This window comes from Apium graveolens, chromosome 7, assembly GCF_009905375.1.
Source record: "Apium graveolens cultivar Ventura chromosome 7, ASM990537v1, whole genome shotgun sequence".
Classification (NCBI taxonomy): Eukaryota; Viridiplantae; Streptophyta; class Magnoliopsida; order Apiales; family Apiaceae; genus Apium; species Apium graveolens.
In genome coordinates this window covers 33663675-33735763 of record NC_133653.1, presented here as the reverse complement: position 1 = coordinate 33735763, position 72089 = coordinate 33663675, and the positions used below count along the sequence as shown (strand labels likewise).

At 33.7% G+C, this 72089-nt stretch overlaps 2 protein-coding genes across 2 annotated transcripts; both read right to left on the bottom strand.

Annotated features, from left to right (window-relative positions):
- Positions 1-26421: 26421 nt before the first annotated feature.
- LOC141673487 (uncharacterized) lies at positions 26422-26829 on the bottom strand. The gene has a single exon (XM_074480237.1). The coding sequence runs from the start codon at positions 26827-26829 to the stop codon at positions 26422-26424; it is 408 nt and encodes a 135-aa protein (XP_074336338.1).
- An 18384-nt stretch (positions 26830-45213) lies between these two features.
- LOC141671537 (putative WRKY transcription factor 31) lies at positions 45214-47810 on the bottom strand. The gene is made up of 4 exons (XM_074477809.1): positions 47287-47810; positions 47004-47102; positions 46266-46898; positions 45214-46089 (listed from the first exon to the last, which is right to left on the bottom strand). Exons 1-4 carry the CDS (start codon positions 47626-47628, stop codon positions 45466-45468), a joined length of 1698 nt encoding a protein of 565 aa, XP_074333910.1. The 5' UTR covers positions 47629-47810; the 3' UTR covers positions 45214-45465.
- Between the last annotated feature and the right edge of the window lie 24279 nt (positions 47811-72089).

The window sequence follows — 72089 nt, the reverse complement described above, 5'->3', positions numbered from 1 at the left end:
AGAAAATCTTTTCCGAAATCTCATTTTAAAGTTTTGAAAAAATCAAATATTTGGTTGTCATTACTATATAAGTTACTTGCTATTTTCCTGATTTACCAATGAAATGTCTAATTAAAAGAATATCCATATAAAGGTCCTTCTACTTCGGTACGCCTTTCATGCTTTTCCTTGGACTCTGTTTGCATTTTTTAGTCGATGAAACTTCATTTACCGTTGTATATAATTTTATTCCTAACTCAGACCCAACGCTGACATCTGCCATTATCTTTCATATTCTTGTCGTCGTCCTTGACGTTATGCTTACAACCACACATGAGATTCGATGTTCTGTGTGTAGATAGGGTTGTACCTTCTTGCTAGTCTTACCTATATCTAGGAAGGTAGATATCATTCCCTGCGCAGCTTCCAATAAGTGATAGGATGCTTCTCACCACGGCGGTGCCTTCGAAACGTGCAACATTGGTTCTTCATCTGCTTCCATCGACTGGTTGCCCTCGACGTGGAACTCATCCTAATACCTAATTCTAAGTTAAATCGTAGCTTCTCTTACAAAAATTCTCACAAGAATCGGTCACATAATCTTCAAAACCACATGAAAAGTAGGGTAACATACCCAGTCTCCGGCGATCTGTCGATTCCTCATTACTGTAAAATCTGAGAACTCAGTATACCTATAGCGTTGCGACATTCGCCTTACACTTTCTCAACGATCCTATCTTAGCAACTCCAGATCTGATCCGCTAATCCTAATTCGTACTCCACTCAACTTAACCTGAGTATGCCTAGGGTCTTTCCTATCCTGTACAACCTATCATTCCTATCTTGCTCTCACCTATTCTTATTTCAGTGACCAATAACCTGCAGCTCTGATACCAAACTGTAACCCCCCAAATCCGGGGTCAAGATTTGGTGTCACTAAACAATTATTACATAAAGTAAAGAAATAAATAAATAAGCCCTTGAATCCGGATCGTTTACAGGTTATGGTATGAAACAAGAATCTAACCTTCTACAACTCACTTTAACTATAATACAAGTGTAAATACCTTTGAACTAATGCTCTTGTCACATTCTTCTTACACCTTCAATCTCTCGCAACGGAAATTTCTCTAACTTCTGCTGTCTATCAAAGCTATTCACTTTAATCTTTATCTGTTTCTGGCAGAAATAAGAATTTACAAGGAAAGAGTGAGCCAAAAATGCCCAGCAAGTATATATTTTGAGTTTCAACATTAATATCAAAGAAAAACTTCCCGACAAAATTTCAAAACAATTTTAAACAATTCAATTTATTTTGAGTGAGTGAGCGAATAAACGTTGGTTGTCACTAGCCTTTAACTAAAATCCAAAAATGACAAGCGATTCCCCGATTCATCTCCTGAATCAGGGTTTTGTCCGGTTTTGGAATCATACAATCATTCGAGAGAGAATGCCGTTAATGGCGATCAACAACAAATTAGACTGGACACTAGTTCGCATCTATATTCTGCTGATCAGTCAGAATATAATGCAGATCTATATCTCAATATATAGATCCGCTCAGATATCTAGGCACTACGGCCCATCTCGAGGCACCAGTCATCCCGGTCCTCAGGATTAAGACACACTTAATCCCCAAAACATCATCATTATCCAGCCCATGGAGTATTTTGATGTCAAATCATTTTGAATTCAAAACATCCCAATTCAGGGTTCGCAAATAACCCGAAAGAATGGGTATCTGCTCAAGAGAGCAATCGAATTACAGGAACAAGAATAAACGAACATGCATAATCAGAATAATTGCAGCGAAATGTAAAACATTTAACTATTCTGAACTTAGAATAGGAGCGAATAAATATTTGCAGTAATTAAAAGAAAATTCAAGAATACTTGCAGTATTTAAAAGAAAATCTAGAATACTTGCAGTATATAAAAGAATGTTCTGGAATACTTGCCTCAATAAGCTTTAACCGCTATTGACTTTGGTTCGACTTTCATCGTTCGGCTTTATTGTCAAACTACTATTCTATTCTGGACACGATCCCGACACTCAGGTTCTTCGATTGGAACTTCATTGATCCCAACGTCTAATCACTAGATCATTCCTAGTCCAACATCACGTCTCGGGTCTTCCGACTAAGACCTACAGGGTTGAAATACCCTAATCCAGATAATCATCTCGCTTAACATAACACCACTATCCTATTCTACCCATACGATTTCATAATCGAATTCATATTTATATGTATTATCGAAATACACAGAGCAATTATTGTTCACATCTTCGAAAATCGGTTCGGTATTAAATTTCGAAAAATACGTATATTTGTCGTTTTGAAAAATAAGGTAATTGATTATTCACAAAATATTTTGTTACGTCACGCAAATCGGTTTCATAAAGTTCAATTATATCTTCGTTCAACGTTTCCGACAATTACAGGTTACGTTCCCGTATTTTCGGAATTAATTTTCTGAAAATCGGGCAGCGTTTCCTCTATTTATCGGCCTACCCGTCGAGTCATCTCGACGTCAATCACAACAACGACAACCAATCCAATCCATAATTCGATTATCAATCCCAATCACCGATATAAATTCAATTATTGTTATTCGTAGTTTATTTTTCTTTTCGTTTCAAAATTAACTTCTCAACTAATTTTATTTATTTATAATTTAGGACTCAGATAGAAATCATCATCGCCCACCGTCGGCTCGCCGAGGCTCATCGCCGACGGCGGTAAAATTTATTGGTGCCCGAAATTATTCGGGTGTCCAAATAAATTTCACCGATAATCAAATCAAATTCCCGCACGGTAAGTATGTTTAATCACGAATATTATTCATTTAATACCTGCATAAAACAGAATTAAAAATTAATAAAATATTAAGTTCCCTGCACACAAACTGCGCACAAACACACAGCCGCCGTGCAATTCACGCGCCACCAGAACCATCCCAAAACTGAAACAACCACAGACCAGAAAAATTACACAGACCATACACACGGAAATACAACGGCGGAACACCAAAATCGATCCACAGCCTCACCTTAACAGTTCAACAGCGGCAACACACACACGATGCATACATACACACGCGCGTGCATGTATAAATACCGCCACCAAAACTGAATCAAGGCGGCGATGTCACCGAGAGGAAGAAAACAACGACCAAGAAACCGGAAACAACAAGAATCTGGCGGCCGGAATCACCGAGAGGAAGAGGCAGAACACAAAGAGGCAAAAGGAGATAGAGAGATGTAGAGAATCGCAGGAGAAATCAGAGAGGAAGAGAGAAGAGATAAGAAGAGAGATGAGAGATTGATTAAGGAATTACCTGACCTGAAATGAACAAACGGGTTACCCGATTAAAAACCCTCCCCCTTCTGCTGCGTTTTTTTTCTTTATTTTATCTTAATCCCGTTATTATCCCATTTCGCACTGTAATTAACCATTTCTATAAATAATTTACGGGTAACAACGCCCAAAAATTTTATCAGAACAGATTTAAAATTCCCAAGATAATTAAAACTAATTATCATAAAAAAAATTATAATTTTAAAAATCATTTTTGAAATGCACATCCGACCCGTATTTTAGGATTTTAACGAATACACGTGCGGTTAAATGGAAGCCAGAAAATTTCCGAAATAATTTTAAAATTCTTCAAATATTCCAAACTTAATAAAATAAAATTTACATAATTTTTGAAGCATTCTGGAATTAAATATTGATTTTACCATTAAATGAAATCAGGAAATGATTTAATGATAAATAATTAATAAAATATTGATTCCTAAATTTTGTAAACTCCTAAAAATAATAAATAAAATTATAAAACAACAAAAATAATTTGAGGAGCATTTTTTAGCATTTATGAGCAGAAATAAATAAATATTTAATAAAAAATCATTTTGATACAAATTAAAGTCATACAGCTCAATAATTAATTATAAAATTAATCCTTGCTTTGAAAAAATTACACACAATTTATAATAAAGCAACACGCAGCTGACAGAACTATTCCTTATTTTATTTATTTAATAATTTAATGATTACATTTACATATCGGATCCGAAAATAGATTACTTAGCCGCTAAGTAACTGAAAAGACGATACGATTTTAATACCAAATTTGGATAATTATTAAAACAGAGCTTCCTATAAAATACTTTATACTAAATTAAGGTAGTAATGTCCCGCCTTTTGAGAATATGGGTTCTTATCGATATATAAAATGGTTTGCCTATCGAAAATTTCACACCGGGACTCGTACAGGTCAAACCGTACCCCGGATCGAAAAAGTCAAAACATGAAAAGTGTTCAGAATTATCAGATTAGGTGAGTTTTCGGAAGAGTTTCGGGTTGTAAAAACACAAAAACGATTGAAGTGGGACAATTTCTGATTCTAAAAAGTAATTTTATAATTATGTAAAAATAATCATTGTTAATTCTATAAATCCTTAAAAATCATATGATTATCCAAAAATTACCAGAAAAATACCAAAATTATCTAGATTTAATTCTGGGTAATTGGAAATTAAAATATCTCAATTTTATCAGAAATAAACATCCAAATATTATTATCCATCATCAAATAATTCACCAAAAATTCACCCAAAACTCACATAATAATTATTTATTGATAAAAATAATTACATAATATTTCCCAGGCGTTACATTCTTCCCCTCTTAAAAGGATTCTGACCTCAGAATCACGCTAAAGAACAGACACTAATACACTTCGAGTATCTACTTAAAATTTCTCAAGGACTCACTACTTTAATCACGTTTTAACGGTCTCCTGCCGTCATCAAATTTATCAGTTGCTCATGCAACCCCTAATTCAATCTTTTACTTCTCACATTGAGAGCTAAATTACTCTTCATAGTCATACACACAGGACTGCCTTATGGACTCGGTACACCTGTGACAACAAGACCAACTCATTCACAATCGTTCTATCTATCTCACTATTTCAAAGGACTAACTTAATTTACACTAACCTTCTTTTCTTTCCAATTTTGATAGTTCGTGTTCATGAACTTTCTATTTTTACTAGCTATTCTATTCTACTTTTCATGTCTCCTTCTATTCGATTAGCCTGGCCTATGATCGTTTCTAATCGTATTCGAGAATCTTTAATCGGTCTCTTGCATTTTCTATTCGTCTGCGCCCGATATCCTGAGCTCATGACGCCTGATAATTCGGAATGTTCTATATTTATTCAAAAACTAAAAGAAATCTCGGCAATTGCATTTAACTTACCATTTTGGGGTATACTTCAATTTTTTTTCAATCACCATCAAGTAGATTCATCAAACGAGAATCTGCTATTATCCGAAAGGAAATATTAATTTGGAATGGAATGAATCATAACTTTATTCAAAACCCAGTCTCTTGGTACCAATACTCATTTTGTTGCCCTATCAAATTAGATATCAATACGAACTTTGATGCTCACAACATTTCATACTGAAGTCAACATCAATCATCTGCATTAATACCACCTTTGATATTCAACAACAAAGTAAGTATCAGCATAACCCAGAAGACGGATCAAAACCTATTCTTCAATTTCTAACTTTTCCAATTCTTTTAACCATCTCTCAACAATCTTAATGGTATTCACTCTTTTATTTCTACTTGAAACATCTATTCCTAAATGGACCTTTCCTATTTGGTAGTTAACCACACACTGGAGCTCATAATCAATTATACCCAGCATTGATAACTTTGAGGCTAAGAAAGCAGCTGCTATTTTTCAACTCTTCGCAAGCATATCCTCAGGCGTTCACCTTGGTCTTTCTTAGTCCCTGAATTAGCGAGGATGTTATCAATAAATACAATCATACTATCCCAATACTCCTGGTACATTGTGTCCACTTAATCTTCAAATTTAAGATTTCTGATAATCGACGCGTAACTTCATACCTTCATCTTCTTTTCTATGACCGTTTTTATGCATAGTGCACGGTACCCTTTATTTCATTATTCTTTCATTCCACATTTCTGAAGTTTTCCTTTACTTATTATTTTATCCCTATTGAGTTAGACGATACAGGGCTTTTGATACCAATTTGACTCTATGCAGTAACCGACGAGAAATTCTTACCTCATTCCCCGAGGTAACCTTAGCAAATCATTTGCTCGAATCTCCGGGACTTTACTTTAATGTTAAAGAATTCTGACATGAGATTCATTGTAACATTCTTCTCTAGCAGTTTGCCACCAATGCCATTGCGTCACTTTCCCTGTTTACACGCATTCTTGAAAAAAAATTCCTATCTCCAATGATCGGCGTTTCGCCTCATTTTCCAATAGTGCTGGCACAATCGACGTTCCAAACTTGCATATTTTCTGGATTATTCTATAAAAATTCTTTATCATCCTTTTGATTCCACTTCTTGTCTTGATTAGTTCTTCGTTCTCATTATTCATTATCTTTTTCATACATAACAAATTTCTTTTTCTTAGTAATATTACTCTGTTTATTATTGGTTAGGTCATTTCTGAAGTTCACACTGAAATGAAGGCTTTTATTTGTACTGTTTAAATTCTTACTAATAGAATTATCGAATTTCCTCGGTAGCTAGTTTCTTAGCCTTGCTTGGCGTATCACAAATCGCGTGTTTGACTTCTCTTCATTGACTATCATCTCTTTTCCTGAGTTCACATGCGGACTTCATCAATCTCCGTTTTTCATTGGATGCTTGAATTTGCGAGCTTTCCATTATTCTACAACAACTTATATTCAACCGCCGTTCAAAAGAAGTGTACATTCAAATATTTATTAATTCGTCATTTGATATGGGTACACACCCCAGTTTTTCCTGGAACGCTATTGCAGATGATATAATCTCTTGGTTTTATCTCATACCTTCAGGTCTTGAAATATTCTTCTTACTAGCATGAACCAATAACTTCATATTCCTTTTTATTCATTGAAAAGAGCATATTCTTCTGGATCACACCTTGCACCTGATTACAATAACATCACGCTAATTGAACTAGGCCTTTTAATTTACGTTAACGCCATTACTTTCTCCAAATTTCTTATCACTCTAATTTCGGATCTGGAAATCATGTTAGAGTTTGACTCAATCTAATTGGAATCGATTTCCATTTAACTAACCATTAGTTGGAAAAGTGGATCAATCAACTCCTTTAAATGATCACTTAAACCAAGTGCTGACTAGCTAACTGGAATCAAAGACCAATTACATAAAGTCGGTTTGGTCATAACAACTTTCTCTAGAACCGAAATTGCAATTATTTGGATTACTGATGAGAACGACAATATATTTCTTTGTTCTTAACTATAGGGTAATTTCTGAAAATTTGGGCAGTACTTCCCCCTACACCATTGACTACCAGTCGGACTCAAGCCGACACCATCAATCAACCAAATCATCAATTCCCACAATTCACCTTTGATCAGCATCTGACTTGCATAGCATATCTCTTTTTAATTGGGATTGGGTATGAAACCCACAATGATTAATATAACCATACATTTCTCAATTCATTTTAGAATATTACGAATTGTCCCTAATGAATTTAAGGTTTGATTTCATGATTCTGTTAATTTATTTCTGACCATTATTAATCGGTTTATCTTTTAATAACTGCGCATGGTCTTCATTATTACCGTCACAATATGATTGAAACTCAATCGTTAGATCATTATTTCTTGAAAAGTTTCACAATCGAGTCACCATTGCTTCATCTCCACTTATGGCTTCGTATCGAAATTTCGTCACTGACTCGGGTATGAGCATTGAATTCAAAATCACTTATCTACGCAAGTTAGAGAACTTCATAATTTCTTGAAGAACACGCTCGAAGTTTGATTACATTTAAGATTTCTTCCATCTTGAATCTTCACGACCAGTATCTTCCAGCGACGAAGTGATGTTTCACGTCGTAATTGCATGTCGGAGTCATTATTCAGAATTTTCTTGATCTTTGATCGTTGTCCCGCTACTCGTTTGCTCCGTTTGGGCACACAACATCAATTCCTTATTTCGTAATTAATGTACGATCCGCTAACCATTTGTTTCGCGTCGAAATCCTCTGGTATCGCAGAACACCGAGACTCTGGCAGCCGGAATCACCGAGAGGAAGAGGCAGAACACAAAGAGGCAAAAGGAGATAGAGAGATGTAGAGAATCGCAGGAGAAATCAGAGAGGAGGAGAGAAGAGATAAGAAGAGAGATGAGAGATTTATTAAGGAATTACCTGACCTGAAATGAACAAACGGGTTACCCGATTAAAAACCCTCCCCCTTCTGCTGCGCTTTTTTTTCTTTATTTTATCTTAATCCCGTTATTATCCCGTTTCGCACTGTAATTAACCATTTCTATAAATAATTTACGGGTAACGACCGCCCAAAAATTTAATCATAACAGATTTAAAATTCCAAAGATAATTATAACTAATTATCATAAAAAAAATTATAATTTTAAAAATCATTTTTGAAACGCACATCCGACCCGTATTTTACGATTTTAACGAATACACGTGCGGTTAAATGAAAGCCAGAAAATTTCCGAAATAATTTTAAAATTCTTGAAATATTCCAAACTTAGTAAAATAAAATTTACATAATTTTTGAAGCATTCTGGAATTAAATATTGATTTTACCATTAAATGAAATCAGAAAATGATTTAAAAATAAATAATCAATAAAATATTGATTCCTAAATTTTGTAAACTCCTAAAAATAATAAATAAAATTATAAAACAACAAAAATAATTTTAGGAGCAATTTTTAGCATTTATGAGCAGAAATAAATAAATATTTAATAAAAAATCATTTTGATACAAATTAAAGTCATACAGCTCAATAATTAATTATAAAATTAATCCTTGCTTTGAACAAATTACACACAATTTATAATAAAGCAACACACAGCTGACAGAACTATTCCCTATTTTATTTATTTAATAATTTAATGATTACATTTACATATCGGATCTGAAAATAGATTACTTAGCCGCTAAGTAACTGAAAAGATGATACGATTTTAATACCAAATTTGGATAATTATCAAAACAGAGCTTCCTATAAAATACTTTATACTAAATTAAGGTAATAATGTCTCGCCTTTTGAGAATATAGGTTCTTATCTACATATAAAATGGTTTGCGTATCGAAAATTTCACACCGGGACTCGTACAGATCAAACCGTACCCCGGATCGAAAAAGTCAAAATATGAAAAGTGTTCAGAATTATCAGATTAGGTTAGGAAGGAGTTTTCGAAAGAGTTTTGGGTTGTAAAAATGCAAAAACGATTGAAGTGGGACAATTTCTGATTCTAAAAAGTAATTTTATAATTATGTAAAAATAATCATTGTTAATTCTATAAATCCTTAAAAATCATATGATTATCCAAAAATTACCAGAAAAATACCAAAATTATCTAGATTTAATTCTGGGTAATTGGAAATTAAAATATCTCAATTTTATTAGAAATAAACATCCAAATATTATTATCCATCATCAAATAATTCACCAAAAATTCACCCAAAACTCACATAATAATTATTTATTGATAAAAATAATTACATAATATTTCCGAGGCGTTACACATTTTCTAAATGAAATGCTAATTTTACAACAACAGGCTTGTGGTAGTGAATTGAAAATTCAAAGATTCTCCAACATGCTTCTATAGAAGAAAGATAGCGGCATGCTACATAATCTTCAACTTCATTAATATTTTATATCTATTCTCATTAGCTATAGCATCATCAGCCCGCTCAACTGCTATGGTTGCTCTTTCTGGACCTTTATTTACATACTTGAACATATACTTAATCAAGCGACCCTGGTTACACCATTTTACGTTGATATGTCCCTGATATTTCACAAGCAGTCCTCTATTGTACGGAACTACAAACCTAAAAATATCAATAATACATTAAAAATCAGTTGATTAACAAAGGCAGTTAGTTGATTATAATAACAATAAGGAAGTACCTGTTGTCAACTTCAATGTCTTTTATCTGTATAGTATGCTTATCATCCCTCCGTCTATAAACTGGATAACCGTTGGAGTCTATAGTGGTTTCGGTCCTGAATTCTTTCGGATAAAAATATTTACATTTTCCATCCTTCATACATGGGCTATTCCCGTTACATGGTCCACATGGTCCATGGATCATGTACTTTGAAACAACATCATACCCAATCGGATCCTTATTCTTATCAGGAATTTCTGCGCATATTATTTGATCAATTTCATCGGTAGAGTGACACTTGTCAGATTCTTCCAGCCACACGATTATGTGCGCGTGAGGTAAGCCCCTTTTCTGGAATTCAATGGTATATGCAACTGCAAAAAGTAATAATAATAATCAAGATATGTAATAAATTAACTAATGTAACTAAACATTATCTGAGGGTGGGGGAATTGTATGGAAAGCAAACTTATAGTTGACGGTTAATGAACGAAACAAAAATGTGCATATCACTCTGTTCAGGCTCAAGCTAAAGGATGTTATTATTCCTTATTCCGCCTGATAAAAAAAAAAAGTTATTTTGATATAACGGTGCTAATCATTTAATTTGTGGTAATAGATCCTAAAAATAGATTGTAGATCTTTGCAGCAAGTAATAATAGATTATGGCAGTTGATTTTTATGAGATTAAGATACTTAAACTCAAACATGGGATGCTGAGATGTAGGTTATTTACGTACATAGTGGTGTTAACAGATTTGACTTTGATTGGACAGAAGCACTTAAAGAGATTGTAAAGGGTATTTTTAGTTTTATTTATCAAATGGATGTGTTCTGCTTCTTTTTAATACATATTACGGAAAGGGCCTTGCATAGCGTGAGGAAACTTACAAGAGGCTTACGCCTCACCTGTTGAGGAATAGACAATGTTTGATTATAGTGAAGATTATTATTGTGTTCTTTTTATTTTTTTCTTATAGTTTGGAGCCTTTTCAATTGTTAAAATCAAGTATCTGTAGTAATAATTCTTATCCTTCATCCTTTCTTCCTTAAATATGATAATTTCTTTTAAAACATGGTCTGTTGATGATGATTAATGCTTTAAAGTTTATTAATATGTACATATCAGGAGTTTTTCCTATAGAGATTTTTTGGTGTCTTTGGAGGTTTTGACCATACATTATCTTAGAGGTATTATTGTATTTAAATTCTTATTTTATTGTTGGCCTCTCAAAGTGAACTATAGACCATAGAATATTCATTATGAATTTGGCTAAATGATTATCTTGGGCCCAGTAAATTTATTTGTTATTTACTTAATCTTGTATTTCATAAATGTACAAATTATATCTTGTAACTGATTTATTCTTATCATACTATATAAATACTTTCCAAGAGTACTGTAAAACAGTTTTTACACCAACAAAAATAAGACTAAAGATCATAAAAAATTGAAGAAATAAACAAATAATAAGTAATCAAATGTTAATGTTCAAGCTAAAATTAAATTAGTCAAGACTTAGTCTTTTGTTTTGATTTATGTTTTTTTGCTTAATGTAAGATGTACTTAATGTGCTTAGTCTATTGCGTCAAAGAACCAAAAGTGCAGCTGTAGGATGCTAAAACAGCTCATAAAGTAAGACTATTTTATGAGCTCATATGTATCTAGATTTTTTAGTGCGTACCCAATACCACAAAATGATCTTGTATTATTAACTAATCAAATAAAGAACACATAAATTGACACTAAAACTATTCATGTATCTGGATTTTTTAGTTTGTACCCAATACCACAGAATGACCTCGTATTATTAACTCATAAAATAAAGAAAACAAAAATTGACACTTAAACTATTAAGAAGCCATCTATGGTTTAATCCTTAGTAGTTTTAATTCTTGGTATCTACTTATTTTTTTTTATAAGGGTTTCAAGTATTCCATTTTTTATATATTCTAATACATCATTAAACTTTTCTTTTTATAATTATTTATAAAAATGTAACTTTTTCAGTTTTATCATTATTGTAACACATAAAAAACTTTGCACCCCTAATAAACAAAGATAACCTAGGTATTGTCATAAATAAAATAATTTAGCATCTACCACTTCATCTATAAAAGTAGTTATTAAATTTAGCATGTATGCAAAGGGGCCAAAGGAATTATTTTGTAAAAACCCAATTTTTAAAACACATACATAGCTTAAAATATTTTTAAACATACGCATGATTATATTTAGAATTTTAATTAGCTAATTCTGTTAAATTTTATGATAAGACAGAATCAAAGTATGCGTGAAAAAAGGGATTACCTCCAATTACTTTTCCGAGAACATGGTTATCTGTCAAATCTTCTAAGAGCAAGTCTAGCTTTATCTTAAAAACTCTAGCCAATACATCAGGTCTGTTAGCCGGGATACTATTTGGTACTTTATCACAATAGTTCTTAATCTCAGGCCATTGTAGATTGCATGTAAATGTGATGAAGAAATCAGGGCTCCCATATCATCTACAAATAGCCATACAGTCTTGATAATTTTGTTGCATGTAACATGGGCTTCCTATAAATGAGGCAGGCAAAACAAATCGCTTTCCAACCGTGGAAGCATCAGTATCTCCTCTATTAACAGAATCAACAACATTATTATAAAGATCAGATCTCAAAATTGTCTGGTGTGTCACTACCCATGTAAGCCTAGCATGCTCAATATATGTCCATGCATCTACGAAAAATTACAAGAACAGACGCCCCCCGCCAATTAAAGTATGGCCTTCTTTGTCTCTATACTGGAGTCTGTAACAATAGTATTCTCAAATATTTACTACATCTCTTTTATTTTCTGATTTAGTACATACTCCCACATATAAGATACCAATTTTGTAACCATCTTCTCTGTATGGGAAAAGAAGCGGAACTGAAGTGACATATAACATGGATGAAGTACAGAGATCCTGTGCAAAGGGCCAATCTTAGGATCCACAACTATATCTTTCTCATCAAGTATATTATCGTTTGCAACCAAAGCTGCAAAATCATACACATTGGTTGGTACATTAGTTTCTCGACCATCAGTTTCTCTATTTACAATCAAACGTAACCTTCCTGGAATAATTTCAGACGCCCTAAACCTATCTTGAACCTGATGATAAATATCCACCAAAGCATTTTCTTGATGCAACATTGCAGATAAAGATTCAGTGATTTCATTATCAAGTGTATCCTCGGTATTTGGGAAATTCAAACGTGCCTGAAGTTGTTCTTGACTATCATACATATAAATCTGCGAAAAAACTGTCTTTTTAGATTCTTGAGGAAATAAAGTCCCCATTTGATGATAGACCACGCCGTGCATATGATATACAAAAGGTCCACTTCCATTATTGATGCTCTTATCCACGTGAGCTCATATCGAAGTAAATCCAAATGCACTGTTGTACAATCATTTTTTTTCTCAAAAATGGTCGCTTTTTCACTTGTTCCATCTAGCAATAATTTTAACTCAGGTGGAGTTTCCCTTAATAATGGCAAACGAACCTTTCCATTACTACAAGACAAAGAAAACTTCTTTGATCTTAACTGTTGTTGCCTTCCTGTCTGTTCAAACTTCCACATCAGAGCCCCATAATCGGAACAAATTTTATCAGCACAACCTATATCAAGTATTGTATCGCTCGACGCTGCCCTCACAAAAGCATAAAAACATAACAAACATTAGATGTTTTTAAAATTTTAGAGTAGTTTTATAAATATACAATAATATTACCGAACTTTTCCTTGTTTGACTTTATTTTATTCCTCATCCGTGTACTTAAAGATGGTAAAGCTGCAACAGAATAAATAATTTAATAATAATAGAGAAATAAATAAATCAAAACCCAAGATATAATTCATCTAACCTGCAAATTTTTGAGGAATTCTAACAATTAATTTTGATGAATCATAATCCAAATTTATTCCCTCATTTTCTGCATAAAAAGAATTTATGCATATATGAAAGGTCGGATTAAAAAAATCAAGTATGCTATAATGAAGGCTTTTGAATATATAATGAAGTATTTGTTCCTACTTTTATAACTAATGCATGAACTAAAAAAAAGAAAGAATAAAGATCAAATGAATAAAGGACAAAGCATATAAATTACATAATTAAAAGGTTATTCTTAAGAAAAGTGTTTCTATTAATTTTTGGAGCATGTTGTCATCTTCTTCTTTTTTAATTATTATTTGTTTAGTCTGTTTTAATCTCTCTTTTTTCTTATCAATTAAGTGGCATGCACCAGTTTTTATTATTTTTTTTAAAAATATTGTCTAAAAACCTAGATCACCACATTAGCTGATTTAAATATATTATTTAAACATGTTTTTTTATTAAATAATGAATAAAAGGGGAAATTTGACATCGTAACTAAATAATAAATAGGTAAAATTTGGCATTGCAAGCATTGTACCATTAGGTATATTGCAAGATATATTCATTATAAAAAAACTAACAATATGAACAGAATATAGTATGCATTAATAGTTAAAAGATTTTAAACAAAAATAAGTTTAATAGTAATATTTTCAGATAAACTTTAGTTTTAAAAAAACTTTAGTGTATTACACATTAATAGGTTAGCAACATTGTAATAAATACCTTTATTATTGTTTGAAAGCTTCTTTTCAGCATTGGGTTCTTTCTAAAAACGTAAACACAAAAATGTTAGAACCTAATTCAGATAAAATTGTAAAATAGTAAAGTAAATAAAGATGACCTACTTGTGCCATGTATCTTTCACGACGTTTCTTATTATATTGAGCTCGATATTCTTGATTCTCTGATTCCTTTTTTTTACGATAGTTAGTTCTCGCAGTTGCTCTATGCATTTTAGCTTCTAAATCGGTAACTATAAGTTGGATAATGTTAATTAAAAAAGGTAAACCGCATAAAATTTTATAAAAATTGTATCATAGATTCCAAATACGAATACTTAATAATAAAAAACACAAAAAAGCAAAGAAAAATGTGTCAAATATACTTATAGAAATGCTAATTCCAAACCTGTAGAATTAGTTAAAGGATTTTTTTCTGCATCCATTTTTTTATTTCAATGAAAAGTAAAAGGTTAGTAATACATAAATAAACATTGACCATATTTTAAAAAAAAATTGGCATGCGATACCCGTTCTTTGGTTTTTTCTCGACGTCTCTTGTTGCGTTGATCTCGTTCCTCTTTACTTTCCGACTCCTTTTCCCTGCAATATTTTTCTGGCGAACAGTTTTTTTGAGCGTTAGATCTTATAGTCGTAGGTAAATGATAAGAGTAAAATTTATTAAAACCATAACGCACATATAATTTTGCTAAACCATCACTATAATTCGTGTGGAGTAATTGTGCTAACATTTAAATTTTCAGGTAAAATAAAAAATAATTCTAAAAATTCTTTACAATTACCATATAACTTAAATATTTTTATATATTTATACTCAATTTCTCAGTTTGCTCTTTTTGTTAACAATTAACATAAAATATGAAAATTAAATGCTTTTGTAAATTTTAATAAATTCCATAAATAATAGAGTGCAGCCTAAGCAGGTCTGTTTTAGTTTTCCCTTTACTCTTGGAAAGTAATCTACTATTAAGTATAGTTAGCTAGCTCATTATTAAAATTAATCTGGAAATGTAAAAAGTATGTAAGCTATGTAAATTTATGAAGCAAAACATTGGATCTTGTGAGGTTGATCCAAGTATAAAAAAATTCAAAATCTGATCCATTACCGGATTTTTATTAAAGCCGTAACTTTTGGATCTAAAAATGGCAACACCTTTAAATGCAACATTGCAGAACTGTTCATAATGTATACTTGGGGCCTTTAAGCTTAGCCATCTTACGACATATATTTTGAATTCTTAAAAGTTTCTTAAACCTATGCTTCTAGTGAAGTGTTAACAGATTGAAGTTCGAATTTAGTGACTACGACCAATCTTTTGCAGGTTGCAAAAAAAAATAAAGCAAGCATATCAACTAATAAATAGAAGCATAATTGAGAACTCTAAAAGTGCATTTAAAGCATTGTACCATTAGGCATATTGCAAGGTAAATTCATTGTAAAAAACTAACAATATGAACAGAATATAGTACACATTAATAGTTAAAGATTTTGAAAAAAACTTTAGTTAGCAACATTTTAATAAATACCTTTATCACTGTTTGAAAGCTTCTTTTCAGCACGGGCTTTCTTCTAAAAACGCAACACAAAAAATTTTACAACCTAATACAGATAAAATTGTATAATAGTAAAGTAAATAAGGATGACCTACTTGTGACATGTATCTTTCCTGACGTTTCTTATTACATTGATCTCGATATTCTTGAGTCTCTAATTCCTTTTTTTACGATAGTTTGTTCTCGCAATTGCTCTATGCATTTCAGCTTCTAAATCGGTAACTATAAGTGGAATAATGTAAAAAAATAGAAGGTAAATCATGTAAAAAAAATTAAAAATTGTGTCATAAATTCCAAATACGAATATTTTATTAATAAAATACCCTAAAAAGGAAAGAAAATATGTCAAATAAACTTATGAAAATGCTAATTGTTATACATGTAGAATGAGTTAAACGATTTGTTTCTGCATTCAATTTTTATTTCAAAAAAAGAAAAAGATTAGTAGTACATAAATAAAATTGACAATATTTCAAAACAAAAACTTGGCATGTAATACTCGTTCTTTGGTTTTTTCTCGCTGTCTCTTGTTGCGTTGACCTCGTTCCTCTTTGCTTTCCGACTCCTCTTTCCTGCCATCTTTTTCTTGCGCTCAGTTTTTTGGACCGTCAGAGCTTATAGTCGTAGCTATATGATAAGAGCAAAATTCATTAAAACCATAATGTATATATAATTTTGCTAAACCATCACTATAATTTGTGTGTAGAAATTGTGTTAGCATTTAAATTTGAGGTGAAATAAACAATAATTCTAAGATTTCTTCAAAATTACCATATACCTTAAATACTTTTATATATTTACACTCTATTTGTCGGTTTGTTCTTTTTGTTTCAAGTGAACATTTAATATAAAATGTGAAAATTAAATGCTTTTGTGAATTTCAATAAATTCCATAAATAATAAAGTGCAGCCTAAGCAGGTCTGTTTTAATTTCCCTTCACTCTTGAAAAGTAATCCGAGTTATTGAACTTGATCTTTAAAAAGCCATCAACTGTAAACACAAGTCAACACTTACATAAACATAATGCATTTATAATGTTAGCCTCAATCTTTTTGGTATTCAAGATATCGTTAAAATTGCTTGTTTGAACTACCAATCCATGGGTCTGAGTCGAAGCCATGTCCTACGTACATAGCCCAACACTTTTAGAGATTTAATGATTAACATATTACAAAAGAGTAAAGATAAAACTACCAGTCCAGGCTCATTTAAAGGTGTTTTTGCAACTGGGTCTTCCTTGAAGCTATGTTCTGGAAATAAAGGTCAACAGTTTTACAAATATAATGCATTAATGTTTGCCTCTATTGAAGATCCTGAATTACCTGTTTCAGCAAATGGGTATCACTCTATGGCAGTTGGATCCGAATGGATTCATCCACATAAATTATTTCCAAAACCGTTGCCTGCAAGCGGGGATAAAGCCTCTCACGCGGCTCTTCTGGGCCCATTATGACTTTCGAAAAAACCCAAAGAGCCCGGAGTTTTATATTATCGCTTGAAGGGCTGGCCGAGACAACTGGACGACCACTAATTCGAGCAGCAAGAGCACTCACACACACTGGTGCTTCATCAGTGGCTCGAAGTTGGCCCAAGTTTTGGTGTGGAGAGAAGTTGACCCCTCAAAGTTACTTATGCCCAATCTGACCGAGAAGGAGACGGACCTCTTTACGGCCTTGGTGAACGTTGGGGTAGGCAAGTTCACCTCGGACAATTATCGGGATAATCTGACCGAGAAGGAGAGGAAAAAGATGAAGGCGGCGGCGAAGAAGGCTGCTGAGGAAGCTGCTAAGCAATAGAATGAGTATCCTTAGGGCGGGGGAGAGAGTGTGAAGAAGAAGATAGAAGTTGGCCGTCAAGGGCCTTCTGTCACGGTCGAAGCTGATGGAGAGGGACATGGCTGCCGGTTTGGAGCAAGGTAATAAGCAGTAGAGGGGCCAAGATGGGGTCATTCAGAAGTACATCCCTGGATTAGGAGTGTCGTCGAATGATCATACAGTATAGCTGGTGATGACAGCGACCATGGAGATTTCTCTGGACCTGACAAAGGAGATGGGGTCATTCAGAAGTACGTCCTTTGCTTACTCTATCTATAATTCCCTATCGTTCGGCCTGACTAAGTTTTCTTCCTTCTGGTTTTGTTTCAGGCTACCCTTTGGGCTGCTGTTGTCGAGGATAAGGTAGAGGATATGTAGAGCCAAATGGCCAAGGTCGTGGAGCTTGAGCGAAGGATTATGGCAGCCGAACAGGAGCTTCAAAGGGTTCAGTTGCAGAACGAGACCCTGGATGGGTAGGAGAAGGTGCTTATTAAAGACAAGCAGCGGATGGAGGGGGATTTGGCGAAGGCCAACAAGCGCATCGAATGAAGGAAATATGTTAGGAATATGTTGTAGTCTTGATGATAACTCACCAAAACACCTTAAGTAGAATTATTAAGTGGCATTTAATAGTTTTCAACGGATAACCACGGCATGTCTATCCTTTAAAGGAGTAGCTTATATTAATAAGCATGTAACATATTTTGTACATTATGATAGCTAAGGGATTTTGAAGTTTCAGTGATTTCTAAGTCATGTTGACTACTAGCAAGATATACAAAATAGGTGGGCTAAGTTTAGATATAAAATGCCTTGTAATTTTGTATAAGTGAAAGTGTATGAACTGCTAAGGAAACATATTCAACTGCTAAACTACAAGCTTCAATAAATGACTCCATATGCCTTCAATAGATAAGCTAGTGAAGAGGTCTTCAACTGATATCAGATAAAGCTTCAACGGATGTTAACAAGAGAGCTTTAACGGATGACACTAGTATAATGTCAACAGATGACAACGATAATGATTCAACAGATAACATCAATGAAGTTTTAACGAATGATCAACAAGATAGCAGTTGATAGTGACTTGACAGAGGCTGACAGAGTCACATGAGTTGATAGTGCATAAAAGGAATGTAACATCTAGAGTGCAAACAAGGCGAGCAACTCAAGATGAATGTCTGTATAGTAGCTTTCTTTCATAGGAAGAACCAAAAAGGGTAGAAGAGGCTCTAATAGATCCAGATTGGGTTTTAGTTATACAGGAAGAGCTAAACCAATTTGAAAGAAACAAAGTACGGAAGCTGGTACCCAAACCTAAAAACAAGAATTCTATTGATACTAGGTGGGTATTCAGAAAGAAGATGGATGAAAATGGCATAGTCATAAGGAATAAAGCTAGATTGGTTGTAAAAGGATACTCTCAGCAAGAGGGAATATATTTTGATGAGATATTTTCTCCAGTTGCAAGACTTGAATCTATCAGAATCTTTCTAGCCTAAGCAGCCCATGCCAATTTTAAAGTCTATCGAATGGAAGTGAAAAGTGCATTTTTGAATGGAGAATTAGAGAAGGAAGTCTATGTTAGTCAACTCCCAGGTTTTGACGACCCCAATTTTCCAAACTATGTATACTATGTTTTGAAAGTACTTTATGGTTTGAAGCAAGCACTTAGAGCCTTGTATGACACCTTACCAAAGTTTCTTTTAGAAAATCACTTCATTAGAGGTACTGTTGACAAAACTCTTTTCTTTAGAAATGTAAATGGCTCTAATATACTTGTTCGAATCCATGTGGATGATATAATATTTGGCTCTATAGATGATAAGCTTTACAAAAAGTTTTCCAAATTGATGCAAAGCAAATATGAAATAAGCATGATGGGAGAACTAAATTATTTTCCTGGTTTACAAGTAAATCAAATGAGTGATGAATATTCATTAGTCAAACTAAATATATTTATGATCTTTTAAAGAAGTTTGATTTAATGGATTGCACATCTGCAAAAACTCCCATGGCCACTGCCACTAAACTTGAATTGAACACAACTAAAAAGTTTGTGGACATTTCAAGTTATAGAGGTATGGTTTGCTCACTTTTATATTTGACATAGTAGGCTTGATATTATGTTTGCTACATGTCTTTGTGCTAGATTCCAAGCTGACCCTAGGGAATCTCACTTAGTAGCTATTAAGAGGATTTTCAGATATCTCAAAGGGACCCCAAAACTTGGCATTTGGTACCCTAGAGATTCTGGTTTTGATCTAATTAGATGCAGATTATGCAGGTTGCAAGATTGACAAAAAAGTACAACTGAGACATGTCAATTTCTAGGAAATAAGCTAGTGCTCTGGTTTAATAAGAAATAAAACTCAGTTTCTTCTTCTAAAGCTGAGGTTGAATACATTTGTGATGGTTGCTTTTGTACACAGATTTTATGGATGAGAAATCAATTGTTGGATTATGGTCTACATGTGGACAAAAGCACATTGACATGTTATGAATGGTACTGTGGAACTTCATTTTGTTCCAAGTGAGCAACAAATTGCAGACATATTTACCAAGACACTTGATGAATCGACATTTACTAGGTTGCTAAATGAGTTAGGTATGCTAAACTACTCTTAGTTTACTATTATTGACATCTATGTAATTTTCAATGCAGCCAGAAATAAATTTTATTTTCTTGATCATGTCTTGAAAAAGTGGAATTTTGGCTAAGTCAAAATTACTATTTTGACGGATATTCCTTATATGTTGAAAGTCAAATATATTTCTGGATACATCTGTTTATTTGTATCAATCATGACCGTTAATTCTAAAACATCATCCGTTGAAATATACTTACAGTCGTGTATGTATACGTTGATGGACAGTTTCAGAATATTTATAATTCATTTTTTTAAATGGTTAGTTTTGGCATAAATCAATGGATATTTTTTTTAATCATCTGTGTGCCTTAATTTGAGAAAGTATAAAAGTTAATTTATTTCAGATCTCACTTTTATCTCTCTTTAACTGTTCAAGGCAAATTTTATTCCCCTTCTTCTCAAAACCCTATTTCTCTCTATAACTGCAAATTCAGCAAAAATGGCACCAGTTGTAAAGATTATGTCTCAGACATGGTTCTTGTATGAGAAGAACAACTTTAAATTGTATCAACTGTGATGAGACTCAAGCATGCTTTAAATTTCCAGAAAATAACATAAACACTCCACACACTGATGTTGATGTAATTAACATGCTTAAGTCCATGGGTTATACTTTAGACACTGCTAGTCTAGGTAGCATTAAGAGAAAAGGACTTAGGAAAAAATGGAGCTATTTGTGTGATGCTTTTATCAAAGTGTTTTCTGGTAAAATAAGTAATTTTGATGTTGTAACTTCTACTTTAATCAACATGTTGTATATGCTCATATTTGATAGATATTATAAATTTAGCAATTGTGTCATGCTAGATAAAGAATATATGTTAGGAAATGTTCAAAAGAGGCCTAGGAATGTGTATTATGCTAGATTCTTTATGATGCTTGCTAACCATATTTCCAAGGATCTAAAAAAATTGAAAACCCATCCAATAAGCTGGATTATTGGGTTCGAGAGAAAAGGGTTCTTGCAGACCTCATAAGGAACAACCTCAATAGTGAGGTGCCTCTTAATTATCTTCCTATCTTTGAGGCACCTCACGTAAGTCAGGTTATCACCTCTATCTCTATCTCTTCCCAACCTTCAATTTCTTTGCCTTCAACAGTGGCATTGGAATCTGTGACAGTGACCAAACAGATTCCTACCCAAGCCATTAAGCCCACATTTATAAATCCAAATCAAAGCAAACCCCCTCTAGTGTCTCTCAAAAGACACTAGTTGTAAAAACCACTAAAGCACCTGAGGGGGGTGTTCAGGGTGGTAAGACAGGCGAGGGAAGGAGTGAACATCAAAGAAGCCCCAAGGATAAGAAGAGGGAGATTAGTATAACCCAAGCCAGCCACACTACAGTCTCTTAAAAGACTGTAGTGCTACAAAAGAATATAAGCACATCCCTAGTTACATCCTTTCAAAAGGGTGTAACTATTGATATAGGCTCCCAACCAAGAGCACATGCCAAAAGGGGTAGGGACACCAAAGACTTATCTCAAACTTATATCATAAAGAAAAGATCTAAAACCATGGAGGAATCACAAAGTGCACACACAGTGCAAACCAAAGTAACAGACTTGGTATCTGTACCTTTTCAAAGCCAGGTTGATGTGGCTCTAGTAAATGTGGGGTCACAGCCCCACTCTTTAACAATCGAAACACCTCAAACACACAACTCTCCAACTATCTCTCTAGATGTGGACATAATTTTTACATCAATTTCTGATTCTCCATCTCTCAAACTCATGGAGGAGCCCCACACTCAAATTGGTGATCATCATGTAATTGATGATTTGTTGGATCACCGACCAATTCTTTCCCAAACTATTGAGGGGTCTGTGCATCCAAATCCAAAATCAATCTACACAAACTCCACTATAGTTTCAACTTATATTCCTCTTATTTCTTCTTCATCAACCAATATCTATCTTCCGTTGATAAGCGATTGTCCTTCAATGGATATACCTCACTGCAGTTATCCATTGATAGTCACAACCACACCTTCAACTGCTATTTTACAGCAGTTAACAGTCACTGCACAAATACTTGATATCTCAAGATCCATCACAAGTGCATATGAGTTATTGGTTGTCCAATCACTTCTAGGACTGAGGGAAGGGAGTGATTTGAGTAAGAGGCTGGGTTGCTCCCATGCAAAAGGAGAGGATGAGAGCTTAATTATGCACACTATTTCTTCCAGTATGGCAAAAGAAAGTGAGAGGAGTTCCACCTTAGAAGGTGAAGGTGATAGTGTGAGGATAGTGAGCCAGGGGGAGCCCCTGATGCAAGAAAAGTGAGAAAATAAGAGAAAAGAAGGTACATAAGATATACGGGTGGAAGCCATTGCACATGAGTCAATGGATGTCAATGAAGCTGAAAAAGAAAGGCTATATCAGCAACATTATAAAACTGTTATAGACTCCATTTCCTTGGATACCGAGACATTTAATTATCCTGTCACAGCCTATCAAACCTTAGTTGTTCAGGGCAATGAGGAGGCAGAAAAAACATTGAATTTAGTACACACAGCTGAATCAATGCAAAGGGCTAAAGATGCAATCTCTAACATGCCTCCGACAACTGATGATGAATTTGAGATTGAAGATGATGTTGATGATTTTGGTGAAGAGTTTGATGAAGATACTGGTATGGACATAGGGGAGATATAGGCCCTAGTTCTATAACTAATATTCCTGATTGGATGCTCAGCAAGGACTGTAGTTCTCATCATTTCAACTCCACTCTTAGAAAGCTCATCAAATAGAATCAAACAGCTTTAGCAGCTACTTCAAATGCTAGTACAAGGTCTCTTTTGCAAGCACATCTAGAGTCTCTACAACTTCATAAAATTTAACAACTCAAATAGGCTTTAGATTTGGATGCTCTGAAATAATCTATCGATGAAGTCAAAAAGGATATGTACAACAAGCTGGATGAGAAGCTTCTTGAAACAACTATGAGAGAGCTACAACTGAAGCTAAGGAAGGAAGGAGACCTATCTAGGAAAGTTGAGGCCTTGGGTACAAGAATGACTAATGTTGAAGCTTCTTTGGACAAGATACTTCAAGGTCAAGACACACAAACTCAGTTACTCCAACAACTGGTGGCTGCACAATCTTCAATCTCTATATTTCTTCTTGATGATAACAAAAAGGGGGAGAAGAGCGTGCATGTACAAGTCACTAATGTAATAGTTCCCTCTATTATTTTGCCGAAGCCACCAGTAAGGGAAGAGTTGGATATCATAGACTTGATCAATCTAGATGCAATTGAGATGAAACTTAAAGAATAAAAAAAGAAGATAGATCAAATAATAGCTCAAGTATTTGGCTCAACTACAAAACCATCAAAATATGTGAAACACATCACACAATTGAAGTCTCTAACATTAAATGAATTGAAGTTGGGAAAAGGTAAAAAGGGAGAAACATCACTTGACAATGACCTAAAGCCTATTGTGGTATTCAAGCCTAAACCTTCAAATTTCATATTTACAAGAAAACACACAATGGAGCTAGATTACTCACCTCCCAGGCTTGATGAGCTGAAACTCATGGGCAACTCAATTGATAGCTACAAGACAACCAAGGATTCAACATTCAGAAAGAGGATAACAAGAATTTACAGACATGGAAAACGGATCTGTATAATGAGTGGGCATCCTGAGTTTGTAGAAGAAAAGAAAGAAGAATATTTGAAACTAAAGTCACAACCAAAGTCAAAGAAAAAGCAGGCTACTAAGGAAGCTCAAAAGAAGATTGAGAAGCCTGCTACTGAAAATGAAAAGAAATTGGCTGATGAAAAGGAAGGGAAATCTGAGTGGAAAATAGGAAAAAGAGTTAAGGTGAGGGCTAAGAGGATAAATAAAATTTTAGAAGAGAAGAGTGGGCCATCATAATCTGTTACTTTAACTCAATCAATTGTGTCCAAAGAAGTACCAGATGAAACCAAAGTATATCCTGAGGTAAACTATCATTGTGAGGAGGGTGAACCAATAGTGCCCAAAGATGAACCTATATATTGGGAGAGTTTACCGACCCCTGATTTGAACATCCCTTTACCAACCAAAAAAGGAACACAGAGAAAGAAGAAGCCTACCCTACCTCCAATAAAAGCCATCTCAAAACCACAGAAGCCTACTGTCAACAAAGATGATTAACTCTACATCAGTGACAACAAAGAATTCTCTGATATTCAACTCTATTTGGAAGAATTAGAAGAAGTGAGAGGAATTGATTCTACTACTAGACTTTCAGAGAGATTGGTTTTCAGATACATGGGTGGTAATAAGATAATATGGCCATTCTATAAGATTCTTGAGGAAAGCTACAGTGTCTTAACCAAGGTATTTACTTCAATGAAGAAAGACTTTGGATTCACAAAGTTTTCTAAATCAGAAATACTCAGAAAGAATAATCAACTCAGACAAAGCTGGAGAGATCCTAGTGCACTACCAAGGGTTCTAACCATTCCAAAAACGGGAGATAGTGCACATGAAACCTTACTGGATCATGGAGTTTAGAGATGAGAAGTATACTAGAAGATTTTTCAGAATTGAAGACTAACTCAAAATCTCAAGCAATGAAACTCTCAAAGAGATGCAGGAGATGCTGGATATAAATGAAAAAAAAATGAAGCTGAATTTTACAGACAACTTCAACTCTAGATTGAGGAAAACAATGAGAAGTTGGGAAGGAAAACAAGGGAATCAATGAGAAGTTGGATCTGACTGAGGAGAGATGCTTCCAGTTTAGTGTCGGCCATGTGTTGAAGAAGGCACATGAGTTTGGCTGGGACTACAAGAAACTCTTGGATGAGTCTTTTGAAGATCCCATCGGCCGAACCGATGATGCAGAGCCCCTAGTAGTCTCTTCTGGAAAAGATGAAGACATCTCGAACCCTGTACTTCAGTCCTAGATTTGGATTTGTAATTATTTTTTGAATTTTTAATGTCCCGATACTCTTGCCTTCAGGATTTCTTTACTTTGCTGCCTTCGAGCATACTTGCATATTTTTACTTTAACAATTTTTTTCTATTCATCGTATGTTACATCTTCGACCTTTTCAATTTTGCTTTAGCAATTTTATGTCTCTGCCCCAAGTCTGGAAGGGACAAGGGCTTTTCTTTCGGATAAACATGGGTTTGATTCATCTTATTCTGAAGGGTATGACTTGTGTCTTTAATATTTAAAAACCATCATAAACGGGCATTCCCTGATATAGGTTTAGGATGAGCGAAGGATCTTTCATTTTCAGGATAGTCCATGAAAAGGTATTCGCTTATCTCTTCATTTTGAGGGACGAAGGGCTTATCTTCTCCGAGATTTCCCCTAGATAAGTCCTCATTCATTCCTTCGGTTAAATGAATCACTTGTAAAATAGTAAATGTTAAATTGGAGAGCGAAAGATAATATCTTCTTCGGGATTGCTTCTAGATATTTTTCATTCACTCCTTTCTTTTATCAAAGATTTATGCTAAGTGAATTTTTACTAGGATGAAGGACAATAATATTACGGTGAAGGACATTATGTTTTATATAATTGCCTTTAGATAATGTTCGTTCACCTTTTAATGTAGACAATTAAACGTGGGTGGATGAAGGGTTTATCTTCTTCGGGATCGCCCCTAGATAATACTCGTTCATCTGCTCAACGTGTTCTGGTAATTCCTAAGTAAAAGAGTGCGAAGGGAGTGTATTTATATTGATCATTCTTCTTTTACACATCTCACAATTCTTAGGAATCAAATAAAAATATAATGAGAAAACGTAAGAAATTTTCTTACTGATAGAATTTACGAAGGCGGGTAGCATGCTAAGTGTTCTTGATCATTTCTCCGACTATTGTTTCCAACTTGTAATTCCCTGGGCGAAAGACCTCTATCACTTTGTAAGGTCCTTCCCAGTTTGGCTGCAGCTTTCCTTGCTTAATTGGCATAGACGCGGTTATTTCTCGTAAGACGAAGTCACCTATGCTGAAAGATCTCTTCTTGATGCCTGAATCATAATATTGTACGGCTTGCAGCAAATACTTTGCATTAATTTGGTGAGCTGCTTCTCTTTCTTCTTCTAGTAGGTCTATATTCGCCCTCAGACTAAAGTCATTTGCTTCCACGTTGTAAACCTTTGTTCGATAAGATTCCATCCCCACCTCAACTGGAACGATGACATTTATTCCATAAGCCAATCTAGAGGGAGTTTCTTTTGTAGAAGATCTAGGCATTGTTCAATAAGCCCATAAGACCCAAGGTAACTATTCCGCCTATTTTTCTTTGGCTTCACCTAATCTCTTCTTGGTACCTTGGAAAATTATCTTATAGGATGCTTCGACTGCCCCGCTGTCTTGAGAATGAGCGAACGAACTAGATTTCTATTAAACACCGAAGTGATGGGGGAATTTCCTGAACTTGTTGTCCACGAATTATGTGTCATTGTCAGAGACATATGCCTTCGGAATTCCGAACCTCAAAATAATTTTCTCGAGAAAGAACTTTTTTGTTGCTTCTTCGGTTATGGTAGATAGTGGCTTGGCTTCAACCTACTTTGTCATGTAGTCGATGAAGATGATGCGGTACTTTTCCTACTTTGTGCTGATAGGTAAAATTCCCACAATGTCAAAGACCAACATTAAAAAAGGTATGGAGCTAAGAACCGAGGCCATTTCTTCTGGAGGCTGCTTTGGGACTGTCACGAACAGTTGGCGTTGTTTGCATTTCTTAGCATATCCACTCGCATCTGCTCACAAAGTTGGCCAAAAGAATCCTTGTCGAAGGATCTTAAGGGCTAAAGACCGACCGACCAGATGTTCTCCGCAAATGCCCTCGTGCACTGCTTCTAAAGCCTGCAGTTGTTCTTCAGAATTCGAACACCTTAATAGAGGCTGAGTGGCGGATCAACAATATAGCTTTCCGTTGATAATGGTGTAGCTTGCTGCTCTATATTTATTTTTTAGAGCTTCCCTTCGGTCAGGGGGGATTCCTTTCTCCAAATAATTCTGAATGAGGGTCGTCCAATTTGCTCCTTGGTGTATTTCTAAGCAATCTTTTATTTTGATTGAAGGCGTCTTAGCTTCAGTTAGATAAATAGAGCCACTTAAGCTCCGTGTTTCAGGAGAAGTTATCCTTGAGAGGGCATCAGCGTGACTGTTGTTCTCTCTTCCTATTTTACTTAATTTAAAAGTTTCAAATGGTATGGAAGTTTCTCGTACCTTTGCAGTGTAGGCCTTCGTTCGGGGATCCATTTGCTCGTACTCCCCCAAAAAGTGTTTGACCACTAGCATGGAGTCACTGAACACCCTTAGGTTCTTCGCTTCGAGGCTTCTTTCCAGTTCCATCCCGGTTAAAAGTGCCTTAAATTCTGCCTCAATATTGGTAATGGAAAAGTTGAACTGGATCACTTGGCAGATCTCAAACCCATCAGGACCGAAGAGGATCAATCATGCTCCACATTTCTTCTCAGTGACTGAACCATCAATAAAAAAATTTCATTTCCCAAGAGTCCGAATAAGTTGTTCCTGAGGTGTGAGATCCTTCAGTCCTAAAAAGGTGCATTCATCATAAAGTCTATTATTGCTTGGGCCTTTATTGTCGTTCGAGGGACATACTCAAGGTTGTATTAACCAAGCTCGATAGACCAAGCTATGACCTTCCCCGAAGCCTCTGGCCTGTTAAAAAAAACTTCAATGGTTGATCGGTGAATATTTGCACAGTTTGGCCTTGGAAGTATCGCAATTTTTGGGAGGCCATGATCAGCCCATATGTGAACTTCTCGGCATGGGGGTATTGTGTTTCTGCATCTTTCAGCACATGAGAGACATAGAAGACATGATGTTGATTTCCTTCGTGATTCATAACCAAAACTGCTCCAAGATTCGATCGAACACGGCCAGATAGAGCTAAAGAGTTTTCTTAGGATCAGGTCTCATTAAGAGTGGGGCCTTGTTTAGATACTCTTTTACTTCTTTGATTGCCTTCTGGGATTCGGGCCCCCACTCAAAATCTTGGACCCCTAGAGCATGAAGAAAAAAGGTAGTGTTTTCTCGACCGACCTAAAGATGAAGCGCCGAAGGACTGCCAATTCCCTGTAAGCTTCTAGATATCTCGAATACATCTCGGGGCCTTAATATCGATGACAGCCTGAATTTTTTCGGGATTCACTTCGATTCCTCAGGCATTAATCATGTAACCCCAAAACTTCCCATTTTCCACTCTGAACGTAGATTTGTTCGAATTAATTCTCATATTATTCCTTTGGAGAGTTGAAAGAGATATGTCCTAAGTCCAATCATGTATGAAGATTTAGGAATAACTTTTATGTAATCTGTTTTGATTTCATTGATATTAATAAAAGACTTGTTTTGTTTTTATTGCGGACTCTATCTATTTAAATGTTTAAATAAGATATACCACAGTTTAGAGTAAAGCTTTTTATGGATTGTGATGAGATCATAATAATGAGACCTAAAAGATGATAACTCTAAACTTAAATAGTTCCTGGTCTTAGGATTACTAACTGGTAATTAATAATTCGCAAAGATCGGTACATACTATGCTTGCTTCATTATGAAGGATGTCTGTTCTCATAGACATTTGTGTGGTGACACTATAGCTAGTATGTAGGTGCTTATTATAGAATAAGTTCACTGAACATGACTCACACAGCTGAACAACTGATGGAGTTCACTCACGTGTCAGCAGTTGTTCACATAGTGATAATTGTACAAGTATCATTAGACTTGAGGTCATCATAGTCATCTTGTGTACACTGAACTATGCTTTGGTTTAGTTCTTAGTCTTAAGGGATAATTATAAGGGCTCTACTGGGTATAGGAATTTGTACACGAAGATAGTGTATGATCAATAAAGGATCTACCCCTTCCAGTGAAGGAAGAGAATGTTCAATGCTGATCCACTTATGCTAGTTTAGGAATCTCTGGCCAGAGTGAATGAAATTAGAAAGAAGTTTCTAATTTACATTAAATAGAACTAAGCATAGTGAATGGGAAAGCAAGTGATTAAATAAGATAGGGTTGACACAAGTTACATGCCTTGTATTTAATCGTGACATTGCAGGGTAGAAGGAATTGATTGGACGGTAACTACTCACTGAATAGGTTCTTGGTATTCTAAGCAGTGAATTCGTATTATCTGGATAGTCGCGATATGCTGAGAAGTATCCCTCACGATGTAGAATAAATATGATTAATTAATTAATCATATTTAATGAATTAGAGAATTTATATAAATAATGATAAAATAGTTTTATTATTATTTATTTCTACTACCGGCTTAATATTGAACCTACAGGGTCACACCATAAAAAGGAATGATTTAATGGTGGAGGAATTAATTAATAATGGCTGATAATTATTTATTTATGAAATAAATAATTAATTGGAAAATTTAATAATTGATTAAATGAGATTTAATTGATTATAAATTAATTAAGAAAAGGTTCTTAATATTATTAATTAAGAATTTAATTTTTGGAAATTAAATCAAGTGAGAGAATTATTTCTAAAGAGTTTAGAAAAAGGATTAATAATTAAAAGGTGTTTTAATTATTAGTGAAAATTTTGCCTATAAATATACTATTATACACCCTATTTGCCTCAACCCAAATAATTAACCATATTTCTAAAGTAGAACAAGAGGGAGGCAACTAATTCTCTCAACCTCTTCCTCCTTCATCATATTGTACTCTTGGTTGGTGGATACCGGTGGAGTGCTTCATACTTGAGGAGCAGCTGCGAAGGATCTCCGTTCATCGTTTTTGGATCGCCATTAAAGACCTCCATCTTTCCATTAACGTAAAGCTTCTTAAGGTAAACATACTGAACTACGAATTAAATATTATTTTTCGCATGGATCCTGCGGAGGGTTTCGGTTTTTTTAAGATTTAAATTTACGTTTTCGCTGCGTTTATGTGCTAAAAACCCTTCAATGGCATCAGAGCTACTTGCGAAAAGTTTTTAATTCGTTATGTGTTTAACTATTTTCGATATATGAGCATATACGTGATTCGTCATGATTTGATGTTGATATGATATTCTTATATATGTATGGTTTTGAATATATGATATTCATGTGAGTTGTATAATTATAAGATGATTATGTAACATGTATATATACTGATATATACATGATTTATGTTTGTTCTAATTATGAGAATCATATTAGATACGGATTCTAAATTGGCTGCTGCAGATTTGCTGAAATCTGGGTCTGGTGTCCGATTTACGCAAACGAATACCTTATTCCATAGGTAAACGAGCTTCTGAACAAAACTGATAGCAAAGCTATCAAAGACTCGTCTGTAAGGCGTTTGACATCGTTTACTTCCCGTAAACAGTGATTCTTGTTTTTCTGATTTCATTCTGATTTTTCTGATTTTTGTCATATTTTCTTTTTATGATTAGATCATGGATAATATGATATGTTAAGATCAGATTATGTGTTTTAACATGCTTTTATGTGTTGTATGACCATGGTGGATAGTTATGGCCTTTCGACCTTAGTGTAATGGTTTTGGTTTTGGTTTTGGTTTTAAATACGACTTGCATGTCATCAATCTTTGTAATCATAAATCTCGAATGTAACTCGAGTTATTCTTGTAAGTTCATTAGATTAGTTTTACTTTCAATCATGTAATGTAATTGAAGACTCAAGAAGGCTATCCAATGGAGGTGATAAAAAGAAGAAGACGAGGAATACAAGAAGTCTAAACAAAGAAGAAGACTTATGTAATAAGTAGTTGTATTTATTTCCATCACCATATTAGATTGACCTTAATCTTTATCATGAGCTTGATAAAGATCACATAGGATGGGGTCATAACCAAACACATTTACTTTATTGCACTTTACATTTACTTGTTTATTTAATTTTATATATGAGATATATGCCTATGTTTACCATGCGATGAAAGATTTAGTTGAACTTAAATCAATATAAGGCGTGCTCTAGAAAATCTAAATAGGAATCGTTTATTGCCTTAACAATAAATATTATGAATACGATCATGAGATTCTTGTGTTTATGAAACACGTAATTGAATATAAATTTTCAATATTGAGAGAAAGGATGATTCTGTCAACAACAGATTTCTATCTGTAAGAAAGGGTTATTAAGTGACGCCTCTTGACAATGCTCCACCCGATCTGGGAATCATCTGATTATCGATTATTGATTTAAAATATTTAATTTAAAAGGAAGAATCTCTTTAGAATATGATTATGATTGTAACTTAATATAATCCCTCTAAAATTAAATAATATCAAGTAGTAATTGGCCAATGACACAACGGGCTTGTGTCGGTCATAGCCTTACAACATGGTAGAAAGTGGTTCTTATTTTTAAATCATTGTCGTTTCGTGCTACAGCCGAGGGCTTTGATTTCGAAATAAGAAATACTTGTCTATTACATAGAGATGTGTACATTGAATTAGAATCTAAAGGTCGGTACGTGCTACAGCCGTGGGTCGTTGGAGACTGATTCAATTGTACGAAATGTTGGGTTAGACTTGACTTAGAATATTGAGTTTGTCGTGCCACAGCCGTGACTCAATTATTCAAGAGGCTAAACTTATATTAGGGAATAACATAAGATATAATTGACAAGAGTTGTCTGCCTATTGAACATCACATGACGTTTCGTGCCACAGTCGAGGTTGTGTGATGGAATGTAGGATCCCTGTTCCCACTAGCATTATGAATGCTTAATTTTCACTTAAGGGGTTGAAAAAAATTAGATAAACTAGTGGGAGACACTTATGAATAAAGACCCGATTCATATAGTATTTTGAAATGAAATTGAATATTTGCTAAGTGTTGTTATGTGTTTATCATTTACAGATTTACTATATTCGTCATGTCTTCTGCACTATCACTCCGGAGCATACTAGATGCTCACAAGTTGATTGGTCCTAATTTAGCTGTTTATTTTCACTGTAACAAGTTGGGGCACTGGAAGAGGAACTGCAAGGTTTACCTTGCAGAATTGAAGAAGAAGGGTAGTGAGACTACCGCTTCTGATTCAGGCATGTTCATGATCGAAGTTAATATGTCACTAGGTCAAATTTCTACTTGGGTATTAGATACCGCCTGTGGTTCTCATATTTGCAATTCGTTGCAAGGACTAAAGGGAAGTAGGACTCTTGAAAAAGATGAGGTGATTCTACGTATGGGCAATTGAGCAAGGGTTGCGGCAATATCTGTTGGATCATTTAGTTTACATTTGCCTACGGGCAAGACTATTATTTTGAATAATTGTTATTACGTTCCCTCTATTGTGAGGAATATTGTTTCTATTCCTATGTTGGATGTGGATGGTTTTTCATTTATTATTAAGAATAATGAATGTTCAATCCTTAGAGATAATGTTTTTTTTGGACGTGGCATTTTAAATAATGGTTTGTATGTATGTGACGTAGAGCATGATTTACTTCAGATTAAACAAACTAATAAAAGAAAACGAGATGATGAAAATCTGACCTATTTATGGCACTGTAGGCTAGGTCATATTAGTGAAAATAGACTGTGGACATTGCATAAGGAAGGGTTACTTGACCCCTTTGATTTTGAATCATATCCTACATGCGAGTCTTGTCTATTGGGTAAAATGACCAAATCTCCATTTAGTGGACATGGAGAGAGGGCTGCAGATTTGCTAGGATTGGTACACACAGATGTATGTGGACCAATGTCTACGCAAGCCATGGGTGGATTTTCGTACTTCATTACTTTCATAGATGATAGATCTAGATTCAGATATGTGTATTTGATGAAACACAAGTCTGAAGCCTTTGAAAAGTTCAAAGAATATAAACATGAAGTGGAGAAACAAACCAAACACGGTATTATAACTCTTCGATCAGATCGAGGTGGTGAATACTTGAATGGAGAGTTTCTAGATTATCTCAAAGAAAATGGTATAGTCTCCCAGTGGACTCCTCCATATACTCCACAGTTAAATGGGGTATCTGAAAGGAGAAATCAAACTTTGTTAGACATGGTTCGGTCTATGATGAGCTATGCGAATCTTCCAGTATTCCTATGGGGTTATGCATTGGAAACCTCAGCATATTTACTGAATAAGGTGCCTTCCAAATCTGTTCCTCAAACACCATATGAGATATGGAAAGAAAGGAAATCGAGTCTTAAACACGTTAAGATTTGGGGATGTCCAGCTTATGTCAAGAAAGTCGACCCAGATAAGCTGGAATCTCGATCTGTAAAATGTAATTTTGTGAGATATCCTAAAGAGACTTTGGGGTATTACTTTTACACCGATCATCGGGTGTTTGTCTCCAGACATGCTACCTTCTTGGAAAAGGAGTTTATCCTTGAAGGAAATAGTGGGAGCAAAATTGAACTTGATGAAGTTCAAGAAGCACAAACTACTACGGATCAAGTGGAAACACCTGTTCAGACTGAACAACCTTCTGTGGAACAGCCCATTCGTAGGACAGGGAGAGTGTCTCGCCAACCTGGGAGGTATTATGGCCTTGTCATTGAGAATGACAATGAGTTGTCAATCATTGATGATGACGACCCTGTGACCTATAATGAGGCTATGAGTAGTGTTGACTCAGAGAAATGGCATAGTGCCATGAAATCCGAAATGGAATCTATGTATACCAACCAAGTATGGACTCTGGTTGAGGCGCCTGAAGGTGTTAAGCCTATTGGGTGCAAGTGGGTATACAAAAGAAAGATTGGAGCAGATGGCCAGGTGGAGACCTATAAGGCCAGGCTCATGGCAAAAAGATTCAAACAAAGGCAAGGGATTGACTTTGATGAAACTTTTTCGCCTGTAACCCTGTTAAAATCAATTCGGATTTTGCTTGCGATTTCTGCTTACTACAACTATGAGATCTGGAAAATGGACGTGAAAACGGCCTTCCTCAATGGGGAACTTGAGGAGGAAGTGTATATGACACAACCGGGGGGTTTTCTTTCCAAGGGAAATGAACACCTAGTGTGTAAGCTGATGCGAACCATATATGGTTTAAGGCAAGCTTCTCGTAGATGGAACATTCGTTTTGATGAGACAATCAAAGAGTTTGGTTTTATCAAAAACATAGATGAACCATGTGTCTACAAGAAGGTTAGTGGGAGCGCGGTAATATTTCTTGTATTGTATGTGGATGACATACTTCTTATAGGAAATATTATTCCGATGCTACAATCAGTCAAAGTATGGCTATCAAAGAACTTCACCATGAAGGACTTGGGAGAAGCATCCTACATTCTCGGTATGAAGATCTATAGAGATAGATCTAGAAGAATGATAGGTCTTACCCAGGGTACATACATCCAGAAAGTGCTTAAAAGGTTAAGCATGAAAAACTCCAAAAGAGGTCTCATACCGATGAGCCATGGAGTGTCCCTTTCCGAAAAAATGTCTCCTAAGACACCTGAGGAAAGAGAGCGTATGAGTAAGATTCCTTATGCTTCAGCAATAGGATTTATCATGTACGTGATGTTGTGTACAAGGCCTGATGTTGCTTATTCAATTAGTGTGACGAGCAGATATCAGTCCAATCCAGGTGAAGACCACTGGAAAGCAGTGAAAAACATCCTTAAGTACTTGCGAAGGACTCAGGACATTTTTCTTGTTTTTGGTGGTGAATCTGAGTTGAAAATAGAGGGTTATACTAACTCTAGTTTTCAATCAGAAAGTGATAGCAAATCCATGTCAGGGTACGTGTTTACTCTAAATGGTGGTGCGATTAGTTGGAAGAGTTCCAAACAGTCTACAACGGCTGCTCCACAGCGGAAGCAAAATATATAGCTGCAAGTGAGGCTGCAAAAGAAGCCGTTTGGATGAGGAAATTTGTTTCTCAGTTGGGAGTTGTTCCTAGCGTTGAAGAGCCTATTGTGTTGTATTGTGATAACAACGCAACAATAGCACAAGCCAAGGAACCTAGGTCTCATAGAAATTCCAAACATGTCTTGCAGCGCTTTCATCTGATTAGGGAGATTGTTGAAAGAGGAGATGTCAACATTGAGAGAGTTGAGACACATAACAACGTAGCAGACCCACTCACAAAGCCACTTTCTCAGAGTCACTTTGATCGTCATAAAGACAAGATGGGTATTAGATACCAGAGTGATTGGCTTTAGTACAAGTGGGAGATTGAAAGAGATATGTCCTAAGTCCAATCATGTATGAGGATTTAGGAATAACTTTTATGTAATCTGTTTTGATTTCATTGATATTAATAAAAGACTTGTTTTGTTTTTATTGCGGGCTCTATCTATTTAAATGTTTAAATAAGATATACCACAGTTTAGAGTAAAGCTTTTTATGGATTGTGATGAGATCATAATAATGAGACCTAAAAGATGATAACTCTAAACTTAAATAGTTTCTGGTCGTAGGATTACTAACTGGTAATTAATAATCCGCAAAGATCGGTACATACTATGCTTGCTTCATTATGAAGGATGTCTGTTCTCATAGACATTTGTGTGGTGACACTATAACTAGTATGTAGGTGCTTATTATAGAATAAGTTCACTGAACATGACTCACACAGCTGAATAACTGATGGAGTTCACTCACGTGTCAGCAGTTGTTCACATAGTGATAGTTGTACAAGTATCCTTAGACTTGAGGTCATCATAGTCATCTTGTGTACGCTGAACTATGCTTTGGTTTAGTTCTTAGTCTTAAGGGACAATTATAAGGGCTCTACTGGGTATAGGAATTTGTACACGAAGATAGTGTATGATCAATAAAGGATCTACCCTTTCCAGTGAAGGAAGAGAATGTTCAATGCTGATCCACTTATGCTAGTTCAGGAATCTCTGGCCAGAGTGAATGAAATTAGAAAGGAGTTTCTAATTTACATTAAATAGAACTAAGTATAGTGAATGGGAAAGCAAGTGATTAAATAAGATAGGCTTGACACAAGTTCCATGCCTTGTATTTAATCGTGACATTGCAGGGTAGAAGGAATTGATTGTACGGTAACTACTCACTGAATAGGTTCTTGGTATTCTAAGCAGTGAATTCGTATTATCCGGATAGTTGCGATATGCTGAGAAGTATCCCTCACGATGTAGAATAAATATGATTAATTAATTAATCATATTTAATGAATTAGAGAATTTATATAAATAATGATAAAATAGTTTTATTATTATTTATTTCTACTACCGGCTTAATATTGAACCTACAGGGTCACACCATAAAAGAGAATGATTTAATGGTGGAGGAATTAATTAATAATGCCTGATAATTATTTATTTATGAAATAAATAATTAATTGACAAATTTAATAATTGATTATAAATTAATTAAGAAAAGGTTCTTAATATTATTAATTAAGAATTTAATTTTTGGAAATTAAATCAAGTTAGAGAATTATTTCTAAAAAGTTTAGAAAAAGGATTAATAATTAAAAGGTGTTTTAATTATTAGTGAGAATAATAAAGGGTTAATAATAATAATATTTTATGGGAAAATTTTCAGCTGAAAATTTTGCCTATAAATATACTATTATAGACCTTATTTTTGCCTCAACCAAAAAGATTTACAAAACCCTAATTCTCTCCATCTCCTCCTCCTTCATTACATCGTTTTCTTGGTGGATACCGGTGGAGTGCTTCACACTTGAGGAGCAACTGCTAAGGATCTCCGTTCATCGTTTTTGGATCGCCATTAAAGACCTCCATCTTTCCATTAATGTAAAGCTTCTTAAGGTAAATATATTGAACTACGAATTTAATATTATTTTTCGCATGGATCCTGCGGAGGGTTTCAGTTTTTTTAAGATTTAAATTTACGTTTTCGCTGCGTTTATGTGCTAAAAACCCTTCAAGAGTTTCAAAGCACTCCCTCAGATCTTCAGCATGATCTCTGAACAAATACTTTATAATCATGTCGTCCACAAAGGCTTCCATATTTAGGCCAATTAGTTCCTTAAATACCCTGTTCACCATTCTCTAAAATGTGGCTCCTGCATTCTTAAGTCCGAAGGATATTTTGATGTATGCATAGGTTCCCTTCGGAGTTATGAATGCTGTCTTTGGCACATCTTTACTGTTCATAGCAATTTGATGATATCCAGAAAGCGTATCAAGAAAACTAAGTTCCTGGTATCCAGCCATGGCATCTATCAGTTGGTCGATGCTGAGAAGAGGGTAGTTATCCTTCGGACAAGCCTTGTTGAGATCTCTGTAGTCCATACACATTCTCCACTTCATATTGGATTTTTTACCACCACCATATTAGTCGTCCAGTCAGGATACTCAATTTCTTCTATAAAATTGCCCTCTAGCAGCTTTTCCACTTCGACCTCAATATCTTATGGTCGTTCGGCTGTAAAAGTTCTTTTCTTCTCCTTGACTGGATTGACCTTGGGGTTACACATTAAGGTGATGCTTAACCGTCCTAGGATCCAAACCAGGCATATCCTCTGGGCCCCAGGTGAACACATCATGGTATTGTCGTACAACTACAATGACCTTATCTTTAAGATATTTCTCCATGTTCTTCCCAATGCGCATCATTTTACCCGAATGACCAACATATAATTCTACCTCTTGAACTTCTGCGACTGGTTCAATTATTGGACTTGAAAGGATTGCCCCAAATTTCTCTAGTTCAATATTGAGGGTCTGTCGGCTGCCACTTGTTCGGCTTCGCCCATTTTCCTTTTCCCGGGTTCATTCGGTCCTTCGTATGACTGATCCTTCTCCAGATCTTCCAACATGATTATTCCTGGGGGTTTTTTTATTGCCCCGCATTTCCTTTACTCCCTTCTCTGTTGGGAATTTCAGTTTGAGGTGGGGGAATAGATTCCACATATTCGAAGGTAGACATAAAAGGTCTCCCCGTAATGGCATTATACGGAATTTCAATCTGAACCACATAGAACTTCACTGATTTTTCAATAGTATATGGCAGTTTACCAAGGAGAACTGAAAGAGTGATTGTACCTTCAAACTAGATTAGGTGTCCACCAAAGGCATAAAGGGGAGCTTCGTCACAGGGTTCCAGTTGTTCATCTGCTAGATTCATCTTGCAGTATGTCTTGTAAAACAAGATGTTGGCTAAAATACTAGTATCAATCAGCACTTTCCATATTTTATTTTTCCCGATGAGAGGATTGCTAATGAGAGGGTTTTCGTGCGGACTGATGACATCTTCATAATCCTCGGTACTGAATATCATCGGCATGTGGGGCTTCACCGAGTAAAGTTGGAACAGATTGTACACTTGTCTGATATACTTTTTTTTGGTGTCTTGTTGTCGCGGTCTAACACACTGCCCCTGAAATGGTCTTCACTTCGCCCCTGATCCTATCTCTTCTTTCGGGCTCTTCAGCTTTAGATTCTTTCAGATTATCCTTCGGCCCCAGTCTATCCCTCAGATGTCGGATGAGCTGATTCAGTTCGCCTTCTTTGGTCAATCACTTGTTTAGCTTCTTATGGTGGTAGCAGTCATCAGTATTGTTCCCTTTGTCTCTGTGGTAGTCACAGTACTTATCATGATTCTTCTTCTGATTTGGGACCTTCATTTTCGCTAGTTGAACAAACCCTGACTTCTCTTTGATCTCGTGGAGAGTCTTGGAGATTGGTGCGTTCAAGGGAACAAACACGGCCGAATCTCTATCTCGACGTTATTCAGCATCACGGTCTGTCTTTTTCTTGCTATCCTTTCTTATCCCTTCGTCCATTGGCGGACCTCGAGTAGTCGTACTTTTTGGTTCGCTTGGAACCATCATCCCTTCGGGAGTCTTTGTAACCCCCAATGCTTTTCATTTTTCTCCTGATATTTTCTCCCCTCACAAAAATATCATTGAGGGACTTGGGGGGGGAAATCATAAAGAGAAGAGCGAAGTTTTTTACTTTTGTAGGGGTCTAGTCCCGCTGTGAGGAAGCCCATTGCTTTGACTTTGTCCAGGTTGGTGACCATTCCAACTTCTTCCTTAAACCGATCCGGATAATCCCCAAATTCTTCGTTCGCCCTCCGTCTGCAATGAACCGATGCTTCGGTATCCTTTTCCGTTCGACACAAATGGGAATAATACTTCAAATATTTCCTCTTTAACTGCTCATACGAAGAGACGGACCTTGGTTTGGGGGACTTGTATTACATCGAGGCTGATCCCTTCAAGTATGTTTTGAACATCTTACAGAGCATGATGTGGTTATGGCCCATCCCTATCATTAGTAATTCGTACTTTTCACAATGGTCTTCCGGATCGCCTTTTCCACTGAACTCACTCATTTTTAGGAATTGCCTCTCATCGCCCGGAGGAGGTCGATACTGCTCGATTTTATTTATCACAATCGATTCCCGGTCAACCCTTCTGTCACCGAACATGGCTTTTTCCAGCCTACTCAACCTGATTCGGGACCCGTCGAGTTCTTCGTCCGAATTAGAGGAATAGTAAGTCTTCATTCGTTTCCTTTTGGGGTTTGAATTAGATTCAGACTCTTCTTCTTCTATACCCCTTCGGTCTTTCCTCGACTTGGTGACTACCACTGTATCATCGGCCTCTATTGCTTCGCGAAGCACTTTCTCCTGTAGCTCGATTTCTTCTCTCTAGAGTTGTAGAGCCTTCAATCGGAGTGCATCGGCCTCCCTTTGTTTCACCCTAGCCTGTGCCTCTTTCTCAATTTATTCGTTCCATTTATCCTTGCCCTTTTCAGCAGCTAACTTGTCAGCCCTGATTTTAAGCAGCAAGGCTTCTTCTTCGGGGGTTAGCTTGAGTACTCCATTAGTGTCAACCAATGACTATTTTGACGTCTGTCCTCCGTCATGAGGAGGGAAACCAGGCGGTATCGAATCATTGATTATGTTCTTCATTCTCCTAGCAACTCGTAACAATTCTCCTAGTTCCCACAGACGGCGCCAAATATTATGCCCAAATTTCTGGTGATGTAAGAACGTCCTTTGGTCGTCCAAGAATAACCGGCTTAAACCTGAAAGGGAAGCAAATGCGAGGGATTGTCCCCCCAATTCACCTCCAGTGTGAGAATCAGTAATCCGCATGTAAAAGTAAGTTTATGAATACAAGAAAGTAGAGAGAGTTTTGGATCTAGAGAGTTGTATATTTTTCTGTTTCTTACATTCCTTGGCGTACTTATACTCAGACCTGTAGTTAATGTTCGTCCGTTATGCGAAAAATGCGGACGAACGTTGGGGGAGAGAAATGGGGGCATCCGTTTTGATTCTGTATTTTTGAACGGCTGATTGAAAGCTATGTGGGCCTTCGGCACAATGGTCCTAAAGGTTGATGGGCCTTTGTTCATCGGGCATCATTGGTCTTACAGCTGCTGCTTATAATTTCTACTGTACAGACTTTGTCTTGCTGGACTTTCTGCATTGCAGCTCCATTCAAAAAAAATGTTGTCAAACTCTAGAACAATCGACGAAAAATTAGAGCAACATAATAGGGGAAAGCGGCTGAAAACTAAGACTACGGTAATATTATTTTCGACTACAAAACAAAGACAATAGATTCTAGTACTAGAAATTATAGTAAGGTTTGAGAATTGTTTCCATAAAGTTTTTTTTATTGGCTCTTAACTATCTAAGGAATAATATACTATAATATATTTTTGTGAAGCATGTTAAGTTATTGTGGGAATTAATTTTCGGAGTTAACTCTAACAATCAATGTTATAAAATTGGTAAATCAGAAGAGATCAATTAAGTTATTGATTTAGGATTAACAGAAAAATCGAAACGATTAATCGGAAAAAACCTGGATATATTTTAATATTTTAATGATATTTAATTCAAAATCCTTATTTTCTTAATAATTTATAAATTAATATATGTTTATCATATTGCACAGTTGATTGTTATTTAAATGTAGTTGAAATTATATTTTATATCGAATAATTTATTTTCAATATATGATCAAGAAGAATACAGCGGGATTAATCAAATTTCAAAAATTGGATTGATGACGTACCTTGTAGAGGATTAATCTGGGATTAATCGATAAAATCGGATATTTTTAGACTCACGCTAACTAGGGCTGAGCATTCGGTCCCGAACCAAATAGATAGAAAAATCAAAGTATCATTTTTTCTTGGACCGTACTGGATTCAAGTTACATTATGGACTAGACTGGACCGAAATAATTCGGTTCTGTCCGGTTTTGAACCGAACGGACCAAAATTTTTTGCAAAAGAAAATTGTATCCAAAATTAAACCAAGAATTATAAAATCTGAAATATATTTAAAGTAATATGATATGTCGAGTTCTAAAAGTTTATAAATACAACTACAAATCAATATTTATAATTATAATTTTTAAAGGTATATGTATTATATAGAGGAAAATTCTATGGAGACCACTTTTTCATCGGAGACCTTGGAGACCATATATGTTCTGCAACCAAAACACTATAAAATATATTATTTTGTATAGTATGTTTTACCAGTATCACTAATTCATTAAAATTATTGAAGATCATTTAAGTTTAATAAGTATAATGTGAATGTTCTGCAAGCTGAACAAATGTTCTGCAAATTTAACATATTTTACAGAATAAAATATTTTTGTGATGTTTTACATGTTGTACATATATGATATTCAAGATTTTGAATAAAATAAGGAACTTTGTAAAGCATAATTCGCAAAATAATATGTTTTGCAATGTTTTTATGCAATATTTAACTTGCAGAACATAAGTGGTCTCCAAGGTATCAAAAAAAAGTGGTCTCCATAGAACTTATATATATATATATATATATATATATATATATATATACTTCCTCTACCTATTCATTTTTATACGCTTTATTTTTTTGGATATTTCATTCGATTATATACATTTGAAAAATTACCAAAAATAGTAAAATTTTATAATATAAAAATTAACTACAACCACAACTTTACTCCACTACACCCACACCCACTTTATATATTAAATGCCACCACTTTACCCACCTTTCTTATTTTTTTACACTAAATTGCGCTTTATCTTAACCTCTTCATCCATTTCATCGCACTTAACTCAATGAAACAGAGAGGATGATATTTATAATTTGATTTATTCAATATATTCAATCCAAATCAAAATATTTTTAAAAAAAACCGAAACAAATCAAATTTGTTTTGACCAAATCTATATGATCTATACTATATTATAATTATCGGAATGTGGTATAATTTGGTTCAAACGGTTATCCCCTAATTTTGGTTATTAAAATAATAAATAAATAGTGTTATATATCTGTTAAATTACTAGACATACTATACTTATCCTACTAAATTACAACCAAAATTTATCCTATTATTAAAAAATAAATAAATAGTGTTATATATCCGCTAAACTGCTAAATTGTTAAACTACAATTTACTTATTCTACTAAATTACGATCAAGGTTATCCTATAATTTTAATTATAAATTTATAATTATTATATATTCAGATAAATATTTTTAAATTTATAATATGACGGGATAAATAAACTTTTTAAATATTAAAAAGAATCCGTATATTATACGAGATTTAAAATAATATTAAATAAACCAAATTTCTGAAAAATTAAAACGGAACCTAATTGAATTAGCACTAAATTTTCCTCAGGCACTAATGATAACAATAGCCCCCAATCAATCGATATTTAGCCTGTACCTGTTTACGTGCGGTTAACACTAAACCTCGTGATATTGTACAATATGATGTACGGGTGATTAGTACGGTAGTCGGCAAGGCCCCCACATCCTCGTAAAGTCACATGTACTGATTAGAGTTAATTTTATAAAAAACGGGTTTTTCAATATGTGTCAATGACATACAATAATTATTAACTATCATGATTTTAATATATTTTGATTGGTATTTTAATAATAAAAATTGATAAACTCCTACATTTACAATAACTTCACTGATAAAAATATACCAAACTCATAAAATTTAATTCTCAGTGCCCTTAGGCACCGAAAAAATAATAGCAATAATAATATTACAAACACATGCCACAAACGATAGGAACGCCACTAATCCGATGACTAAATTGGCAACCCCCTCAAGTCAATTACGTATCTCACTTGTCCAATCCATACTTATTATTCCTTCGCCAACTCCTTTTTTATTCACACCGCCAACTACTCGTGTTTTCCTACTCGATTCAATTTACCCCTCCCTTCAAAATTTACAAACTTTTTTACCTTTTTAAGTTAATATTACAATAATTTTATTGAATAAAATATAGGAAAAAGAAGGAAAGATCATATTTCCTTTTATAATTTTACCGGATATATTTAATTTAATTTAATTTAAACTTTAATAACTAAAACCTAAATGTTGTAAAAGTGTCGTCTTTAAAAAGTATTGTAACTATGAAAGAAAAAGATAAGGCAGCTTCTTATATTGGATTATTTTGTTTTGTTAGTTAATACTCTTTTATCTCATATTATGTCTCATGTTTTTATTAGGCTATGGTCAAATTGTTTAAATTTGGACCACAAACTAAACTTACTATTTTATCTGTTCTTTTTAGTTTTCACATATCTTTTTATAGAAGTAAAATTAACCAATTTTTGACCAAATATTAAACAATACTCTTATATTATTTTTAAAAAGTAAAAATTATATATTAACGTAGATTAAATCTACTTTTCGGTGATATAATTTTTTTATTTTGTTCAATTATAAAATATTAAAAAAATCCGGTCAAACTTTAGTTAATTTGATTGAGTCAAAGTAAAATGTGACAACTAAAAAGGGACGTAGGGAGTATATAATTAAATAAATTTCAAAATTTGTATCATTAGAAAATATATCTAGTCCTCTTTAAAATATATTTTTCAATTTATAAAAGATAATACATAAATTTGTTATAAATACACTTAAAAAATCGTTATAAAATTTGTCAATTTTATAAATACACTAAAAAAATCGTTATAAAATTTTTCAATTTTATAAATACACTAAAAAAATCGTTATAAAACTTGTCAATAATTTTACTTGGAAGTCAACAAAACCCTAAAATATTTAAGATTTCAAAATCCATACGTGGTTTGGTGGGAATTTATTACCATTGCATGTGTTAATTAGACTTTTTGTTCTATAGAAATATTTTCCATTTTGCAATAAATGATCAAGTCCAGTCTGAACTCTGAACAAACAATAATATCTTGAAGGTGTGAATAGTAAACTTGATTTCGTCAAATATCGAATCATAAGAAGTTGCCATGAAGTCTCCTTTGGTCTACTCCTGGAGCCAGCCTTATCGACTTAAATATATTGCACACACAACACATTATGTGTGTACAGAGATAGATTATATATACTCTCTACCAGATACTGCATCAACATGGTTCCGTGTCAAAGCAAAATGATTTAAATGCACTGGCGACTTTGGCCGTAGTTGTTGACTCCTTCTCTCAGTCAGACGACTATGACTTTATTAACTGCAATTTTATTATTAAAATATTTACTTTTTTGTTTTCTTCCCTTTCTTCCTCTTGATTTCTTCCCATTCCATCTCACGTTGTTTCTATGTACAATGAACCTGCGCATACGATGATTTCTTCGTATTTTTTCTCCCGTACGAGATGTCGAGATTCAGATTTATTGAAAATACGGTCTAACATAATTTGCGGTTTTTAAAAAGTGAACAAATAATAAAACAATGGAGTTTTACGTTCTTACGTATGAACGTGCTTGGTACATAAATCTTCTCCGGCCATTACAAAAGAATATGAAAACAACAAAAGGTTACAACTTACAAAATGCCCCGCAAAAACCTTAACAAGGAAAAAAGGTGATAATTAACAGATAAGTATAGATACTTTAATACAAATAAAAGAAAATTTTAAGTACAGACATGATCAAGTAGTATGTTCTGTGCATTAATCCCCTAGAAAACTAATCCTGTCATTGTGGGTTGTTATTGTTCTGATGACTAGTGCTGCCTCCCATGATCGAGGATATCGCGGCAGCTAGTGCCGCGGTGAAGTTAGGATCAGCAGTAATAGCGGCAGTGGCAGCACTCAGGGTATCAGCAAATGATGTTTGTGGTTGTGCCTGGTGAAACTGCGGTGGTGCCTGGTGCACTTGGTTTGATTCCATGTCTTGTGATGAAACATGCAGACCAGAAAATTTGGATTGGTTGTGAATGGGATGGCCGTATATTTGTGGAGTTGGTGGCAATCCTACGAAGTTTTGTGGAGGAGGAGGTTGGAACGGGAGCTGAAATTGCGATTGAGGCCTTTGGTATTGTAGAGGGTTTGGGGAGTGAGTCAAATCTAGTGTAACAGTTGGAAATGGAGCTGATGCTGAGATTGTTGCCATGCTTGATGATGACACTGGTAGAATTGCCCGTGCTAGTATGTTCGGGTTTAGAATTCCGTCTGCGCTTGACATGGAGCCGGATAGTAGCATGTTCGCGGCTGCAGAGGTTGTTGATGCCATCGCCATGGCTGCGGGAGGAAGTGGATGGTTGTGTGTGCCTTCATATGTTGTTATTAGAATTGTTCTATCCTCCGCACATCTTTGAACCTGTTAAATATCAAAACTCAACATTAGTCCTTAACATCTTATGATACTGATAACTTATATATCACCAAATTCGAGCAATTTAGCATGCTATCGAAGTCGATATATTAAACCTCTTATAACTTAACTGTTTCGACAGTGTACAAAGTGTAACTAGAATAGATTAATAGAAGGCATACCTGTTTGCGAACGGGACAACCAACAGCCATGGTGCAACGATAATAAGCTCGGGGACAAGGATTTCCTTTAGCCATTTTCTGACCATACTTGCGCCACTGACAACCATCAGTTATCATCGGAGCTTCAGATCGAGCTCGAACCGAAACACGAGCTTTCCTCATAGTAGCTTCAGTAGCTTGTTCAATAGCCTTGGAATTGGAATTAGAACCCGCAACAACTTTAGGAGCTTTATTTGGATTCCAGCTTTCTGATTCAGGACTATCATCTCTACCAACTCTTTTACCCATAGCATTACCTCTATTGCCAGTGTGCGACAATTCAACATTATTATTAATCCCTGACTCAGATTGTGTTCTTTCTTCAGATGAAGATTGAGTTTGATTATGACCACCACTCGGTCCCAAATCAAGAAACTGTCTTGGTACCATTTGTCCTTGATCACTAGTACCATCATTTGTCTTCTCTTCTATTTTTTCTTCAGCAATCTGTACATTTCTAGCATTTTGTTGCTCCATAATTGTAGCAAGATGCATCTGAAGTGCCGCATAATTATTTGTAACTTGACTAAGCATTTCTCTCAACCTTTGATTTTCAATATTCATCCGTCCAAGCTCAGATTGTATTTGTATTAGCTGAACAAACATAAACAAATACTTAGACATACACATTACTCTAAATTTCAATTCCATAGAACCAAAATTATATTATTGAAGCTAGAGTACAATTGAATTACGTACCTCATTTTTGGCTCGTTTATCTACCGCATTAGATGAAACCCCATCATCCACCGTTGATTGATCACTTCCAGCGTTAGCAGTTAATAGATGCAACCCTGTCTATTTTTAGAAAGAAAGAAAATACAATAAATTTCTCTTCTTCACTAGTAAACAAACTTGTAACATGATAACAAAAACAACACGTATGTGTACAATAATTAAAGTGACGGAACCAAGATTACAAAAATATAGTAAAATTTTGAAAATGAGACAAAAAAATGAGTGATTTAAATGTAAAACTTACGTTTACATCCATTTGACTTGCTTCGCCGTGTGATTTCTCCTGTTTAACAACAATACTGCTACTATTCATCACGGGAAAATTAACACTTGCATCGTGTGGCTCATAATTTGTTGGCTTGCTAGCAAAGAAATCCAATTCTCCGGTAATCGTCTTTCGATTGTCACCGGAAGGTGAAGAAGGCGGAGAGTCCTTGGCGGTGTTATTCATCGAAAACATGTTAACAGATATATTAGGTCTTCTGGGAGTCAAACAAAATCCAACTGTGGAAGGCTTGTTAGTGTGCAAGAAAAAACCAGCTGACTGATCACAATTATCCAAGGTAAGTCCCCATCCTCTGTCCATAAAAATATCAAAACTAAAAAGATGATATGTGTATAAATAGAAAGAGAGGTGTGTGTAGATATTTCTGGGAGAGATTTGGGAGAGATGGGGGAGAGAGAGGGGTTTTGAAAAGTTTGAAGTCTTGGAGAGGTGCAATGGGAAGGGATATAAAAAGAAGGGGATGAGGAGGAAGAGAAGACTTGAGACCAAGACAAAGAGTGTGTGTATATTGACGTGTATGGTATGTGAGGGTTGAAAAAGTGGGGAGTTTTGATAAAGATACGTAAGGTGGTGCGTCAGTGGTGTTGACAGACAGGGAGAAGATTAGGGTCGCCCTAGATAATTAGGAGGTTTCGTGCAAGATAAATACAAGGTACTCCCTGTAATATTAATTAAGAATACCGTCAATATTTATAAAAATATAATAATTAATAATGTAGAAATAATAATCATATTTATCAAACAAGTCCTCGCCCCCAACATTTAAGGGTTCTAACATACTGTATTTTGGTCTCCCGTACATAAAATATGTAATTTGCATCGGGGTACATGTGATCAGGTTTGTTGCGGTTGTTAGGTCAAAATTGCACCAAATTATATATAGCGATTTTCTTTAATTTCCAATCTCCGTCATATTTGTGGTTGCGAATAATCATGACTTTTTCAATCGCGAGATTACGATTGGTGTAGATCGACTAGCGGTTCAATAATCGACTTATACGATAAATTACAAATAAAAATAATTCATTACAATTATATTTATCAAATTTTAAAAATTTGTAAAAATAAAATGACCTACAAGTACAAGTGTGGTTATTGGGTTTGGGCTCAAGTTTTTGCTCTTTTAATAGTTTATTTAAATTATAAAACATAAAGTTCAACATCCCAAAACTCCAAACTCTTTATCTTTTAATTATTTTTGCATTTTATGATATACTACCTCCGTCCCCCTCAATTTTTTACATTATTTTTCATGACACGCATTTTAAGACAATTATAAAGTATAGTTTCGTAATTTATTTTTAAAATTTTCTTTTTTTGTATAAAAATTTGAACATTATATTTTTATTTAGAAGAAAAAAAATATAAAAAAATTATGCAACTATATTTAATAAGAGTATTAAAATGCGTGCCGAGCCCCCGTTCCCCAATATAAAGAATTGAGGGGACGAAGGGAGTATCTTATATACATAATATATATATAGAGCGGTTTACGGTTCGACTTTTGTAATTATATAAAAATCAAATTCGCATCAATTCACGAATATGCAGTTCTGTAATTATAATTCGAATTTAATCCGTATTTTACAGTTATTCATAAAAAGCGGTGCAATTGTAAGCGGTGCGAACGATTTGTGCGGATTACGTGTATATCCCTAATTTTGCATGATGATAGGTTCCTAAACTAATTTTGCAATAAAATATCTATTAGTTTGCATGATACGGTCCTTAAACAAATTTCGATCCCTAAATAAATTGTGATTATTGTCTTCTAAAATTTTATATTTTCAGTGACCTATTTCAACCTCATAGTATTTAACTTATTATATTGATTTAAATTATCAAAGATTTATTAATACTATAAAGACACCTAAAAATTTTTAATGAAGACATTTTACAAAATATGTATATTTATATATTGATTTTTTTTAAAAAAATTCCTAATTTTTGAATATATAGGGTCACGTATCCGTGCACCCCTGTGTGATGACCCAACAAAATCAAAATCGAAGGTTATTATTGCAATTTTAAAGAGAGAGGCATCAATCTAAAATTTATTGTGATAAATAATTTTCCTTCAAGTAAGCGGCCGGACTCGAGACTGCGGTAATTTTATCAGTAAGAGTTTTATATAGTTTTTGGTCCCGAGCGGTGCGGCGGGTTCCACGTGATGAAAATGATATTCGAAGAAAAGAAAATTTTAAAGTCAACGAATTTGACGGCTAGCTGGTGACGTGGTGTTTAAATGGGCCCACTTTTGTGGAAAGTATTGTTGTATTAATGTTAACCACTAAACTTTTACAATTTAAAGTGTTTTGATTGATTTAGTTGTTGTAAATGAAGGAGGTCCATTATCATTAAAAAGTATTGACCAATCAAAATAAACCAAACTTATAAAAATTTGTGTTTAGTGTGTGCAAATGGGCATACAGAAAAACCGTAACAAAAATCACTGTTATCAAATTTGGCAGACTATTGGGACGAGTACTCAGATTCAAACCTATTTTTGATCCGATTTTGATATACTTAGTCATAACTCAGTTTTTTACTTGACTCATATTAAATTCGGGAAAAAATTAAATTACTTGAAAAACTCGATATTAGAAAAAAAATGAAACAAATGAGTAATTTTTCCAAAAAACTTGTAAGTGGGCATTAATTTCTAACAACGAAATACAACTTTTAAGTATTTTTAATGCTAAAATGATTGTAAAAGGTTAGCCAAGATAAAAAAAATAATGTATTGCATATCATTTATAAACGATTACAATTAAATTCATACTAAATTAAAACTTATCGATCATTAAAAATTCGAGTTTTATATTCAGTATTCTTTTGAGATATTTGAAAATATAATTAATTTTCATGTATATTATTTATTTATAAAATATATTAAGTAATTTAAATAATAAAATTAAAAATTACTCAATCTAACTCATTCAATTCACTACATATTTTTTTAATACTCGACACACATTTTAAGGTAGATATAAAATGTACTTCTGTAATTTATTTTTTCAGTAGTAAACTTTAAACATTAAATTTTTATTTAAAAGAAAAAAAAAACAAAATAATTTATATAACTACACATTAGAAGAGTTTTAAAATACGTGTCGAACTCCCAACCCCCATTGGGGCAAACCCAATGGGAAATGGAAAGTAGTATTTTATTTTATCCAAATTTTTAACTGAGTACTCTTTCCGAGTCCCCGAATACTCATTACTCCATATCTTCACCGAGTTGAACCGAGTACAGATTTATAGAACACTGGCAAAAAGCCAAAAACTAGTTTAGCTGTCCACACGGATCCGAAATTAAAAATATCAAATTATTATTTGCAGAAAATTGAGCCCCATAATCTATGCAAAATATTAATCAAAATATTAATATCAAATATTAAATTGATATTTACAATGAATTGAAACATGTGAGAAAAATATTATAAATAAATGCTAAATGTATAGTTAAAAGGAATCGAACCAATGGTGTAATTTTAAAATTTTAAAGTATAGTTCTAATTCTGCACCTAGTTATTTTACTTATTATAAAAGTCTAATAAATTAGCTTTATAACCAATATAAATCTTTTGTTAAACAAATTCTATAATTATCTTATAAAAGAAGCATCTTTTTTATTTTAGATAATTTAATATTACTTAATATTACTTAATAATTATCTTAATTTTTTAATATAATTTATTTAATATTACTTAATTATTGATAAAATTAATTTTTCAAATTAAAATAAAATAAATATTATTTTACTTAATGTAATATTATTTTATACAATCTAAACGAACACTAAAAAATAGAACCGTTGAACCTACAATTACTGAACCAATGATTTTTAGTTTAAGAATAATAAATATTAATAAAGTAATTTACCCTTACTTAATTATTCTTAAAAAATATATTTTCCAGTTTAGAAGTAAATTAAGGGTTAAATGTACTGTGATATCCCATATTTTCAGAAGTTATTATTTATTATTATTTGAGTGTTTTGTGTTATTTTCTAAAGTAGGAGGAATAAAATTGTGAATATTTTATTCCCATGTGATGAATTTGTGTCTTTAATTGGAGTAATGTGCTAATTGGTAATTGGTGTCGATCCCTTTTGTATTGTGAAATATTTAATTACTTTTACTATTTTCAAAGTTTGACTTAAAAGTCGACCGTTTTATCGTTATCAATGAACTAAGTTTGTTTTCCAACTTTGGGGATCGAGCGGTTATTTTATATGCGTCAAATATTATAGTTGGTATTTTATCCAAGTTCACTCTAGTATTGGGTGAGTTGGGGAAAATAGTCAAATATAGTATTTAACAAGTATTTTGTTACGTGTTAAGTAATTTATTATATATTTATTATTATTTAAAATTATGGTGGCCATGATTTACCATGTGATAGAATTGTATGTGGTCCCGTAAGGACCAACATATTTTTTGGGATATTTGTTACGTGTTTAAAATGCATATATATGAAATTATACACAATTTGTACGCGTGTCAAAGTGCGTTTATTACATGATGCCTGTTTTGTTCCATTCTGCGTGCATTTACATTTGTTATATGTGTTTTCGGGGTTTATTATTATTTTAGAAAGGATCTCGATTTATAAAAATGATTGAATCGGGACACGACCAGGACGCTAAAACCCACAAAATTTGTATTCTTATTTTTTCGAAATGAAAAATTATTCGAATATTTGATGTCTTCGTATTTTTGGAATATTCGTAATTTTTGAGAAATTTTGATATATTTTATATTTATTTAATAATATTATTTTTAATTATTCCCCGTAAAATATCATTTACGGGCTAGTAACTTTAAAATACAAGATCGAAACATCGATTTGTAATTTATCGGGAATCATTTTTCAAAAATATAACTAGCCAAATATGATATTTCTATTTTTTATAAAAATTATAAAATTTCAGATAACATCAAAAATCATCAAATAAGGTTGTGTGTTGATAAATTCGTTCTTGATCTTGAACTGGCGATTTCAGGAGCTGTAGATCTCCGTTTTTTATGTTCAAGTAACCAATATGAAGCTCTTGAAGAGCCCGTTCTTTTGGTACCACAAGTATCGATTAAGGTTGAGATTTTTTTAAAATCAGTTTTTGTCATTTTTATATGAATTGAGTCTTTGAATTTCAGGGGTTTTTCATTGTTTCTGAGCGTATGAATAGCTTTTACATGATTCTTGTAGTCGGTTAGGGTATTCAAATTGTCTCGTTCGATTATCAGATGTAGTTAGCTGAGTTCTTAAGTTTTATTGTTTTTATTTTTCTACATTATGTATTGTTCTTGAATTGGTTGATATTTTTACTCATATGAATAGAATATATTTAATTATAGCTTCGTTTTGATATATAAATTTCAAATTTTGGTTCAGAAATGAGTGAAATCGGTTTCTTGCCCGATTATGGATTGTTCTCGTCAAAAAATTCGTTGTGTTGGTTGGTTGTAATAGTAGATAGTATAAACAAGTTTCTGGGTAATGATTGAGTGTAATTGTGTTGAGAAATGATGCAAACTGTGCCGATTGGGGCCAAATCGGGGTTGTCGGAATGGTGGCCGAAATTTTGAACTTGTCGGCCGGATTTTTGGTCCCCACTTCCCGGCGGCTGTGTTTATGGATTTTCTGGCCATGTTCATAACCCTAGCTGCCCGTGAATCTTTCAAACCCTTACCTCCAATTCTCAGTTTTGATTCTTATAATTATTTTAAGAAAATAAATCAAAATTTATTTATTTAATTTCAAAAATATATTTTTAATTCAAAATTATTTGGTTAATTATTTTGAATAATTAACTAAATTATTTTAATTCCAGAAAATTATATTTTTATTATTTTTGAAAAAATCAAGATTTGATTTGATTATCTATAATTTATTTCAATTGATTGTTTATTCATTTAATTGATCGATTAATACAGTTAATAGATTAATTTTATATAAATAGTTGATTGTAAAAAGATTATATATAATTAAGCCAAATAAGATTATAAAATTATTTTGAGATTTTAAAAATATATAAAGGTATCGAATAGTCAATTAATATTATTATTAATTGAATTATTCATAATAAATAGACCGTTTATCCGTTTAATACGAATCGTAAGCATCTAGACTTAAAAAAAATTATGCTTCTATTAAAATACTTTCGAGACATAAATTTTTTAGTATCGAAAGGCCTCTCATCTATATATTCTTAATGACTACTATTTAATTTACCAAATGGGTTTATCTTCGTTCACGTGATATGCAGGTTATTGCGTGAGCGCGTAGGGTTTACCCAAAGGGTAGCTGGTGCGGGTTACCTAAGATAAAAAAAATTACCCAATGAGTAAAAATATTTACCCATGACCCATTTGCATATAAAACTGTAAATTTATGAATTATCCATTTATTACCGATTTATGACCTATCCTAACACTAAATTAGTTATATTTTGAATTTAAAAAAATCTTATATAAGGAAACTGATAATGTTTAAAAAAGATTTGCATGATTTTCTCACATCTGGTTAAATTTTTATGTCAACAATAATCATTAGTTTTTTTATTGGTTATGTTTTGAATTTCAATTTCCTTATCAAAATAATCACTAATTAATATATTTCTCAATTTTTGTTTTCATATGAATTAGATAGATATACAGATATAAACACGTACCCAATTTTATCACGATGGATGAATCAATTTTCTTTTTTACACAAATTTTTAATCTCCGAATCTCATTCTTCTTTCTCTTTTGCAGGTTATATGTGCTCTACAAATCTTTATATTTATCGTATTCAATTTGTGAATTCAGCACAATGAATCGAACGGGTTAGTAATTATGTTTCATCTCATTTCTTTTTCTAATTTTTCTTTTCCTTCATCTTTTCAATCTATGTTTTTCTTTATTTTAGTATTGTTATTTGTATTGATTTTATATGTTTATATTCTTATTATTTACTTATATTTGTTCCGATTTTGGCAGGAAATGATGATGTGTTGATAAAGCTTAAAGTAGTGTTTACAAAATCGTGATGAATTCAGTGTATGTGTGTCTAACCTATTTTTTGATCAATGATGGATGACTTTTTTAACCTATGCCTAAATACATAACACATGTGTTCGTATATCATTATTTTTATCATTCCATGTTTAAATTTCAACTACATATTAATCGTTTGATGAAATGCTTAGGTCAATTTTCATGAGAACCACATAGCTCTTTGTTTGGACTTTTACTGTGTTGTTCATCTTCTTAGATTGTTCTATGTTTGATTTATTTAACGGGTCATGCGGGGATAATTTTAATATTGTCATATATATAACAATATGTTTGTTCTCCTCTGTATTTAATCCATCTTTTAGTTTGAATTTACATATTTATCTTTAATAAGTTTGGATCTTTTTATTAGCACCATAAACTGATATGTTTATTTTATGCACATGGTTAAATGTGTGAACTAATGGTGTTTAATATCACATGTATTGAAGTAAAGATGATGATATCCATATATGTGTTTTATAAAGTGAAATTTGTATTAATAGAACTAAGTTATGTGATGTAGTCTTTAAAATATTGTAATAATCTATTTGGTGATAATTAAATTTGCAATATGATTATATGGCTGAGCCTGGTAAAAATCTATCTCGTCATGAAGGAGATATTAAAAAAATTTTATATTTTTATATATATATATATATATTTGAAGAATGCATTTAAGTAAATTAATGTTTGACCTTAAAGAGAAATATAGCATGAGGTCTACTACGAAGTACATGGTGTTATTAAGTTCATCAAATTTTAAATTTTTTATGCTAGTTAGCAGTTAAAAAAGTTTGGATCCCAAGTCAATGGAGATGTTAATTAGTTGTAAATACAAGTTTTATACATTATATATATGAATTTGGATGTGCAATTTGTTATTAGTTTTGTTATTGCATTCTATAAACAAAATAAGAAGCGAAATATTAAATGCATACTAAATTTATTGTGGATTATACCTATAGTATAGTTTCATATTAGATAAAATGATATATAAAATTGTCAAACAAGTACAAATGTTTTGTTTTGGCATTCGACACCATATACAATTTTATTTTCTCCTGGAAGGTATTTGATTGTAATATCAAGCAGTGGTAGGACAAATTTTAGGATAAATTATGTGACACCGTTATAGCAATGACATTTTTATATTTCAGGTATCAATTGGAGGGAAAGTATGATTGTCACGGACTAATGCAATAATGGTTGATATAGGTGATCTTGAAAGCTAACTTAAGCAGGTGCTTTCCTATATTTTAAGCAAAATATGTATATTAAGTAAAATTTAAGCAGTTGCAGCAGTTTTTTTTTGTTATGGCCGAACTGAAATGACCGGTGAGGAGCTGAGAAACATGATTAGCAAAAAATTAACTTGCGGAATTGAAAAGATGTAATATTCCTAGCCTATGTAGTGTCTGTCTTAATTTTGGTGGAGTTTTTCCAACTCTTTTTCTTTCACGAAGAAAGCTCTTTCTCAATTATCTTGGTTATTCTTCTTAAACATTTTTATAGGATGCTAATTGAAAACATCTTGTTGCATTATGTGGGTTCAATACAAAGTTGAGATTTTCAAGTAGATTTACCTTCTTTAAGTTTATATGTTTATTTCATAGAACGCATTAGCTTTTCTCCAACATATATAAATACTATCACACGTTTAAATTGACTAATTACACAAATTTGTTGTTAAAATCAGAAGTTTGTAACTGCTTACAATTGTACTTAAACATCTAAATGTTTTTATTTTAATATGTCCGTTTATATTCAACTAGGAAAAATTATAAATTTTTATCGATCAACATTGTTGTTGGACCTTTTCCATGACGCTAAAATGTGCTATCTACATCTACTAAAGTAATGATTCTACCTATTCTGGTATCCATTATATTAGTTAAATTTGACTTAATGGTTATATTGGATTCAAACCTTAAGTTAGGTTGTAAAAGGTGAAGAGAAATGCAGACGTGTATATGTTTCTCATAAACTTAGAACTATGCTATACAATATGTCCAATGGCATGTTCAGATGATCCGGTTTTAGAGTTTCATAAGGTTGTAATTTATTTTTGTTAAACTTTTTCTGTTACTTGCATGTTTGTTTGTCATGCATTTAAAACCTTATATCTTGCACGTGAATGATTTTTACTAGGAAGAAGGCTAGCTAACTGCTTGAGGCAGGTCCTTATGGAGTACAAGATTGGCTGTGATTACGACTGTAATTGCTGGTGCACTAGCTACTCCAACAGCACAGAGGTTCCTGCTCATGGCATAATTTTGAAATATCATAAATGAACTATGTGTGAGAGATCAATTTTAATGATGTTTTGGTTTAAATATTATCATTACTAGCTTAAATCCCGTGCGATGCACGGGTTCTCGTTATTATTTAAAAAATTTATTTATCCAATTATATTATAATTTTAAATTATTTATATATATATAATTATAAATTTATAATGAAAATAATAGGATAACATGTGGTCGTAGTTTAGTAGAATAAGTAGAATATATCCAGTAGTTTAAAATTTTAGTAGTTTAGCAGATATATACCACTATTTATATATTTTTTAATATTAAGATAAGTTGTGGTCCTAGTTCAGTACTATAAGTAGTCTAAGTGTGATAATTTAACAATTTAGTAGTTTAGCAGATATATAACATTATTTATTCACTTTTTTAATAACCAAAATTAGGGAATAACCATTGAATCAAATTATATCTCATTCCGGTTATTATATTATAATATAGATTTGGATGGAAATTATTCTTTTAAGGTTTATATATAATTATAAAAAATAACACACATTCCGATCACAATTCTCAAACACATATACCACCATGGAAGTTGGATAAATAAAATTTAGGTGGAGAAGATATATAATGTTTAAAATTTGGATAAATGAAGTTTAGGGGGAGAAAATAAACAAAGTGTTGTTTGTATATAAAATGAAATAAAAATGTAAAATAATAATTTAAATTCAATTAAACCAGTTCTTTTATAGAATTTATAATTAATAAATATCTTAAATAAATAAATTAAATTTTAAATTTTAAACTTACTAATAATATTATCTTTATTGGAATTAAGTGAACTATACCAAATGAACACCTAGTGAAAATAATAAAGGTGATAAAATTTAACACCTAATACCAAACCATAAGTGTTATTAAGTAAATGAATGTCAAAATTTATTGTTAGGACTTGAAAAATATCACTTTAACAAAATATAGAAGTATAAAATAACTGGTAAATATAGAAGCTAATCACCGAGTAGTAAATGACAGCTTTTTATTGGAGATGGTAAATTTGAAAGTCTATTGATAAAAGGATATCAAAAAAGTTATTTGGTGGTATCACAATTATTTTTGGTGGAGATTTTTGACAAATTTTTCCAGTAATTTCTAAGACAACAAGAGCTGAAGTAGTATGTTGCGCATTAAATTAGTCCAACCTTTGGGACTTTTGTCAAGTATTTTTATTTAGGCAAAATATGCGGCTTCATGCAGTTAATACATAAATAAAGAATAAGCTAATCGGTGAGTTCTGTAAATGGCAGCTCTTTATTAGAGATGATAAAAGTTGAGAACTTTTGTTGTACTGGTGAATTGCATGCTAATAAAAATCCTAAGATGGAGATGTTGTTCATGCATCGCGGGATCTTATCTAGTTTTTTTTTTGAAATAACTTACCCGAATTTTCTAACTAACATATCTTAGCATTCTTATCTTAGGTCAAGAGCTATAGTAATACCATCGAGTAGTGGATGACATGAATAACTAGATTCTTGACAAAATTCCAGGATTTCTAAACACATGTATTAGTTAGGATTCTATAGACGATGCTGGTGATGAATATTATTATTAATTATAACTTTAAATAAAAATAAAATTTGTATAAAACCGTAAGCTATGAATATATTTTGATTTTAATATTTTAAAAAAAAATAAAAAAAAATTACTTTTAAAAGATATCCATTACTATTTTCTTATATTTGAATATTTTTTTTCAAATCATACCACTAAATTTAATTATATTTATTAAATATTAATGAAAATTTACTAATTTGACCTCACATATCTCAAGTCCGATATAACTTAGAGGTGATCATATCCACGTTCAGAAGTCAGAATGTTCGAAACAACCTAAAAATATAGGTCAATCCTACAAAATTTAGTACTTGGTATGTTTATAATTTTAATTAAAAATAGAACACCCTCATAATATTATGTTGTTAAATGATATATGTTAGGTATGAATACAACACAGAGGGGGGGGGGTGAATGTGTTTTGGCTTAAATGTTTGATTTTCGATCGACTTAGGCTTTAGCAGTTGGTAGTTGTTAATGATTTAGTAGAATGGATGTTAAACATAAATAGCTGTGCAAATATGTAAAACAAAGATCTTCAAAACTCACTTAATTTTATATTAAAAATCAAGCAGTGTTTTGCTACAAAATCTCTAAGTTCTTGTTTCAGAACTTAGCTTCTTTCTTGAGAGAGAACACACAATTTTTCAATTCTGATTGTTCTTCTTAACTAGAGGACCAGTGTTAACTTTATAACTCAGTTAACTGCTGGTTTACACGGTGGATAATAAACATGATATTAGCTTTTCTAAACTGTCACTTGTCATTTCTATTTATAGAAAAGCAAATCTTCCATTTTTTGCTTAGCATATCTTTAGCATCTTGTGATTACTTTAATCTCCTCTGTCAGTTAATCTTTGCCATTGATCTTGCACATCTCTCAAGCTGCTTTTTGTAGACTTGTCAATCCAGCTGCGTGAATTGTTTGTTGATTTGCAACCTTGGATATTGAACTGTTCTGCAATTCTGTACTTAGAAAAATTTCTTCACTTCGAGATCTCCAATTAAGCTGAAGAGAACTCGACATCTCGATAGGCATGTTGGCTTGTCGATATCTCTGAAACTTCATTATTAACTTGACTTATCGACAACTCTGAGTTCTCTAGTGAATTTTGGTTTATCGATAACTCAGAGTTCTCTAATGGACTTTGGCTTATCGATAACTCAGAGTTCTCTAATGAATGTATACTTGTCGATATCTCTGAGTTCTCGAATGGGTATCTGACATATCGATATCTCCAATAGCAATTCATGAGTTCTCTACACTCGGTGGATGTTGCTTATCCGTCGGGTAGACATTGCTCATCCGTCGAGTAGATATTGCTCATCCGTCGGGTAGACATTGCTCATCCGTCGAGTAGATATTGCTCATCCGTCGGGTAGATGTTATTCATCCGTCGGTACTCTCTGGAGTTTAAATGACTTCTCGATAAGTCATTCTGGAGTTCTCGAATGATTTCTCTATAACACTAATTATGTGACTTGTAGAGATCTTGACTTAGAATATTTTATCCCAAACAGATTTATTCAACTCCAAGTTTCTTCATAATTATTCTGAGGCATGATCTTCTTGATCTTCTTCCAGATAGAATTCTTAGGCTTGACACTGTTTAGAGAAAAATGCTCCAGTCTGCTCCATTTACATTTTACAGATATTAAGTGTTACAAGTATGAATTACAAATTAAGGTTACAATACAACTAATCTTAGGGTTGTCAGTATGACTTAGTCTTGTTATAATACAGACATGTCTTGCACAACAATCTCCCCCAATTTGTGAGAAGATTGCTTATCAAAAATTCATGCCTGTTAACAAGACTAACCCCAAGTTCAAGAATGAAAATAAAATAATACAAAAGCTGATACAACACTTGTACAATGAATATTTGACAGTTTATAATAATTAAGTAAAGACTGAGCTGTCTGATTCTTTCTCAATTATGTTCTTAATTTGCACAAGTATTTCCAATTCTTCTAGGATGGGGGTGTCAGTTAGAGCCTCTATTAGTTTCAGCAAATCTGGCTTAGGATATCCAGCTAACATCCCTATCCTATAACTTGACAAAGAGCCAGCTTTTATATTCAGAAATCTTCCATCCTTTGATATTCTGCTCTTGCCTGCTGCCTTCAACTCTTCTGATCTTCTGATATACTCAGATCATAGATGTTGATGATATTATTTGCTCCAGTAATCTTTGACATTCTTCTGAGGAGTAATTCTTTGACATCATCTATTATATATTACAATCTCCCCCAACTTGTTCATTATGAAATTATGCACAAGTTCTGATTGATGATGTCAAAACTTTAACTAAATGCATAAACCGAAACCAGTCTTCCCATCAGGTCTTCTTTTGTTGAGTTGCATTTAGATTTATTCAACATCCATTAGCTGTTTTGGCATTTAGATATATTCTCCCCCTTTTTGACATTATCTCCAGGAAGAAAAATCCAGCTAAATGCACATTGTTCAAGCTGTTGTCATTGTCCATTTGGAACACTGTCTGCAGCTTCAAGCTTCATTGAGATTCATGGTGATAAGTTTTAAACAATAGAAGTTTCACTGAGATCTGCAGAAAAATATATTAGTGATAAAGGTCCTAAGCTCTCTGTTCTTTTGAATAAGTAGTCTCGCCAATTCTCACTGCACTATTCTCATGACTTTTGAGAGTCAGAGTTCCCTCACAAGGATTTCTAAATCCATACATTCATCTACCTCTCCTTTTGCCAGGAAGGATCCTGCCTCTCTTAATTTTTTTTTACTCAATCTTTTCTCTTATCCTCACATGAAAGGCTCAAATGTTGTTTGACCTACAGAAATAAGAGGTGGCTGAGAAGAGGTAATCTGTGATCATATGATTAGAGGAAGACCTTGTAGGGCTAATAATACTCATTTCACCAGAAAAATGAGTGCATAAGCATCTATGACTGGGGTCACAGATTGCTCTGTGGTTGTGACAGTGTGTTGTCCTCCACTTGTAGTGAGAACCTCCAATGGAATTGGAGAGGATTTGACTGGGTTACCGTCATGTACACCAGCCTCAAACCTTTGTGCACCTTGCAGAGCACTGTCACATAAATGTGATAAGATTGCCCTTCTTATGACATTGTCATAGGTAATTGTTCTTCTAGCTTTGACTGCTAAGACAACTTCTGCTAGAGTTATGAGGGAAGTTGTTCCTTTTCGAGGAACCTCCAATTGAATTGGAGAGGATTTAGATAGCTCCCCCTCAGGAGTACTACCCTCAAACCTATCAGTCTGTTAAGACTATTTTGCACATGAAGGTGCATTAGTGATATTCATGAAAAGCTGATAAATTTCCATGTTTGTGATACCAGTTTCTTTTTCTCAAACAATCTGAACAACTGAAGAACATTTTGGAAATTTTGTCCTTTTGTAAAACAGGTTCCTTTTGAGAGTTACCTAAGTGGGATTGTGTTTGAGTTTGTGTTTGTTTTGCTGTGCCTGGGTAAACCGCAGTTTGGTTTTGAAATGTTTTAGATGAAATTTAACACAAATACCTGTTGATTGAAACTTGAATCTCCTGTTATTGTCTGAGTGGATTGTGTTGAACCTGTAATGCATTGAAAATATTTTATCTGTATTGATTAGGCATAACCATTGAGACATGCAGTTGCAAGCATATTGATTAGGCATAACCATTGAGACATGCAGTTGCAAGCATATTAATTAGGCATAACCATTGAGACATGCAGTTGCAAGCATTATGATAGGAAAACTAATAATCAATTAATTTGTAAACACAAGGCAATCATGACATAAACAATCAAGCAACAAAAAAAATTGATAAAGAAGAAGATAATTTCATTAATATTAAACACAGAGTACATTAAGATACAGATTACATCAAGTAAATCTTAATCCTAACTACTCTAGTTTAGACTTCTTCTTCTCAGCCTCCAACCTCCTTGCCCTGCACTGGTAAGCTCTGGACATGGAGTGTGCAAGAGAGATGATCCTCTCCTACAACTCCAAAGTAGCAAGGCGTTGCTGATCAGCCACTCTGGCTCGTCTCTCCTGCTCGAAAGAGGCTTCCATCTCAAAGAAAAGAATGTCGATTTGATCATCTCACGAGAGTTCGTAAAAGACCTCAAGTGGAATATCAAAGGGGCTGTAAACAACCCCCTTGAGGCGGAGACGAAGTCCGAAAGGATCAAAGTACACTAGATCATCATCCAAATGATGGACCGGTTGATAAGCTCCATTAACAAGTCTGTAGAAGACTGGGGCATCCATTTGAATGAGAGAGAGAGAGATGAACAGAAGGTGAGTTTGAAATTTGATGTTTTTGTTGAGAGTAGGAGAGTGATGAGTGATAAAGAGTGAATTGTTTTATTTTATAGAGGGAGTAAAGATAGAAATCAAGAGACTGTTGAGTTGCCCGGATAATAGGAGTAATAATCATATAAGCCTACTAGACAGCTAGAAATGACTAGTGACTATTCCCCATGCAAGTACTCAAGAATATTAGTTTATTTTAAAGAGTAACTATTCCCCATGCAAATAACTCTCCCTATCAGCAAGCAATTAGATAAAATTATCATTATCAGCATACGCAAAGCAACACAAATAATGTACTAGTCTACTAACATTGGACTAACATATTTCCACGTAAGCAAGAAATCATATAAGCATGTAAATGTGTCAATAAGTCAAAGAAATTTAGAGACTAAGTATGTCAAAAGTATTTTTATGAACATAATTTATGAATTAAATTTGTTCAGTTTTTAATACTTTTTGCTTCTTTTGATCTGTTATTTATTAAGTTCACATACTGAAGATATGACGTAATAAATATTCAGTTTACTTAGAATTTTGAGAAATTCCAAGTTAATATTAATGGAGAAGTCTGGGTATTTACAGAAAAAGGTAAAATACTTATCGATAAGTCAAATAAACATTTGATATTAAACTTATCGAGAAGTAATTTTAAATATGAAAAAGGTACATTCGAGAAGTCAAGTGACTTATCGAGAACTCTGATAAATGCCCAGTTTGTCCAAAAAGGACTGAAATACTTCTAATTTATTTGAATTGAATCAAATTAAAATCAGAATAAATTTTCCAAAATTATTTGTCTAAAATAATTCATTGAATTAAATTATTTTAGTTCTGAGTTATTGATAAATCTTAAAATATCCTTGTCGAGAACTCTGTGAATTAACAATATTAGAGAACTCTACATGGTCTTATCGATAAATCATAATAGAGCTTATCGAGAAGTCATTCGAGAAGTCTGTAAATAGACTTATCGAGAACTCACTCGAGAACTCCAAAATGACTTGTCGATAAGTCATTTTGACTTATCGAGAACTCAGTTCTCTATACCTTTGAGTACTGTTTTTCTGCCTTGTGCTAATTTTTTACACATTTAAGATGTAAATTAACAACTAAGCAGTTTATTTAGAATTTTGAAATATTCTAAGTTAATTTTTGATTTTTTAAGAAAGATAAATATACAGAGATTCTGAAATATTTATAATTCATATTTCAGTTAATTTCCAATTAAATCAAACTGGGTTGATTTATTAGAAATTAATCTGCTGCAAAATATTAGCTGAGTTCTTGCCTTAGGATGAAGAATTGAGCATTCCAATTTCACTCACAAGTCTAGTGAAGGTTGCTTCATCCAAAGGTTTAGTAAAAATGTCAGCTAATTATTTCTCTGTTGGAACAAAAATGAGCTCAATGGTACCATTTGCAGCATGTTCCCTGATAAAATGGTACCTAACATCAATGTGTTTTGTTCTACAATGATTCACTGGATTAGCTACTATAGATATGGCACTAGTATTGTCACACATAATAGGAATTTTGTGTAACACTAGACCATAGTCCATTAGCTGATTTCTAATCCAAAGCACCTAAGCACAACAACTTCCAGCAGCTATATATTCAGCCTCAGCTGTGGAAGTTGACACATATTGATGTTTCTTACTATACCAGGACACAAGTCTTTGACCAAGAAATTGACATCTTCCACTAGTACTTTTCCTATCAACCCTGCATCCAGCAAAATCTGCATCTGTGTATCCAACAGCTTTAAAACCAGTTCCCTTAGGATACCATAATCCTAAGTTTAGAGTTCCCTTTAAGTATCTGAAAATCCTTTTGACAGCTATCAAATGTGATTCCTTTGGATTGGCTTGAAATCTGGCACATAGACAAGTAGCAAACATGATGTCTGGTCTACTAGCAGTCAAATACAGTAATGATCCAATCATCCCTCTATAGCTTGAAATTTCCACACTCTTGCCTTTCTTGTCTTCATCCAACTTGGTTGCAGTAGACATTGGTGTAGATGCTGGTGAGCTATCCACCATACCAAATTTCTTCAATAAGTCATTCACATATTTGGTTTGGCTGATGAAAATACCATCACTTCTTTGACTAACTTGAAGGCCAAGGAAGTAACTCAATTCTCCCATCATGCTCATTTCATACTCACTCTGCATTAGCCTAGAGAATCTCTGACAAAGCTTTTCATTTGTAGATCCAAAAATGATATCATCCATATAGATTTGAGCTAGGATCATATCTTCTCCATGCTTCTTGTAGAAGAGAGTCTTATCAATAGATACCTCTTTTAAAACCATGTTTGAGTAGAAATTCTGACAGTGTGTCATACCAGGCTCTTGGTGCCTGTTTCAATCCATATAGAGCCTTAAGTAATTTGTAAACAAAGTTAGGAAATTTTGGATCTTCAAAGCCAGGTGGCTGTTGCACATAAACTTCTTCTTCTAGTTCACCATTGAGAAAAGCACTCTTGACATCCATTTGATACACCTTGAAATTTGAGTGTGCAGCAAATGCCAGAAAAATTCTTATTGCTTCTAGTCTTGCAACAGGAGCAAGAGTCTCATCATAGTCAATTCCCTCTTCTTGTGAGTAGCCTTTAGCAACCAGCCTTGCTTTGTTTCTAGTAACAATTCCATTTTCATCCATTTTGTTCCTGTACACCCACTTAGTTCCAATTATGCTTCTGTTCTTTGGTGCATGGACTAATTTCCAAACTTTGTTTCTCTCAAACTGATCCAGCTCCTCCTGCATGGCACATATCCAGTCAGGATCCATTAGGGCTTCTTCAGGTTTCTTGGGCTCTACTTGAGATAGAAAACATGCATGTAGGCATTCATTAGCAGTTGCACTTCTAGTTCTCACACCAGCTGAGGGATCACCAATAATAGCTTCTACTGTATGACTCCTATCCCACTTTCTGGTGTGTGTCTGTTGACTAGTGCCTTCATCATTTTCTTCAGTATTACCATGACTGTCATTTCCATTTTCTCCTTCTCCCCCTGAGTTTGTGCCATCAAATTCAGGTGTCTGAAGAGAGCTTTTATAACACCCTCCAAATCCGGGGTATAGATTTGGGGCATTATTAACAACAATTACCAACTATACCTGCACAAGCGGAATATTAATATAATAATTACCCCGAACTATCACTACTCAGGATCTTTTAAGGTTTGAGGTTGGAAACAAGAATCATGCACTACACTTTATTACAAACCCAACTAAATAAAACCTGTCTCAAGAACTCTCTTTATTACAAAACTTTATTCTATCTACAGTTTCCCTACATAATCTTTTATTCAAACTACACAAAACTTTTATTCAACCCAACATTACTACTTATCCTGCTACACCTGATCTGGCACTTCAAAACTCTCTTCGGGAATAGGAAGGAACACTCTTGGTATAAGAGGGTCCCGCTGCTTGACTCGCTTCTTGACTACGCGGGTCCTGATGGGTTTCATTCTCTACCTTAACTGTAAAACAATAGGAGTAACAATAAAAAGGGATGAGCCAAAATTGCTCAACAAGCCTGCAACAATATATATATATAAAGAGAGAAAAATAAATGAACCAAGAAGCTGCTGGTTTGAATAACCATCTGTATCTGTATATGATAATAATTTGCCCATGATGGCGAGTGCCAAATGAATAAGACTGGAAACAAGAACCAACATATGCACTATAATCTGCTGATCAGTCAGAATATAGTGCGAATCTATACCCAACTGCATAGACCCAACCAACATTAGGAGTACTCAGGCAACTATGGCCTATTAATTAATGACCTGGGTAAAACCCAGCTCGTAAAGTAACCATCCAGTCCAAGGCTTAGCATCCGGAATAATCGGAATGCTATTGATATATCCTAACACCAGGATATACCAGACTATATGTAACAAGGGTAAAGGAATTGAAATATGAACAAGAATTCCATAAATTGGGTAAATCAAGAATTTAAATGAAATGGAACAAGTGATATAAATGGGTAACAGTGTATATGAACAATAATTATCAAAGAGAATTGATACGATAGAAAGGAATTATAAATCACTATTCTGAATTTAGAATAGGGGAAAAACTTGCATAATATAATTCGAAATGAACATCACTTGAACGATAAGTGAAGTTAGGGGTACTTGCCTTTCGTGTACTTAACCTGGTTTAACTCACTGCCTTCTGACTCTAGCTTGTTCTGCCTTGCTAACACTGAACAAATCATGGAAAGATAGGTGTTTAGATAATTTACTACATACGTGTATCTTGAATTGATATCACGCAGCCTTATCAGTCTACCCATGCGTTTCTATCTGACTCACATATATATATATATACATACATTTATACAGCACATCCATTCACATAATCACATAAAGCACGTAGCACGTAAAGCACATAATTAATTTCTAGATTTATAATTATTTTTAGAATCAATTCTAGACTTATACCTGCATTACTAGTCGTATCTGATTTTATTATAATTTTTCGGGATTTATTCGGCTCAATTATATCCCTACTAGGACCTACGAACTATCAATTATCACCAAACCACTCTTTTTCAGAATAAATTATAACTTACAACTATTTTTATTGGATTCGTCTCATTTTTCCGAGTCTAGGGGTCTTCGTTTCACTCAAATCGGATTAACGGTTGAATTGTTATGAATTAAACACTGATAATTCAATTTATTATTCAATATAGATAATTATTATAACCTTTTAAATCCTAAAATAATTTTTAAATAATTATTTAAGAAAAATCAAAGTCAAAAATAATTTTTTTATAATTTTTGGAGTTAAAACGAAGAAGTTATGATTTATCGAAAATTTTGTGACCAATTATCGAAATAATTAATCACTTTTTAAAATATTTAATATTTAAATAACTAATAGATAATTATTTACTAATTTAAAATAATTAATCCCTAATTATTAGGATCAATCACAATTTATTGCAAATGTTTATAACTTATCGGTATTTATTCGATTAGATCGATTATTTACAAGTAAATAATCGATATCATTAACTGGTACGTTAATTACTGGATAAATGAGTCATTATTCGAATCATATTTCAACGCAACGATCCACTACTCGTATTTCTACGAGTTATTCGCGTTTCTTGCATAATTATCGAAACATTACTGTTATTATTATACGTATACGCTTTAATTAATTATCTGTATTTAATTATTCATTATGAATAATTATTACGGTATTATACGAATAATTATCTATCGTCTGAATATTAATAATCGAACTTATCGTTCAATTACTCGTATAACTACGAGTTATTTGATTTATTCCTTTATTTATCGAATCGTTCCCTGTAATATTCGATAAATCTAATCCTTAATTATGAATTATTAACTATTAATAAATAAATAGATAAGTGATTAAATAACTAATTAAATACTTAATTAAATTCGATTTCATAATTTAGGAAAATAATTGAGGAATTATTTACAAAATATTTCAGATTTTTAATCTGATTTTTATTTGATTTTTATAATTTACAAAATTAAATTCTGTATTATCAAAATAAAAGTAAATAATTTTTAATTCCAGAAACAGAAATCAGATAAACGAATTGGGGGTTTTTGGATCGAAACCGGGTCGAACACCGGGTTGAAACCGGGTCACCCGGGTCGTCCAAGAACAACCCAGAATCCGGTGCTGATGGCCGGTTCCGGCGAAGCTCAATCGGAGCCCAAAACGTGATGGTTCGACGCCGTTCTTGCTGCCAATATAATCCCCTCAACTCCGTCGTCACAACCACTCACTCAGCAACCACCGACGATAGCCCCGTCGTCTTCTCCGGCCAAAAACAAGGCTTTTCCGGCGGGTTAAATCGGAAAAACGGGTTTGGCTTAAACGGAAACCAAACTCAATGTTTAATATACGAAAATAAAGCTATTAACTCCTACAATCAATCCCAGCCCTCAACAACAATCATAACCTCACCAAAATCACAGAAAAACGAATCAAAAATTCGGCTAAACCCATGAACTCGAACCATACCCTTCTGGGGTTATACGAGTTAATTAGCTATGCAAAATCATTCCTGAATTCAAGACAAAGCTATTCAAATCATCAAAACAATCAAACGATTCCAGAATCAAAAACGCCTAAATCAAACATAAACCCTAAAAAATCGAATTGAAAATCGAAGCAACAAAACACGAAATTGATGACAGAAATCGAAAGTAGAGATCAAAAGCTTTCGATTGAGTACTCACATGTCTGATTTGGAGGTCGGAATCACGATCAAATCGCTGCTTGAATCTCAAGAACACCAAACCCTAATTCTGGAAATTTGGGGAATAATTGCTGAATTTCTGATTTTAATTAATTAAATTAATAATAATTAGGGTATTTATAGTGTGAAAAATAATACCCCTAAATAAAATTAAGGGGCTAATTATACATTTAATAAAAATATTTGGCCCTAATTTTCATAATTTTTGGGTATTAAAATTTAATTTTTTAAATATCCAATAAATATAAAATAAATACTAAAAATTCCCAAAAATTGTGAAAAATACAAAAATACAAAGAAAAATGATATATGATAATTTCATGATCATATAAAAATAAAAATGTGATTTTTGTGGGGTTTTTGGTACCCGAAGGGGTCCGGAAAAGTCGTTTTTCGCGAAAAAGGTCAATTGGTAAAACGTCTAGGGGTTCAGAATAGCAATACGGTACAGGGCATTTTTAATAAAACAGAGCCAATGATTTTGTTTGAAATTTGGGCTTTTAAAATACTGTTTGAGCTATACGGGTTTTGATATAATATATATAACTCGCGATAAAACACTCAATAAATATCCGAAACATGTTCAGATCAAAACGGACAACACGTAGCACATAACAATTAGGGTTTAATGCCTCCACACAGTTAATCACATAATAATACACATAATTTATTATTATTATAATATAATACAAGCGTAATTCCTCGGTCGTTACATTCTCCCCCCCTTAACAAGATTCTGTCCTCAGAATCTAATTATACAAATAACTGAGGATACTTTTCTAACATTTCACTCTCAAGCTCCCAGGTTGATTCTTCAACCACTGGGTTTCTCCATAAAACTCTCACTAATGACACAGACTTATTTCTTAATACTCTCTCTTGCCTATCTAGAATTCTTATTGGCTGTTCTACATATGACAAATCTGCCTGAAGTTCTACTGGTTCATACTCTATTACATGCCTTGTATCAGGATTATACTTCTTAAGCATAGATACATGAAATACGTTGTGAATATGCTGCATATGGGGTGGTAGAGCTAACTCGTACGCAACCTTCCCAATTTTCTTCAAAATCTCAAATGGTCCAACGTATCGTGGCTTCAATTTCCCTTTATTGCCAAATCTGGTCAATCCTTTCCATGGCGATATTTTGAGCAATACGTGTTCTCCTTCCTGATAGTCCATATCCTTCCTGGCTTGGTTTGCATATCTGCTTTGTCTGTTTTGTGCTGCCTCGATTCGTTTTCGAATAAGATCAATCTTTTCTTTTGTCTGCTGAATTAATTCTGGACCCAAAATCTTGCGTTCTCCAACTTCATCCCAGTGCACGGGTGATCTGCATTTCCTCCCATATAATGCTTCATACGGTGGCATTCCAATACTGGCGTGATAGCTATTATTATAAGAAAATTCCACTAGGGGTAAATGTTCATCCCAACTGCCTTCAAAATCGATCGCACAAACTCGTAACATGTCTTCAATGGTTTGAATTGTCCTTTCACTTTGGCCGTCAGTTTGCGGATGATAAGCTGTACTCATATTCAACTTCGTTCCTAGACATTCTTGAAATTGCCTCCAAAATCTTGAATTGAAACGAGGATCTCGATCCGATACAATTGATACTGGTACTCCATGACGCATCACAATTTCTTTGAGATATATGTGCACTAATTTGTCGAGCGAAAATCTTTCATTAATTGGTAGAAAATGTGCCGACTTCGTAAGTCTGTCAATGATTACCCATATCGCATCATGATTTGCCCTAGTCTTCGGTAGACCTACCACAAAATCCATCGCTAGATGTTCCCATTTCCATTCTGGAATGTCTAATGGTTGCAATAATCCACTCGGACGTTGGTGTTCTGCTTTAACTCGCTGGCATGTGTAGCATTTACTCACCCATTCTGCTATCTCCTTCTTCATATTCGGCCACCAAAAGTTTTCCTTCAAATCGCGATACATTTTCGTGCTTCCTGGATGAATGGAATACTTCGAATTGTGCGCATCTCGCATAACTTCTTCTTTTAATTCTGCTACATTAGGGATCCAGATTCTTGACGCAAAACGTAAAATTCCCTCATTATCTTTCTGAGTTGTAATCTCTTCTCCTGTTAAGTTGTCGTCTTGACTCATCACTTCTTCTTGACAACGGCGAATCTTTTCCAGCAATTCTGGTTGGAAAGTCATAGCGTAGATAGTTTCTGCAGATTCATCGGGAATACGAATTTCGATTTCCAACTTGTCGAATTCCTTGGCCAATTCTTCGCACGAAGTTAACCGATTTAACCTTTCTTTTCTGCTTAGCGCATCCGCTACAACATTTGCTTTTCCTGGATGGTAACTAATTGTAACATCGTAATCTTTAATCAATTCCAGCCATCGACGTTGTCGCATGTTTAGTTCCTTTTGCGTGAAGATATACTTCAGACTTTTATGATCCGTGTAGATTTCACATTTTTCACCGTACAGATAATGTCTCCAAAGCTTCAATGCAAAAACAATCGCTGCTAGTTCCAGATCATGCGTAGGATATTTCTGTTCATGGGGTTTAAGTTGTCTCGACGCATATGCAATGACATTACCATGTTGCATCAATACACATCCTAAACCACGATATGAAGCGTCACTGTAGATAACAAAATTTCCTTGCTCGTCTGGCAATACCAATACTGGTGCCGTCACCAACCGATTCTTTAACTCTTGAAAACTTTCTTCACACTTACTATTCCATTCAAACTTTTCACTTTGTCGAGTTAACTTGGTCAACGGTGTAGCTATCTTCGCAAAATCTTTGACAAATCTTCGATAATATCCTGCCAAACCTAAGAAACTTCGAATCTCTGTCGGCGTCTTTGGTCTTTCCCAATTCAACACAGCTTCAATCTTTGTTGGATCAACTTGAATGCCTTCTCTGCTGATGATGTGCCCAAGAAACTGCACTTCTTTCAACCAAAATTCGCATTTGGAAAATTTTGCATAAAGCTGCTCCTTCCGTAATATCTCCAATGTCATTCTTAAATGCGCTGCATGCTCTTCTTCCGTCTTTGAATAGATCAAGATGTCATCAATAAATATAATGATAAACTTATCCAAATACTTCTTGAATATTCGATTCATCAAATCCATAAACGCTGCAGGTGCATTCGTCAATCCAAAAGCCATTACAAGAAATTCATAGTGTCCGTACCTTGTTCTAAACGCTGTCTTTGGAATATCTTCGGCCTTGATCTTTAACTGATGATAGCCTGATCGTAAGTCGATTTTCGAAAACCATGC

Coding starts and splice junctions, on each gene's coding strand:
- LOC141673487 (XM_074480237.1), bottom strand. CDS start 26,829: ATGCCTAGATCTTCTACAAAAGAAACTCCCTCTAGATTGGCTTATGGA.
- LOC141671537 (XM_074477809.1), bottom strand. CDS start 47,628: ATGGACAGAGGATGGGGACTTACCTTGGATAATTGTGATCAGTCAGCT. Junction 46,899..47,003: donor ATAAACGAGCCAAAAATGAG/GTACGTAATTCA, acceptor ATGTTTGTTCAG/CTAATACAAATACAATCTGA. Junction 46,090..46,265: donor GTTGTCCCGTTCGCAAACAG/GTATGCCTTCTA, acceptor GATATTTAACAG/GTTCAAAGATGTGCGGAGGA.